Source organism: Lottia gigantea (genome assembly GCF_000327385.1).
Source record: "Lottia gigantea unplaced genomic scaffold LOTGIsca_8, whole genome shotgun sequence".
NCBI classification, from domain to species: Eukaryota; Metazoa; Mollusca; class Gastropoda; family Lottiidae; genus Lottia; species Lottia gigantea.
In genome coordinates, this window is record NW_008710662.1 from 1,440,752 (window position 1) to 1,512,840 (window position 72,089).

Here is a 72,089-nt window from a genome sequence, read left to right on the forward strand (position 1 = left end):
GTCTTGTATTACAAATTTAGTACCCTTCATTATTATACTTATTTACTATTTCAATTATTTTTAATAGTAATCGTAAGCTAATAGTAAAAGGAAATCTGAAACAGATATACTTCTAATATAATTGTCAAGATAATAATCTATTTATATGGATATAAATCAGTTATTATTGTACCCAATAATAGTGTTCTGGTTTGGTATCAAATCTCCATGGACTATGATGGATTCTATTTTTTGCAACTCCGATTGGAAGGACTGTTATAACTTGTGTTGGGTGATGAGAACATAGTCTTATAAGAGCTCTGGTCTACGTCACAAAGTAATGATTTATCAAAAAAAAAACAAATACCTTGTGTGAAAAGTTAGGATTGGAATTAATCTCAATTTAAATGCACTTGAAGCGAATGATTTTTTTTTTTTTTTTTTTTTTGCTTTTTTGTTATCATATCATCTATTTGAGGTTCATACCCACCTTTACAGATGTGAAAGTCCACACTGATTATTTAAGTCTTTTCATATGAAATATGAGTAAATCAATGCGAAACATTAATTATCTTTACTTCCTGCTTTGACTAAATTACCGTATTAAAAGGTGATGTTGTGTTATGGGTAGAAGGAAATTGGTTGACTACATTTCGATGTGAAATTATGCCAAACTAGGATCTGTCAACAGTACGTCATCTTATTTATTCACGTTTCTCTTTTGACTCAAATTAAAACACAATCCATTGTTAACCTTGCCGAGAGCACCATCGTCTACTTCCTTATTGTTCTTTTGTACCATGTACTATTTCTTTACCTTCTTCTTGTTGCAATATATAATGATAACAAAGAGGATAACGGTGATGGTTCATTAAGTTCTGATTGGAAAGATATCTTTCAAGTCTATATTTTCCATAGACTCATATAGCAACACAGAAAAATAATAATATTTACTATAGGTTTTTGTAAGATTGCTTGTAGCAATACCATCCTTCACGAGAATTTAAAACTGTTTAATTTTTTTAAAAAAGAAAAAAAAAACCGTAGAAAATTATTTTCCATTTGTATTGTAAATGTAATGATTCAATTTATTTTCATCTTATTTAGTATCTAAAGAACAATACTATTATTGTTGTATTTTTCTATTACTAATTACATTTTTAAAGTTTCAGAGTCAGGAAGTGACTTGATTTCACAACTTAAAAACAATCGAAATGCTTGTTGGTGATTGGTTAAAAAGCTCACAGTTATTTAATATCTATTTTTCAACCTTACCCGAATTCTAAATTTGACGTCATTGTGAACTATTTTGGTTAACCATCTGAAGAAAGATCTCTTGTTTGTTGCACATTTCTATAGCTATTGCAGATTAAAAGTTGAAGAGCGATCCTAATCAGGGATATTTTTCGAAATGTTTATATTATAGTCTAATGAAGTTCTTATAGCAAACATTATGACATTAATGAAAGAACCAAATCCTGTTTTATGAATGCACACCTTGTATAATCCATCATAATATTCGAATATTCGACCATTTTGTTTGGCGAATTTGACGCTTTATCAGGGTTTTAGAGGGTATTAGGAATTGCAAGACTTTGGTTCTAGCACGCACTACCTGATACAGTGAATAATTGGAACACGTTCTCCCTTGACAGTCATTGACAGACTGTAAAATAAGAAACGGTTTATATATATCCTATAAACTGCCGTGTTTTACACGCCAATAGATCTACCATACTTCTAGTGAAAAGGTCTCAAGAGGTCCTGCACTATTTTAGTTCTGGTGGTATCATCTAGTTCAGTGAAGATGTGTGACAAATTATCTAGTTGATAATAACGGGTTTAGCTTTACTGAAAGTAACCAAACACCAATAACTGTCTGATTGTCTGACATTTATCATAATTAGATTCAATGTTTTAGTATTTTCCCATGAATATAATATTCATGTTTTAAAAACGAACCCGGTTTGATATAGAGATTAGTGAACTGATTCTGTTCAACTGAAGAGTATTTTTCCCTTTAGCGTTAAAATTACAGTTAAAACATGACAGGGAAATTTCACCACTTAAAAACTTCAGAAGCTACTGACTGGGTGAATAACCTCATAGTTCCAGTGGTAAAGCTCATTATATATCAATTTTAAGTCCCTGATTATCTACAACTTATGTTCACTATGATATGTTCAATAAAGACATTATCAGAAAGCTTTAATATTCGAACCAGATGAAATGAGAAACAGCATGACCTTCCGATATAGACCAAAACTAGTGACCGCGGTACAACAAGTATAAAACTTGCCGAGGGAACAACAATTTCATATGTCTGGCTGTGACGATCAGCGTATCAGGAAGCATTTCATAGCTATTAACATCGGAATTTTTTAGTAGCATTTGACTTAATAATAGAATGTTAGAATTAGATCCATTATAGCAAAGTGACACGATCCTGACTACCAATCAGTCCATAAGGACGAACGTAGACACAATGTACGAAAAACCTTCTGTATCATATACACTATATTTTTATACACAAGCACCGGTGTATGAGACAGACAAATTGTGACTAATGACAACTTTACTTTGACATGTGCCATCTAAAATATTGAACTTATCAATCTGACGTGAAAAGGAATGAGAGAGCAAATTATCAGAAACAAATTAAAGATAGCAGACGATATTGACAGAATATTCTTGACTTTTTATCATAATTGTCATCTGTGGTTTTTATTTAAGTTCATCTACTTGAAAATTGTGTCTGAGAAAGTTCACATACTTTCTTGAAAGAAGCGCTTCTGTACCTTGTTGACAACTACTGAGGATTGTACAGTCAATATTGAAAACACATTTGTCTGGATAAACTCACAAATGCAATCGAAATTCATCGACTGAATTTTTCTTAAGGATTTTTTTTACGTTTGAATTACATCTGCCCGATAACATCAAGCGGACCAGACGTACTTGAACAATTGCTAAAATTATATTTTAAAGGTATATTACCTACTGACCAAAAAATTCAAGTTTTTAAACTTGGCAAAAATGAGTCTTTGTTCATTAATGAACTTACCAGGTGTCATAACAGGCAAAACAGACAGTAATAGTAATTGTTAAGCATGCCTAGAAGCGTGTATCAATAATAATTTAGTTTAATGGATATATGGTCTTAAATAAACCAAATTTAAGACTCTAAATTTTCTGTCCATTCCGACATAATTTGATACAACAGACCAATATCTTATTTGACAGTATAATCGCCCACACCAATAAATTAAATTCAATACCTTTAAACAGGAAAACAAAACATTTTTTTACATAAATATAATCTGGATTTAATACTAAAAAGTGGATTAACTTAAAACTGTAAATCTATATATAATTTTATATTGAAGTCAGATTATGTAAACCTGTCAAATATAATCTATTACTATTTGGAAGATAATTTTTTTTTATCTGATGCCAGTGATAATGAACAATGGCGTTTCTGCGACAGGGCCTGCGAGCCCCCATCCCCCCCCCCCCCCCCCATTCTGACCTAAAGATTCCCAGGAACGATACTAAGAGGGAAGTCGTATATAATTGGTCAAGTCGTTCACATAGGAGTCACTAATTGGTAAGATGACAGATACTTCAGGAAAACTACTATGAATAATTATATTCCTGTCATAATTAAGATTGACGACCATTAGTAGACAATCAGATTCACAGACTTTTATACTGAATTCAAGTGTGAAATTACGGGTAGGATTAAAATCCCAACCGCACCTAACAACAAGCTGGAAATAAAAAATGTCGAGAGAATGTGGGTAGCTTAAACTAGTTTTCGTGTTGGGTCACATAAAGACACCTGGGAGACATGTTCTCTACAACTCGGTGTTTATTTTGTTTAAATCCGTACAGTAGTTTTCTAATACACAGTAAAAGGCATAACGAACTTAAAAAGTTTACGTACAGATTTAGTTAAGATTTACAAAGAAGTCAAGGGACACATGAATTTCAACCTATCCTTTAAGGATTCCTCAAAAGTTAGAAATCAAGAATAGGTTAATGCCGTTTCCTTACTTTATTGTATGACCTTAACTGATTTCAATAGTTCAATAGCCTTCATGAAAGCAAATAATTATAATGGTGTTACTATAATCTACTATAAACCAATATCTCAGTTTTTTCTCCTTGACAAGATAACATTTTGAATTATATCAACTTTATTCCCCTTCATCTCAAAATCCGTAACTTGAGTGACAGAATAAAATAGGATTACTGTATATCACGCTGAAATCAATTTAAATAAATGTTTGCATACCCTCCATAATTATAAGTTAAGGTAATAAAAGTTATTTTAGCAATGCATTAAGGAATAAATGTTGTATTAATAATTGGATCAGTGCTGAGTCAATTTATGTCAACTTGTATATCTGGGTTACAATTACCGTATTCCTTAATGAACCGAAACTTGATCCGTTAAAACCTTAATATATTTAGAATTCTGATGTGAATTATATTACTATGATCGTTTAAGTGAAAGTAGTTTATGGCCTTTCATTTCAAAATAGAAATAGCCAGTAGCTTTATATAGATCGTACTCTCATATACAGGCAAATAACATGAACTGATAGATTATTACTTTTACATATTATTATGCCCAACAGGTCTTCTTTTTGTTGGCTTCCGTCTGTCCACAATGATAAAACGTTCGGTAAAAGCTCCAGGCAGCATGTTTAAGATCAATCGACCTTTAGAAAATAGCATCATCTTTAACTGCAGTCTTTATTCTATAGCCCTTCTATAGTGCAGTGCTTATGCTCCTAGCGCAAACAAAAAGGATATTATAACACGTCGACGGTAATAATCGGAGCGCTGTCTGGTTTCAAACGGATGCATAACAGGCAACACGAAAACAATCCCCTCCATGAAAAAATTTACTCTTAGGCTTATGGCTGCTGACATTTTTAGACATATGATATAGATATATTATGTAAAAAGCAATTTTCAGTTTTATCTCTATAAATTGAAAATCAAAGAAACCATATATTGTGAATTTGTGTCATTGAGGATATTAAACGACAAACCATTTGAATGTCTTTTTTTATTTACATATCTACATATAATAGAAATACACCAAAGAAAAGATACATACTGTGAGCTCTTGGCAGCAAGACCTGAATACAAAGATGTGTGCGAAAAAGAATAGATCACTTCCGAAGGTCTGGAATAAAATGTGGGTCTTTAGTTCGTTTTTAGGACAGGTATTTTCATCGTTAATATTTCAATTCAAATCAAACACTAATGAGCAAGACCTGAATATAAAGATGTTTACGAAAAGGCATGGATCACTTTTAATGAGCGCGTTCAAATGAAATATAGGTCTGAAGAATTTCCGTCGTAAATTTTTCATTTTCAATTCAAATTAAAACCTATAGGCTTCTAATTTTTTTTTCATTTTAATTAGTTTGTATGTCATTGATACTGAATGGTGTTTTTTTAAAATTTTATTCAAATTTCGCTCGGTTAGTCATTCAACTAATTGAATCATGTTTACTTTCACGAAACTTTTTTTACCATGATGTTAACATTCATTAATCTAATGGAGTTTTTTTATTCTTTTAAAATTATTAACAACTTCAATCTACTCGCTCAAGGTTTTATAAACTAAATTCTTCTCTGATTTTATTAAAAAGAGCTTTATCTGTTTGTCGTCTGAAAACTGTTGAGAATTATATCAATATGGTTATATTTATTAAAAACTTTAATTATATTCTCGCTACAGTACATTTCATTTGCTTTATGTAATTTCAGGAGATGAACGAGATAGTTTTCGATACTCTCGTAACTTTTCAAATCAGTCCTTATTCAGCATCAGTAAGTAATTAATTTCATCAGGCATCAAGTTTAATATTTGTTTCACTTCATTTCAAATATTTATTGACTATGTTAAAGAGTCTGTAAATGAAACGCATAGAATTTCAGCTACAAGGAGAAGCAAGAATAGAGTCGATTAGAATAATAATCCTCGAATTAATGGTGAAAGCTCGCTTGAAGTCTAGAAGCAGTCCTAGATGGTCAACGTGTAGACAAGTCTTGGGGTTTCAGAATTCAGAACCGAAGAGGCACAAAATGTGTGTTACCTTAAACAATCAATAAAGTTACCATGGACCATTTAATTATGGTACTCTTCTAACTACATCGAAGGATTCAGAACCCAAAACCGATGGGACACAAACTTTTTAACATTAAACAAAAATTGCAATGGATCATTTTAGTCAGGGAAAAAAACCCTTCACTTCTAACTATATACATCGTGTTGTCCTGATGAAGCCGGAATAAGTTGTACATTTTGACAAATACTGATGTCATATGGAATGCTAAAAAATAATTATTTGATGTAATATGTCATCTCTGATAAGGAATTAATCTTATTTTGACCAAAATAAAAATCAAAGAGAAAAAGAACAACATGTCAAACACAAATAGTAGACTATATTGACAGAATGTTCTTATCTTAATAATATCAATGCGATCTCTAGTTTTATAAGTTAATCTGGTTGAAAATTATGTCTGAGAATGTTCACATACTTGTCAATGTGTGTCTGTATCTTGTCAATAACTAACTAGGACTGTATGACCTACACTATATATTTACCATTACATGTGAGGATAATAACAATGTTAAATCAATGAAAACCTATGATAATACATGTATATCATATAAGTGGGGTTTTCTATTGTAATAGATGTCAACTATTTGTAAATATAGAGGTAATAACAGTTTAACTTGATATTTTCTAAAATGTACTTGATGAATGGTCGTTTCCCGTAGAATTGTCATTTTCTGTAGAATATAGGCGACTCAACATTTTCAATTTCAGCCCCGCCGAGTAGAAACTTGCTCAATAATCTTGAGATACATGTAAAGGGTCTGAACCCTTCAGAAAACACCTCGTATTCGTTCTGTTCCTTTGATGAACAATAAATAGAATGGACGTATACCATTGTACATCTCAAAAGATCCTCGTTTATTTTAGAGTAGTCTAATACTTCTGTCAATCATTGAAGATTTAGAACATTAATTATATAATACAGTTATTAAAAGACTTCAAATTCCACTGGTTTCAGTACTATGGTATGAATCATTTATAAATAACGACGAATAACAATAAACGATAATATTCTTGCACAGGAAATATTGATACATGTTAAGAATACTAATGTTTCACCTTGGGAATACCAATATCTTAAAAACACTTGATGTAAATTGGCCTCAGTATTTAATACAAGTCTTCATCAAAAGAACCAATAACTTTAGTTGTTTAATGACCTAACTGTAATCTACTATAAAATAATATGTCATTGAACCAGTATTTTTCTTCTTAACAAGATAACATTTTTATCACATCAACTATGCTTCATTTCCCCTTCATCTCGACACCAGTAACTTGACTGAGAATAACAACTTATAAGTTAAACGAACTCAAGTAATCAAGTTTTTCTCTATACTCTCAGAAAACATTATAAAAAGCACCTTGCTAAGTAACAACATTTCTTCAATTTATTGACAGTTCAAGGCTGTCTTAACCTTTCGTATCCGACCACCTTACGATAAAGTAACAAGATCTATAAATAGAAGATGTTAAAAAGTTAATTAAGAGATTCAACTCGATAAATTTCAAATTCATGCAAATGTGTTAACAACGGAAGTGCGACGAACTCTTATGAATCAGTTGATATTAGTCACGTAATAAATGTCAAGATTTCAGATTATATAATGGTGTTTAAAGATAGCATTTAAGATAGATTCTGGTTAAAATTACTTATCTACAGTTTGTGGCGCGATGACTCAGCGAGTTGGACACTTTCTCGTACCTAAGGTTGGAATAAAAAGTTGATATTTCAACATGGTACTACTGTGAGTGATCTCGGTTGGATGAGACAGACAGCATGTTTTAAAGATTGTGCTTGAAAAAGACCAATTCAAATTCGAAATCAAGAAAAAGTAAGCCTTTGTGTTATGAATTGACCTTCAATGCACACTGCACTAAAGAGCAGGAAAAAAACAGACAATTACATCAAGTACATGTATTTATATTTACCTTTTAATGTAGCTTCTTCAAAGGAATTTACTCCAATATGAAAGGTATCCTTCTTAACCATGATGATTGGGCAAAGTACTATTTTTTGGGACATTCAAAAGATTGTAAAAAGATCTGTCCTAAGGTCTCTGTTAATGTCAGTGTGGTTTAATAATTATTATGTAGTCTCTCATTCTAGTGACTGAATAACGTGTACATAATTTACAATTATTAATCTGATCAACTGTATTATGTTACCTTTTGAAACTAGATTTATGTCGCCAAATGCCATTATGGTTTTGAAACATGTAACATTCAATTTCCTTTTCGAAATGATGAAAACAAAATATATAGCATGATGTTTAGGATGTAAAGGCTCAGCTTATAGCTTTTAAAGATTTTTTCAGTTCACACAAACGAGAACAGAATGATGTACATGTTTCTGATATTATTACATCACAAAAACACAGTCAAATCAATAACCTCATATTACTCTATTAAAACCATTTGGTAAAAGAGAAATTAATCTTGACGCTCATTAAATGTCTTTATAACAGCCCGAATGATACCATTTTACATGTTTAAAGTGCCTTGTTTATAAACAACTGTGTTTAAGTTGACAATTAGGCGAAGGTCATTAACATGGAAATACAAGAAGTCCTGCAAGACCAACCACAACGATTACACCACTTAGGAGCGGGTTTAAAACAAAACGATATTTCGAGGTTTTGGGGTAATTGATATGTTATCTTCCTATACAGCTTGTTGACCTTTCAGCTCTCTGATAAGGATGGCTTATTGGAAAACCCTGTCGAAGAGGAAACAAACCGTATGCTTTTTGTCACAAAATTGTAAGGTTAATCTATTTCTTTTGATTTCTGCACTTGTTATTGATCTAGTAACTAAAACAAGTAATTTCCAATTGTAGCTATAATTATAGTTGAAATGAAGCCACACGATTACAGAAAGTTCTACGTTCTAATGTACTTTAATGTGGTTTAATCTAAACTGACTGATATAAATGAAATATAGTTAAATTCAGATACATGATATAATAGCTGGGTTGATGTCAATATGCCACGTAATTGAATGTTAGATAAGTAAATATATATCATTATGTGATCAATACTCAGCTGTTAGTTTTATACTGGATTCTTTTAATTAAATCATAACATTCTGACAATTCCTAAACCTAAAAAATATCTAGTAGTATGTTAGCTAATAGCGAATAATGGTAGTTTAAAGATTAGAGCCAAAGACTGTGGATAGATAGTGATTAGAGCCAAAGACAGTGGATATATAGTGATTAGAGCCAAAGACTGTGGATAGATAATGATTAGAGCCACAGACTGTGGATAAATAGTGATTAGAGCCAAAGACTGTGGATAGATAGTGATTAGAGCCAAAGACTGTGGATAGATAGTGATTAGAGACACAGACTGTGGATAGATAGCCAAGTTATCATTACAACAGTGTGAATAATATATATTCTAATCAGCAAAATAGTTTGTTGAGAGCGCATTGGTTTATATCGGTTAGATTCTGATACTCTACAGTGAACTATGGAAAATGGATTGATAATACTTCCAATGTTCAGTATGATATATAAAAAGGGCTTAGGCCGAACTGTGGTCCAAAGCAGCTCGCCTAATTCCCGACCACTCAGGTCTAGGACATAAACTAATTTGGTATTCAAGAGCCTTTTGGCAGCTGATGGCAACTGCGAAATTATGGTCAGTTTCTAGCAATAATTTATGATGCAGCTGCTCTTAGATACCGTCAGTCGCGAGGTAGACTTCTATCGCGGCCATTGTATGACAAATCAAGCTTATCCCTAATTCGACCAGTCCAGAGGTCGACCCCATCCACTTCAACTGTATGACATGAATCTTAATATTTCAGTCAGCGTGTCCATAACAGCTAGTGTGATATTATTACCTAATATGATAACTTATATAATGAAATATAGATAATATAATAAAGAGGTTATTGATGTGAATGGGATGTAAATAGTATTGGATAGAAAGGTTAATAGATATATAGACCCATAGTCTAGACTCTTAAATACTTTATAACAATATCAAATAAACATCAAAATATATCTTTCACCATTGTGATTTATAGAAAACAATTTATTGGAAGTTGATATTTTGACACTTAACCAGAAAATATATTTTGTCATAGAAGATTTCGGTAGTAAAACGATAACCTATATTAAATCCGAAGTGTATCAAACTTTTGTCAGAGGAAACAATGTCTTAAAAGTGAAGATATTGAAAAAGTAATGTTGGTTATTAAACGTTTAGACTGGTGTTTCTTTCAGGACGTTGTTAACAGATTCGCGGGCAGATATTGCTGATATCATGACGTCATTGGTAATATCTATCCGTTTACAAGTCAATAAAAATCTAATTAACGCGTATATGAGGGCAAGAAAATTGGCGTAAAAAAGTAGTACTTTAAACTAACAGAACTTTTTTGGTAACAAAAAGTTATAGATTAGACAAATTGGATACAAAACTTTCCTGTTCTTTAACCGGATGTTTATAACTTTTCAACATTAACATTTATTAGGTGTTGAAACTTTCATATCTGATAGAAAATTAACTGTAATCATTTTATTTAATTTAAGTATATTATACAGAATTAACTTTATTTTACATCAGTCAACGAACCGGTTATAATACGCCATACATGTAAGACTTCAGAAGACATCAAAGTTATGACAATGATTCAACATAACACGGAACTAAGCCAACTTAAGTTATTGAAAATAGTTTAATTTAATCTGGTCACTGAACTAATTTATTAGAAAAAATGTTTTTCTTGGTGCTTCCAAGGCCATTTTGAATACTCTAATACAGGATATATTGCCTTTATTATCGCATTGTTGCAATGTTCATTGGGGTATTGGATAAAACAAGTAGTTGATTAGTTGACTGAAAGATTGTTTATTGAACAAACTGTTTTGAATAGTGAATAAGAGAATCAAATTCACCATTTTTTCTATTCAATATTTTCTATGATCAACCAAAACTTAAATTAATCATTATGATCTGTGAATCAAATTAAATTATATATTTTTCATGTGAATTATTTTCCAAATCCAACGCTCGGTGTTCTCTGTAAATCCTTGAAGAATTATGGACGGTTAAGTCTATAAATAATTCATTGAATCTTATCTTACAATAGGAGATCGAACTGGAGTCTTCAACCGGAACATTTTAATATGATACCCACTATGAAATGTGAATCATTTTTTTGCATTTAAATAGTAACGTTTTATATACGTTTTACATCAAGGGAAGGAATTCTCGGCAATTTTATTTGACCACTGAGGCTAGTTATGAATTTCTTTTATATCCAATTTTAGTTGTAAATTAAGAAAATTGTTAAATCAGAAGACGTCATAAGAGACGGTAACATATAATAAGTCTTCGGAGTACTGTAATTCGGAGCATTGCACGGAGGTACAATGAGTACCTCTCAATATAATAGAATTTCCCACCGACCCTGTGATTAAATCTCTTTGTTGCTGATTCAACCCACTTGCTTCCTTTAATATCTTCTACATGTACCCCGCATCTCTACCCTTTTCTTCTGTCCGTTATAACCGGTTAAGATCAGACCACGGTTCAGATCAGACCGATTGTCTTCTTCGTTCCTCATTCGCTCTCTAACCTTGCTCCACCCACCTTTCTATCCTTCATTCAGTCTTTTACTACTACCATTCCTGTAATTCGGGTCCCTTCTACTCTGTACCCCCTACATCTTCCAACATAACTATTTGTCTGCCCCAGTCTCCTTGTTTCCACTGTCTTCTTCTTTCCTGTTTTTAATTCATGAATTGAATTGATTATTCTTAACTTAAGCCTTATTTTATATGGCTAATGGTTCAATCCAAATCGAACCCTGGTGAATAATATTGTACACTTAACCTTAAGATAATACGTTCTTGTCTATATGACCAGAGCTCATCTCATGCTGCCGACATGTGTCGCAAACAAAACCTCGTGAAGACAGCTTTATTTGAAATGAGGATTAATTTACAGAAATTGAAGTTTGGTTAGAGCCTATAAAATATTTGTGAGATGACACCAAAAGACGTCTTAACCAGATCCAAGCGCGATCAAGAAATGCAGCAATACTCGGATATGGCATTGCAACAACATGGAAGATTCAAACAATCCTACGTGCCAAAGGTGGTTGTTTCCTGAATAATAACTTTTGCATCATTGACATTTAAATAAATAGTTCAATACCTTCTTTACTTTGCCACTTTTCTTTATCTGTTTAATAATAGTATGTGAACTCGTCACACCACGGGCATCTGAGGTCATTAGCTATATTAGAAATAATCTAAGGGACATAATCACATAATATTACTGATAGTTCAGAACACAATAACTTACTTATACATGTACTTTAAAAAGATGATTAATATTGTAATATGCATGTTTGTCCTCATAACCTAATAATATGAACTATTAGAATATTATTTCTTTACCTAATTGTAGTATATCTCTGTAGTCTATTATCTTGGCAATTAGATGTGACCGTAAAATAATTACATAAAATGCGACCGAAATATTTATTAAAGACCCTCATATTTGCAGACGCAAGTAGGTTATACGATAATAGACTCAATTTTGTTGTGGGGTTTCTTTTCCTTTTTTACAATTTCGCCTTTACGAATGCTATTTTCAGTATTTTGTCAGTGTATGAGATCTCGGAGTATAGCGGAATATAGCGGTTTGTAGGGCTTCCTTCATTTCACTGAGACTGACACTTGTATATACTAAGATGGCAATATGAAAATTCAACCCTAAATGTGATCTACCACCTACCACAATATTCCCGGCTTCTGCTTTTTTTATGTGATTGTTATTCCTTGATTATGTTTACATAGCACCACATTTTTGACGACAAAAAATCCTGTCAGGTCTCATCTTCTAAAATATGATTATTACCTTTACCTGACAGCACACTGGATGTGGATTGCAGGGTGTAATTCGTGTTTAATTCAGTATGGTTTTTGAAATATATACTGTAATTGACCGAGTTACTCTTACCACATGGACTTGAAAATGTAACACGTCGACAAACCACAAACTAGCATTCTTCTTAATACATGACATCCGATTTTCAACTTCAATTGCTGTTACGTCTTCAATTGTTTCCTTCCCAATCTACCAAATGTACCAGTTGAGATATTTAGTACATCTGTATTTCAATTTGTAATAGTCTAAAGATCTTTTCAGTGTGATACTGTATCTTAGATTCGATTGGAAATTGGAATAAAGGGATCTAAATGCAGCCATGTATGTGAGGTCATTTTTCTTAGTTGGAATTTTGACGCCTGTATGGGGCTTTAGTTTTTGTAAGTATCTATCTTGCCAAAATAATAATTTTGAATGTCTAAAGCGGAAGAATATCCACGATTGCTTTTCCTTGCCAGACCCTGCGTTTTGCACGACTGACAGAGAAAGGGTGATGGAGGAAAGAAGGAAATGTCCAGGTCTATGTCGTGAAGCCAGGACCTCAAGGCTAAGATTGCATGCGATAATATATATAGTCTACAGTGTAATGTTCCACGATCACATTGTTGAAACATAATGTATTTCACTGTTTTACTTTAAATTCTTTTCAGTTTGTACCCAATTTCGACCATTGAAAATACAAGTGAATGAGACAGCAACTGTGGGTAAAGTAATAGTCACTAATCACTACAAAAAAGTGTTTACCTAAGTGTTTCCTAATTTTATTAACGAAGATATGTGTGTTGTAATGATCTGCTGAGGCTGGTGCATGAACTGCTCCGAAATTTCCAGAAGTTGTCATCGTTCTGTATTGTTCAAAAATAGCCCCTGCAGAAGCCATAAATATCGGAGGTTCCAGTCATTCTGTTAGGATTAAAAAGGATAGCATCGTATTTGTCAGGCAATTTTAAAAGCTACTAACATATTTCACGACCTAGCACCGCTCCTTTTATGTATATGTTTTTTTAATTGAAGGGTCTGTAATTAAGAGTATATTGCCTCCTGATGATGAGTTATCGGATGTAAAGTTATTATCTGGTGATGTATCGTATATTGGTTATAATATTAAACGAAGTCACGTCCGGTTATTAAAATCTGCTAAAGAGAAACGAGTCAGTATAAATAATTATTGAGCAATTGAACAGCACTTTCATAGAGCCACGAAGTAACATTAGTAAAAAGCATATATTGTCAAAAGTATTATGCAAACCAAGGAGAAAACCGACATGTTCCCAAGTCGACTAAATCGATGACAAACAAACATTTAGTCAAATAGCCATCCGAGCGATATGGCAAATGACAAAACTATGCTTCCTTAGAAAGAGTGAGAACTATCTGTCCATTGAACTGAATCAACTTAAATCTCATCTGAAATCACTATTGGATGTCACAAAGAAAACCATTTTATATTTTATATAACCTATTATGTTACAGGGAGAGACTCTGGTGGTCAAAGGCGAATGTTCAGATTATCTCGAACCATATAAGGTACGGTTTTGTGGACATTTAATAGTAAAATATGCCCTGCATAGCTTTACAGTGTTTTACGGGCTGAGCTCATAAAATCATCCTCATAACAGTAAAGCATCAATAGCGGTTTGTTGCATTCCGCTACATAATCTCATATGGTACAGAAAGTTGGACATAATTTCCCTTCCATTTGACAGATTGTCAAACATTATTTCCGTTTCATTTGATTTCATAGACAGTTGAACATTTCTCTGCTTCATTTGATTTGACAGAAAGCCTAATATATTATCTTAAGATAAGATAACGTGAAAGTTTAAGCAACAAGTTTTTTAAAGGTTCTATTAAAATTCATTTGAGAGAGAGAGAGTTGACCATTTTTTTTTTTTTTTTATTTGATTTGACCATAGTTTCTAGTTAAAAGTCATAAGCACATCAAGTTCTCTTAAAGAATTGATATTGAAGAGTGGTATATGATTTGTTTTTCAGTATTTATTGAATATATCTATTAGTATAGAAGTTGAGATACTGGATGTAAATGATCCCCCTAAATTCATCAACTTACCATCCACAACTAATGTTTTTGAGGTAAGATACTCTTTTTTATTCATGAAGGCTTAAATTTACTCTTTAGTTTTCTTTTATTAGTTTGATCTGATTTCTTCTTTTCTTTAATATTGAAAGTAACTTTTTGGACAATAAAGATAATGAGCGTTCTAAATATCCCATGGCAGTGAAGATTTGAGCATATTATCTGCCCTTATCGTAAGATTCATGAACACCAAATGTTATGTCTATAGTTTAATTTCAGAATGTATCTACTGGAAGTACGATATTTACCATTGACGCTCAAAACCCTGATGATGTTTATCCAGAATTTACAAAGAACAAATTTACATTGCTGGTACAGTACATTTTTAGAATCACATAATTTTCAGTCTCATATCTTAAAGAATGGTTCCCTTATTTTCATTCAAAATGCTAATACTTATACAAATAGAAATGATGACTTTTTAAAATACCAGTTTGTCTCACATGTCCATACTTAATTCATAATCAGCTAAATTAAAATAGAATTGCCAGAAGACCGATCAAAACAAGTCAAAAAGTCTTTTTTTGTTTATCCAGACTGTACATACATGGACATTTATGATTGTTTAAAACTCTTAATTACATAGAAAATAATGATGTTATAAAGAATACATGCTAATTCATTAGAAACACCAATTAATCAAATAGTTTGCTTAATTTGACACTAAAAAATAAGGAAACCCATCTTTAAAGATTTTGTTGTAAATGTCAATTTCAAACATGCAAATAATCATATTATTGAAAAATAAGACTGTAAGAATAAAACACAGACGAGCAAAATTTTTTATATGAACAAAAAAATCTGTTTTTTTTTTACAGAGCATTGGTTCTTTAGATAAACCACAACTATCATTAGGGGAATGGTTTTCTGTTGATAATGATGGAAACGTAAAACTTAATCATGATGTAGATTATGAAGATGGACCAAGAGAAATTAGGATTGTTTTCAAGGTTGAGGTGAGCTATAGCATTGGAATTGAAAACCTCCGTAGCAAGTTGTAATGGATAAATATATTCGACGACACAAGTGTATCTTGATGTCACAAATTTCAATGAGACACGTTTGGTTTTTTATTTTAATGATTATAAATAGTACATGTAGCCGAATAGTATTTAAGAGAAATAATTGTGTCAACTGTAGGATTATGGAAGTCCTCCAAGAAGAAATGTGTCAACACTGCTGGTAACAGTTGATGATGTGGATGATCTTGGTCCAAAATTCTCAAGAGATGTGGTGACATTTGCTATAATCGGTGAAAAACCAATAACGGTAAGATAAAACAATGGACAATAAGCACATAAGACCGAATCACATGGAGCGACACTGGTCAAGCAATCTTTGTGTCTTCATTGTTTTTACACAATTTTGAGATCTCCTTTAATATGTTAATTGTATCCACCGATCGGATTTCAACTTGTAGATGTCTATCCTGTTTATTCTTTTAGGTGAAGGAGTGTTCTGTAACCTCGCCAAAACTTTATGCCGAAGATCAAGATGCTAAATCTAAAGCACCGATTGCCTATAAACTTATACATGGTGGGGATGAATACCTTTTTTTCATTTTTAAGTGGAAAGAAAACTATCATGCCTTCTGTGACTCGGCAGATACAATTTGAGAAGAGTCTTGATCGCGATGGCGCATATGGTTTTGAATAATATAGATGAAGGTTTATTAGTCGGATGTTTGTCGGAATCGATATGAAATAGAATACTTATTTTATTTTTGCAGATAATAATAACACTAATCATTGGTCTAAATACTTTACTGTCAATGAAGAAACGGGAGAACTGTGTCAAACTGAGACAGTCAAGTTTACTCTGTCTAAACGTGGAGATCAAACAGTACAAGAAGGTCCTGGAGAATTCAACATCAGTGTCCAGGTATTTATAATATTCATAACATTAGAATTAAAGTCTTCCATTACCTATAGTTGGGAAACATAGTGTAAAATATTATTAGAAAAATTAGGAGCAAACACGTCTAGGCTATAAATAACAATAATATAAGTAATTGATGAAAGTTAAGAAACGTTCTGGTATAACTAAGTCGTAGTGCGGTCTTAGCCTTATTCTAGTCGAATCTCCATAATTAGGTTATTCAGATCTGGTTTTGAAACGTGTTTCCTATTTTAGGCATACCAGAAAGACAATCCAGAGAAATCATGTACAGCTACTATTGTTGTCACTATGAAGAACGTTAATCAATATAAACCAACATTTAAACAGACTAAATACGATGTAATGATACGAGAATATCCAGAGATAAGTTTAGGTAGTCCTGTAGTCACTGTAGAAGCTGAAGATCACGACTATGTGCGTATTTCATTCAACATCCCATCAGAAATTATACCGATATTTACCATGTGGCAATTTAAACAAGGCAAAGGGTTCCTACCATTAACCCACAAATCCAAAATCAATGTATATATAGATCTAGCTCAGTAGCTACTAAAGACATTTTCACGTTCTACTATTAACTACTATTAGGTACACTGTAAGCACGAATATAAGAGAGTCTCGACCATTGGAATACTTCAAGATCATGATCAAGCGAATGATTCCCGATGAGAAAATACAAAATACACAGATAGGATTCCCATGTTTTTAAACTCTTTGCTTCCAGGGACGAAATGGTGAAATAGAATACCGCCTGTCTGTAAACCCGCTAGATGGATTTTCAGTAGATACGAAAACTGGAGAAATTAAGGTTCAAAAGCCAGAAGTGATTGACCGAGAAAATAATTCTACCATTACGTTGAAGGTTTGTAAGTCTTTCTATAGTAATCTCGATCCACATAGAAAAGAATTCATGTAATTTTCAACAAGAAATTTTTGCGAGACGATCCTTTTAGTAAATTAGTTAATTCAAGACGCTGAGGTTTTCAAACAGCATTTTGTAGTGGTGAAAATACAAATTCATAGAGGATCTTAAACGAGTATGAAATATATCAAATGAGTTCAATTCTAACTGAGTCGTCGACTTCAAAGATGCCATGTTGTTCTGTTTACATGGTACATAAATATATGACCTAATTTGCATAGTTATTAATCTGTGCTTCGACTTCATATCGTTTTTATGAACCTATGTCTGCGAGAAACTTGTGTGATAATAAATTGATACCGCATACTTTTCAAAATCTGAACTGTTAATCACAGAAAAACAAAGACAGATTAACGATAATCAATAATGTTGTAGGTTAGTGCAGTAGAAACAAGAAGTCATGATTTGTTTGTCAGTGTACCAGAAGCTGAAATAACCATACATGTTGTTGATGTTAATGATAACTCACCAGTGTTCAATGGATCTGATTTTAATTTTACTGTGAAAGATAACCATCCTGTAGGGACACCCATACATGAGGTACATTTTCTTTGACTACTCACATGTTCGTGAAGTCCAAAATTGCCAAAGAAGCCAATGAAGTTGTTCTTGCAATGTACACAATGTATGGCATCTCACTTTTGTTTTGCTGGATAAATTAAGCGTTTTCCTGATACAGGATTTGAGTAACAGTAAAGTAAACTAATGTCACTTTCTTGACTTTAAAACTATAACAACAGTTTCAATCTTGCAATATTAGAAATGGGTTGTAATTCGGCCAATAAGAAGATTTTATCTATCTGGACTTGAAATTGTAAACTTCCAACATAACAGCCCCTCAATTTACTAGTCAATAACAAAAGACATTATATGCTTAATTTCCCCGGTTTTTATGTTTTTCTACAGTTCGACAAAAGATTGGTAGCTGATGATCCAGATGAGGATGAAAATGGTGATGTCCATTTAACAATAGTTAGTGTACAGAATACACTTGGAACCTTCTCCTGGAATGACTTCCAGAGATTTAGGATAAACGATGAAGGAGTAATAATACTACAGAGTAGTTTACAAGGTTTAAGACGAGAACAAATTCTACCAGAATATGTAGTGGTTGTTCAAGCTCAAGATCAGTGTCTTAATGAAAAGCGACAAAGGTAAAACAATGAGTGGAAGGTATCAATGGATAATCTTAATGACCGTTTTATCATCAAGTATCATTCTCACCTTCTTGTCGAGCTTTGCAAGCGAAATCAAACGGACCCAAACCCGGATTCGTAGTTAAATTATAATAGTATTGGCTGCACTATCGGTAATGGTAATTTTTACTCCGTGGACTTGACATGATTAGCTTATAAATGAGATTCTCCAAAATGATTGTCAATGAGACAAATCCAGTATTTGTGATGATTTTTTTGCAGGAGCAATACAACTCGAGTATATATTAAAGTATTAGAAGCCAATGATTACCCTCCTGTATTTGAGAAGAAATCTTATAAAGTAGCCATTAGTGAGGCAGCACCTCTTGGCACCCTTATTAATGAAATTAAGGTAACAAACACATGAAATTTTCTTTTACTATTTGTATTATTTACTAAAAATTTGTTTAAATACGGTTTCATTTGTATTACGCATTGGGAAATTACAGGCCCAATGTGTAAAATCGCGTAAAGTTCGCCAGTTTTGAGCATGTTGAGCTTGTCTATCTACAAGAAACATAGTTGAGTTTCAGTGTGAATTTTACTTACAAAACGCAACATTATTTATTGTGATAGGTAACAGATCAAGATGGCGACGAGGATATGTTTATATCCTATAATATTACTGATGGTAATGATGATCAAACATTTAGGATCACAGAAAAGTAAGTACAATCCTTACTTGGACCAATTTACTTGGAATTTGTCGTTCTGTTTCAAACTATAAAATAACATGGTATCTTTATTCTGTTGATGTTTTCCCAAAAGATATGCCTAGAAAAGCCTAGTTTGCAAACCTTGTTTCAAAGTTAAATCAGGGTTTTCGAAAGGCTCTATTGACACAAATTTTAACCGAGCTAAAGAACTAATACGTTCTTATTTTCGCAGCAATTTTTATTTCTGTGCCATATTTACGTTTATTTTCAATTTCAGAGGTTTCCTATTTACAAATAAAGCACTAGATAGAGAACTTATTGACTCATATAATATAGTTGTAACAGCTTCTGATGGTATTCACGTAAGTGTCGTTATTGATTTCTTGATTAATTATCAAAACATTTCTAGTTGTTCATGGCATATTATTCCTAACAATTATACATTTTTCCCATCCCAAATAGATGAATTTGTTTTGGCAGCACAATTGTCACGAATACAACGAAATAATGTAACAACGATACCCTTTACGGATAATAACTTATGTTCTTGCGGATCCGGTCTACAAGTTGGTGCTTGACAAAACCCCTAAGTATTTTACAGATCTTATGTATTATTAAAGCTTGTTCTACTGAAGTATCATTAAGGGCAAAATCCACCGTTCTATATATTTTCATAAAGAAGATTTCTAATGGGAAATCTTAAATTCCGTATCCTTTTAAACTTACATCCCATGATTCGAGTAGTTGTCTATTTCAGAAAGTTAACACGTCTATCTCTGTCAGAGTAAAAGATACTAATGACAACCAGCCGGTATTTCAAACTAGTATATTTGATTTTACAATACCAGAAAATGTAAATAGTGGATATGATATAGGATATATCGGTGCTAGTGATGCTGATGATGGCCCCAATGGTCAACTGTTCTACACTTTGTTAGGAGAACACGCAGATATTTTCCACATCTCAGATGTACGTATGTATACACCGATACATGATTTTGTATATTTATTCCACCGATGATATATAGGGGTACAAAATTCAGGCGACACATCTGTAAGAAATCACCTATTAGGGCATAGAACACCGTTGGCTCTTCATCTGGTATCACAACTCGTGACCAAATACACGCAGATTTCCATCTGTGACTCATCACTGTAACAAGATAGCATCTTCATATGCAACGATTGGAAGTGGCTTGACTATTATTATTATTGGTGTTATTGTTTTGCAGGATGGGTACCTTTCGATCTCAAGTCCTAGTTTGATATTTGACAGAGAGAAAACAGAAGTGTTAATTCTTCAAATAGGAGTGGAAGACCTGGGACAGCCTCCACAAAAGGTTTGTCAACCTTGAGTTTGCACCTTTTACAAACGCACAAGATCATGTAGTTAAAATGTGAAAATCATCTTATCATTTTCAGACATTTAAGTAACTACATAATATTGATGAATGAATTGTTAAATTCCATTTCAACTGAGTTATATGGTACCAATGAGGTTAACGTTTAGTCGAAGACAAACAAATACAAATACAAACCGTATTGATAATTATATTACCATTACAGGAAGAGGCAGTAGTAAGAATATATTTGGAGGACGTGAATGATAATGCTCCAGTATTTACCAGGCAGAGATACCACGTAAAAATTCCAGAATCGAATTTAGGATCACAGTACATAATAAATAAACCAGTAACTCTGGATGATATTATAAGCATCATAGATGATGACGTTGACCAGGAGAACCATGATGTAGTCTATAGTTTACATGGACTTGGTCATGAAGAGTTCAACATCGACAGCACGACTGGTAAACTATATATTAGAAACACTAGTTCAATTGATTGTGAACGACGATCCTTCTACAATCTAACGGTAATTCCAATTCAAATTATTCTTAATTCTTTTGATCAGAAAGAAAATGTTTCTGTACCTACGAAAATCAACTGCCAAATAAAAAGAAATATTACGTCGGACTAGAGATGAACCATCTTTTTCTGGTTCATTATGAATTATTGGATTCCGATTAGCTCATGGATAAATAGGTAATCTGTAATACTGGTTTCGATTCCGGAGTAGGTCGAGATGATACTTTCATCAAGGTGCAACAAGATTTCCTAATTCGGTGGTGTAGGTCTGACATGGGAAAAACGTTTTGTAGTTCTAAAGGGGAATTTAAAAGATGCCACTGATGAAAATGAAAAAAGTAGAATGTTATCCTCTATTACCTCTCTATGTCATTCACAATTTTAGCAGTGATTAAGCATTTGTAAATCTTTTATACATTAATTATCCTTGTAGGTCACAGCGAATGATGGTCAGTTTACCACATCTGTTCCTTTGATCTTGGAGATAGAAGATCAAAACGACAATAGTCCAAAATTTACAAATAGCATGATTTTTAAAATTAATCCTGATAGACCGATTGGGAGCCTTGTTGGACGTTTAGAAGCTTCTGATGATGATGTTACTGAACAAAACAGTCATCTGGTGTATTTATTATTGGGAGGAAGCTTGGATAAATTTGCTGTCGATGCCAACACCGGTAGGGCAACCAATATTTATTTCTAGATTTAAATCAAAGCTGACGTTTTAATCATCACTGATAAAGTAAATCGAAATTGTCGCCGTAACAGTTGCAACAGGAATTGTGGAAGATTCGTGGAAATACTTCAAACTCGATTTTCTCGAAAGTTTGAAAAGAATTTTGATTTTCTGCTTTTGACTGAAATAGACACAGGGCATGATAAACTTTCGTTTGCAACAAAGGTTATACCTCTAGTGTTAACAGCATTTTTAACCAAAAAATACAAAGATGAAAAGTCAAGACGGCTATTTTTTTAATGCATTTTTGCATATAGTTTGCAGTCTTGTTTTTAGCAGGTAAAACTTCGTTATTAATCCCTTTTTCAGGTGAAATACGAGTGATACATGACCTTACCTCAGAACCATATCGGCATATATATCTCCTCAAGATCCAAGTAGTGGATTTTGGTCAACCACAGCTCTCAGATCATAGTATCGCTACTATAACAGTTCCTATCAATAAGGCCCCCGTCATACCAAGACAATTTGTATTTAGAGTGAATGAATCTTTCCCGGTATGGTCTATCGTGGGACAAATTACAGTGAATGATCCTGATAATGGAAGGCTACTATATGACATGTCCGTAAATGATGATACATGTAAGTACGCAAATATTTCTTCTGAGAGTAATTTTTTTTTTTTTGATAGTCCAGTGAGAGTTGCAGAATATTAAATATGGGTTCAAAACACCTACAAAGATTAAATGAAGTCATTTAGAATCATTTACGTGACTCTGGGATTACGTGAGACACATCCCTAGTCCCTTTTTCTTCTGGTAAAATGGTTTTCTTTCTGTGAAATTTAGATAAAATAACGTGTAGGCATATAATTTTAAATTTCAGTGCCATTCTACATGGAAAATAATGACGGGTTTATCAGACTTGCTTCCAAATTGGATACAGAAGTCAGAGATATCTATTCGTTTCCGGTTGATATAGTGAATCTAGGACAACCAAACTTAACCTTTACAACTACAGTTATAGTTTATATTGATGATGTTAATGATGAGAAGCCACAGTTCTCAAGTTGGTTTTATACCTCAGAAGTTCATGAAACATCTTCTGCGTCTGCTCCACATACAGAACCTTTGAAACTGGTAATGTTTATTATTATATATCAAGAGCGGACATTTTTTCAAAGTCTACAAATAGGTGACACTATATACATACGGAAAGGTTTAGACGAATACTGTTTTGTCGACAATTTTTTAATGTCAATCCTTCATATCAGAAAAATGCTTTTACATTGTTTGGAATGGTTCATGAAATTTGTCTACCATTTTAGTCTCCAGATCTGAGTGTAACAGATGAAGATGCTAAAGATGGAGATCATCTGTTGTATAATTTACGTGGTCATGGTGCTGAAGACTTCCAGATAGACCAGAGAACAGGGGAAATAACTACAAATAGATCAGCAGATATTGATTGTGAGAGGCAGTGTGAATATTTCGTACAAGTTAGTTTTATATTAGTGTAATTGATGAAATCCTTTCTTTCAGTCAAACCCTGTTTTGGGTACGGTTATCTTTAAATACTGAAGAGGGATTAGACAAAAGTTTACTCAACCACGTTAAGAAGTATATATGCCACGGTTCTTCCGAGTAAAAAAATATTTACACACACGAATCCGTTATAGCCCCCTCGTACCAGACTGCTACCATTTGCTACTAGAAATGTACTAGGTTGTAGGTCAAACGTTGGGACAACTAAATACCTCATACCGCAGGTTATGCGGCCATATTTCGTTCTAACGTCTTTGAAGCGTCTTTGCCCTCAAGGAGATGTTAAAACGTTTTTCTAACGATATTCTCGTTTGAATGGTGTTCTCAACGAGTTCCAGAACAAACTGACGAACCTTGGTGTTTGTTTGAATAATGTCTGGGGTGTCCTACACGGTCATACCGCGCATATGGTGACCTTGACAGGCTCTGAGGAAATTTTCCGTCGCAATAACAGCGCCGTAAAAACGCCTTTCCGGTGTGACGGGGCCAGTAGAGATTCCTCGAAAAGACATTTTAAGCAAATTATTTCTTTAAAAATTGCAATTTACGTTACAAGATGATATAATCCATTTTTATTTTCACCTCAGATTGTTGCCAGAGATGAAAATGGAAAAGGCTTAGAGGGAACAGCAGAGTTGAATATTAAAATCATTGATGAAAACGACAATGCACCGAGTATAGAAAACGATAATTTAACATTTGTAATTCAACCTTCACTATATGTGGGTTCGACGCTGGCACAAATAAAAGCTGAAGATGCTGATATTAGTGATGTCAATCGACTACTGACCTACACTCTTATTGATGGCGGTGATGGAAAGTTCTTTGTTCATCCCAGCACAGGTTTGTTTACTAACGAAATTACGAAAGGAATTATACGACAATAGTTCTTTAATGGTTATCTGAAAATACGATACTCTGAAAAATATATCATAATATGAGACAATAATCGTGAGGACCATGGTAAATAGCTGATTAAACACTTCCACATAAAGGTTCTCTATATTCTGCTATTCTTTGGTCATTCTGAAACTATCAGTACATAGAAGCTTATATTCAAATTATTAAACTTCTTTTGACAGGCGAAAGTATTGAAGCAGTAGATATTGTTCTTCAAATGTTCAAGTCTGCCTCATATGTCAAGGACTAACACCACAATATTAATATCATACCTCACACAACTACCTATCAGAGAAGTCCATCCTTCCCTTAAAACTCGTTCCCAATACTTTCAGGTGAATTGACTTTATCAACCAGTCTGCTACAAGAACCAGTTAGACAGGAGTATGATATGATTATTATGGTAACCGACTCTGGGCAACCACCATTGTCAGCTTCAGTAATGGTAACTGTATATGTACCAGTTAATATTCCAACTACTGTCATACCAGTCGTTACTATAGCTGTACCTGAAGACAGAGTTATAGACGATATTATTTTTAGTTTCGGTGATACCAATGATACAGATAAGAATATAACGTATATATTGGACTCAGAAAGCAGTACGTTGTGATATCTATGTTTTTTTAATATTTTTTAACTGCGTGAAATTAGGTAAAATTGGAAATATTAATATATTTTTTTTTCGAATGATTTCGAGTGATTTAGCTTTGAAAGTCTAAACTCTAAATACTTTCATCACTGCCACTAATGCGACTTTATTAAATTTTAGAATTATGCGTCGGATTTTTATTCTTAAAAATGAAGCCGACGGTTGAAGGTCAAATTTAACTATGGACCGCAATTCAAAAAGGTCTTATATTGCGATATAATTAACTACTCTTTTCTTCCATATGTTTTGTAGACGAGTTTCTACTCGACGAAGTAACAGGAGATTTGACAATAAACGCTACTCTCGATGCTGAAGAACATCAGCTGTATACATTGGTAGTTTTTACAATAGATCATGGTGAACCAACCTACACTATGACAACCACAGTCACTGTCAATATACAGGACATCAATGACAATCCACCACGATTCTCAACACAATCTTATCAAGCTTATGTCTCTGAAAATAATAACCCCACTGCTCTTACTACGTTGAAATTGGTAAGATGTCTTTTCAAATTGTGTCCTATCTTTTTGTGTCTTACCTTTTGCACTCATGATTCATCCACGTTGGTGAAGGATAAGTTTGTTTGTTAATACAGCTTAACAGAGGTACACATTTAAGTATAATCAGAAGGATCATCCAACGCCTTACTTGGCAGGCGAGTATGTTAGCAGGTGGCCATCCTTAATCATGTCTGTTGAATCAATAAGACTTCGCCTTGATCAATCAAGATTTCCGTTCTAAACATGTTCCCTTAGTCTTATCAAGGGAAAGTGCAAAGTGTTCTCGTGTCTAAACATAATCATTACAAGAGACTGAGGGAATTTAAACGATCCTCATTTCCAGATGGTATCGTCGATAGGTACCTCCACTAGATGTTAAAGATCCAGATATTGCTGCTGATGAGACGGGTTTGACATATGAGCTACAAGGCAGTGGTTCGGAAATGTTTACTATTGTACCTAATACTGGCGAAGTGTACGTGAAAGATGGAGTAATTTTAGACTGTGAGCGAGTCTGTGATTATCAGTTTGAGGTAATATTCACCATTGTCAATACACTGCAAGAACTAGTTTTTGACGAAAAAACAATAAAGCCTAATAGGATTCTAAGTTTCTTACTGCTTAGGTTTTTTATGCGTATCTTAAGCGATCCTCTATTTGTCCCGTACATGTTTCTCACACGATTGTGGTTTGTGTAATTCTAGAAAAGCTACTAATAAATTGTTACAAATATTGTATTACAGATCTTATCAACTGATGAAAATGGGACTGGATTGTCATCAGCAGCTATTCTGAACGTGAAAGTTAAAGATGAAAACGACAACGTTCCCGAATTTCTGACAAATTTCACTTTCTCCGCAAAACCATCAGTTCCCATTGGTCGCGAGATTGGAACTGTTCAAGCTGTTGATATGGATACAGAACCTATAAATCATCGATTATTATTTTATCTCACAGGCCTGGGTGGATATGGGAAATTCCAGATAGAAGCAGATACAGGTTATTATTGGTTAATACGTTTATGAAAGTATATTGAACAGAAGCAGCCACAACTTCATCTTTCAATGATTTAGGACAATAAAAACCAACTTTTGCACCTAAAAACCATCAAAATTTCTATCAAAATCCCTCTTTCCATTACAGGAACCATTTATACCACCGATTCCCTACTTCGTGCACCTGTACTAGAAGAATATAAGATCAAGGTAGTTGCTGTGGATTTTGGTGCTCCTCAACTAACAGCTGAAACCGATGTTACTATCAAAGTACCGGTTCACCCAACACCAGAAGTTCCTGAGCAGTTTGATTTCAGCATCAGTGAAAATAGCTATCCAGGATCATTTGTTGGCATAATTCAACTTAATACAACGGATCAAGTGTATTTTACTATGCAGCATCCACATGGTAATGTTATCTCGATCAAACATTTAAGATTTAAACATATTATCCCTAGAGCGATTTTTTTATTGGATTTACCAAGGAAGTGTTTTTTCAGGAACAGATTAAAAAAAAGAGACAGGCTAATGCTTAAAGGAGACATTCCAACAATTATGAAAATACATTTCATTCGATTGACAAAGCAACCTGAAAAAATTTTTAAAGTACAATATCATAATAATAATTAGTGAACAAACTCTGTGCAAATTGTCTTAGCAAAGGGACAATTGTTTTTCCTACTCAATATATTTTTACGTGATTTTTGCATTTAATACTCTTCCGAAGACCTAGAAACTGGAACAGATGAATGAATGGACATGAATTTACGACAAAATTATATTGTTGTACGATGAGATTGAGATTACTGTTTTTGTCATATTTCATACAATAAGGGTGACAAAAAGCTAAACTTGTTTTAGTTATGTTTTTTGAAACCACGGAGCAGTAGATGGTTTGATCTTCTACTATGACTATAAAAATAATTGGGGTCAACTGATCATCTTGAAACGAATTTGTCATACCTGTGACCATTTATATCAATTCTATACAAATATATCTGTTTATGTACTTTAAGATTATATATTATTCTGAAGAGATCTTTAATTAACAGATTCAAATTATCCTTTTTTAGACAAATTTCTTGTGGATTTGGTATCAGGAACCATAACAACACGAACATCATTAGATGCAGAAGAAACCGGCATTTTCACTATCCCAGTTGTTATAACGGAGAGAATGAATCGTTATTATAGTGTGACAACAACAGTATCTGTAGAGGTTGAAGATGAGGATGATAACTTTCCAATCTTCTCATCTGAAGTTTACACTGCATCAATTAAGGAAGGAGTATATGATTCTGGTGTCGAATTGGACTTGGTTAGTGTAACTTTGCTGCTAGGCCATCAGAGGCTTTACGATTGAAAAAGATATAAGTTGCCGAGTATATTAAAAAAAATTATTTCAAATTCAGGAAATAACAATCCAATACCAATTCACACGAATTTGAAGATTTTAAAATATTAACAGTGATAGATCAGAATTTCCAATACACTACTTAATATATATCAAGCAGAAATCCCATTTTGAAAAAAAAAGTTTTCTGGGAGGCCTTTTTTCACTTTAATTTGTTGGACTAATTCACTAATTCATACTCGAAATCAAGTTGCCAATAAATAGACTATATTTCAGAACCCACCATTTGAAGTTTTAGATGATGATGTTACGGAGAGAAATCAGCAGTATGAAATAAAGATTCTAGACGAGTTCTCTGATGTGATATCAAATGTGGATAATCAAGCATTGTTTATAAACAACTTTACAGTTCTGGACAAGGAAGTGAATTCCGTACTTCACATTCCGGTAGGTAGATTAGGAAGGTTTGCCATCATTCACAAAAGCTACAGTTCTACTATGTAGTTGCACACTATGTATGGTACAGCACAGAGATGTTGGTGATGCGTCTTAAATGAGATCGTAATGGATACCTTTACCATTACAGACCTGGTCGCCGAGTGGTATTGGGTGTTCATGTACCAATCACACAAACCCTCATAAATATCATGTAAATATACACAATTTTCGAGGCACCAGTAAACGTTTATATGGCTGATCAAATCACATTGTAGGTTTACTTAACCAGTGCACAGCACCCCGATCAGTTAACAGAAGCTATACTGAAGATCACCCTGGATGACATCAATGATAATCTACCTATTTTTGAACTTCCAAATATAATAAACGTACGTCCAGATGCGACAGTTGGTTCAATACTAGGAAGCGTCAATGCAAGCGATAAAGATGCCACTGAACCAAATAACCAAATACTGTATGAACTGAAATCTGGCGGAGCAGATAAAATTGGTATAGATTCCAACACTGGTAGGTAATTCTGATATTCGTTAAATGTTACATTTGGGTTTTTTTCTGGTATTAATTGTATATAATAATACAAGTAAAATCTCAAACTCTGCTAAACTCAGACCCAGTATTTAGAGCTACTATACGTGAAGCAGACGCCGAGTTCTTCCAAAACTGTTGCTTCTTTTAATATTGTTACAAATTTGTCTTGAAGAAGCAAGATTCGTATGATTGCAAAGTAAGGTTTCTCGTTTTCTTTCAATTGAGAAGGCTGGAAAGTAGATAAGCTAGAGCATTATATAGGTAATTTAGAAGAGTCCTTTTATTTATTTTTTGCGGCTTCAGGGGAACTGATATTAGAAGAACCATTTACAACAGAACCACTGAAATCGACATTTACTCTAATAGTGGTCGCTAGAGATTTAGGTTATCCATCTCTCACAGCTAGAACGTCCGTGGTAATGAATGTTCCATTAAACCAACCTCCTGTTGTACCCGAAAGTGTTGAATTTGATATTGAAGAAAATGTTCCTTTGGGAAGCATACTTTCATCTTTGAATATTACTGATGAAGACAGCTTCCACAATTTAGTCATCAAAATAACCGACACTGGTGTTCCATTTATGCTAGAAGACCAAAAGCTGCTAACCACTGATGTATTAAATGCTGAAGAACAGATGACGTACCAATTTAAGATCGTGACAGAAGATGGAGGAATTCCTAGTTATACCATGACTACCGTGGTCAATGTTAATATTTTAGACATCAATGACAATGTTCCAGTTTTCACTTCTCCTAAATATTCTGGAAAGATAAGAGAACATGGAACTAACAGTCATGTGGAGATTGTAAGTATTTGTATTCATACAAACAGCATATAACATTCGATCTCAATGTGGTCTCCCTAGTAAGAAATTATCTTTTTGGATGAGCGATCCGAAAGTACTGACGTCTAACGGGTCATTACCGGCATAATTTTTAAAGTAAAAGTAAATTTTTCCCAAATGAAATTATGTAAAGAGTTTTTGTTTTCCAGACACCAGCTATTAATGTCATAGATTCAGATGCTCTCAGTAGGAAGAATGATTTAAAGTATTCTCTTCAAGGTGATCATGATCATCAATTTACTATCGATCCAGTGTCTGGTCATGTTACTGCTATACAACCAACTAAACTGGATTGTGAAATAAAATGTGTTTACCAGATGCAGGTTGATGATTTTTCTATTATTATATGTCCATATTAGTCTTCAGTTGAATCACAAATCATAGGGAAACGAAATCTAGAAATTCTAAAATATAAAACGCAATTTCATATATACAAAGTATTTGGCCTAGAATTTTCTAAAAATGAAGAATCTGCCTGGATTCTTGGTAGTATCAAGTTTTTTTCTCAAAAAATCTAACATTTGACCGGTTTAGTAATAATGGACCACACATACATTTTTTTACAGATTCAAGTAACAGACGAAAATGGCGAAGGGTTTCAGTCATCTGTACCGCTGATAGTAAGTTTGGAAGACATCAACGATGAAGCTCCAACATTTGATTTCCTATACTCCGTGTATATTAACATCTCGACATCAACTGGAAAAGAAGTTGTTCAAGTGAAAGCAGTAGATAAAGATAGAGAACATCCCAATAACCATATAATTTATCTGATGGAAGATGGTCAAGGCAAATTTAGTATTGATCCGAATACTGGTAAAAAATTTGAATATCTTTAGCGTTTCATCTTTTCCTCTGTAAGAAATATTTGACCAGCAAGCAACCAGCTTTAGATTGGAGTAACCATTTTAGAACTTTCTTCCCAAAAGCTTACTGGGTTCATTGCAAATTGTGTATGAATAAATTTTACTATCTACCTTACTGAACCTATGTAAATACGTAATACGTGTTTACGTAAATATTAATCTTTTCTTTTAGGTCAGATATGGTTGAGCCATTCACTAATGGAAGGAGGGGTTAAAGATCGGTATGTTCTGACTGTAACAGCTATAGACTCTGGTACACCAATACAATCAGGTCTGACAGATGTTACTATTAATATCGTTAAGAACTCTCGACCCAATGTTGATAGTTCTTATAGGTTTGTGATCCAAGAAAATCGATATGAGGGTTTTTATGTTGGAAGAGTCGAAGCTGTAGATGAAGATTCAGAACTTACATATCTTATTAATGATACAACAGGTAAGAGTATTAATGGTCGTTATAAAATTTTAACATCTCGTCCGACTCGTCGGAGTCAATGTAACCAAGTGGCTGGATAAATTCCTGTTCCGAGGTTATCCAAATGTAGAAGAAATTACATAATATCTTAATGATCCCATTCTTTGGAAAATAGTTATTTGACGTATGTTCATAAAGCACTGGTTGAGCACCGACAAATCAGAAAACAAAATTCAAAAGGATTCAGAATGAATTGTATTAAACATGGCAGTGAATCTAATGCACTGTGGAGAGACATAACAGACCTAACTTTTACTACCACTTGGCGGCCATTACAGCCAAAACTGGAATGTGATGGTTCATTACTCTTTGACAGATACGATACAAATTTATATTGCACCTTGTCCCCAATAGACAATACCTCACTAAGAAGGTACTATAACTTGACCAGTTCTTGGCACCCTGGTATTAGATTTCATGTTCTAAATTTAGTACAAGGTCTTTCTTCACTGGTTTAAATTTGAAATTTGGTTCTCTTGAGCAAAACTCTGTTTGATTTCTTTTAAAAGGAGGTCATAAAATTTCAGAAATTAGAATCCTATAAATCAGGAATCTTAACACACGAATCTGATCACTTTAGAAACACAATTTCTATATTTGATAAAATTTTACAATTTTTACAAAAGCTGCCAAGTTTTAGCATTCCGAAACCATAAAAAATTATTCAGATAAATAGAGGTGTTCTTCAAAATTATACTAAATAATAATTCTAGCGCATACAATTTCCATTTACTAAATTTAAAAGTTAAAATTGTGTATTCTGATTGATTTGCGATAATTTGACAGTACCTGGCAATATTTTTATGATAATGTTCGTAAAGGAAATGCATCCAAATGTCCAAATCTGTGTTCATAAAATTAACAGTATAAAATAGGGTTTCCCAAGTAAATGAGCTAAATTGCTGCTTTTCATGTCTGAAATTGCAAAAAGATCCATAGATGGTCGATGGGTCCCCCAGAAGGTGATGGGTATGGGGTGTTTTTAACGGCTAACAACATTTAATGTTGTTTACAGTAATTTACAGTAAAATACATTTAGACATAAACAGCAACTCATTGTGGAACATACACGCATACTGAGTAAAGCAAACGTCGCAGCACTGGGTCTGTAGCCTGATTAAGCGGCTGCAATGGAGCCCAGGTTTTTGTTATTTTCCTTTTTTTTCACTGTTTGCTCATATTGTTTTCAAAGTCTGTTGTGTGCCAATTTGCAAGTGCTGATGCCCCACCAGTTGAAAAAAAGTTATTGAATTATTTCAAAACAAGATACAAAAGAAACCAATGAGTTTATGGAATGGTTCTAAAAAAAGTTGAATGAAGGTCAATAAGAAAAGTTAATATAAGAGAGGTCATAAAGATGTGTATGTATGTAATATGATACTGGTCAAACATAACAGAACTAAATTTTGAATCTTTAATTGGGAAGATTTATTGTGGTGTTAAGACCTGATGACATATTGTTTACAGTAGACATACCAACTAATTATAGTCACTGGACCATGGGCAGTACAGAATACTCTTTTTTTGGTAGTAAAAGTTAGGACTGATAACTGAATTTACATTTCTTTATAGTTCCTTTTAAAATCGACCAAATATCTGGAGAAATATTTACTACTAAACGAATAGATCGTGAAAAGGTTGAGGAGTTTCAATTTAAAGTTTTTGTAGTTGATAATGGTGTACCTAGGTATACAGTGACCACTGCAGTAACAGTGACAATAGAAGACGTTAATGACGAACCTCCCAGGTTCCAGAATGGCGATTATACCGTCCATGTACAAGAAAACCAAATTATGGAACATTTGCCATTAGTAGGTTACTTATTCGGGTCAAGTTATTCAATCTCACCAAGAAGTATTAGGATAGATTTGCATTGGTTTATTTAGAAACATATGTTGCTTGCTCAATGTAAAAAGACTACTATAGCTGTACTATAGTTAGGACAAAAACCGGAACTCCTTTTACTACAGGCTTTACTCTAGCTGGGAATCGAAAAATAATTATTAGTTATTAGTGGAATGTGTTGATAAGAGAGACATTAAATTCCCTTTTATTTTCCCAGTGCTTTTAAAGGCTGAATAGAGAATGTCACATTATTATGGTATTTTTAAAAGGTACCCAACATAACTGACGATGATGCAACTGAAGGAAATAGACAGTATAGTTTCTCAATGGATGACCAAAACAGTGAGTTTGCTGTCAATGAAAAAAGTGGGTTGATCTCATTGAAAGTACCAAGAATGTTTGATTGTGAGAAAGACAGAAGTTACAGATTTGACGTAAGCCAATCTCTAATCCTGGTAGACCGACGCTAAGTGTTGCCTTTCAACGCCAAATTTCAAATTCCAAATGTCATTTGGGCATGTGGACGTTTTGAGTCAGTGATCGTTGTTCAGCAGTTTGGCCTCGTATATTTGAATTGTTTTGACTAAATTTTATCTTGAATTCAGCTTTTAGCAATTGATGATGATGGTTTAATCTCGAGGCAAACAGTTACATTGGTTATAGATGATGTAAATGATGAAGCTCCCGTGGTGACTGGCGGATTCAATTTCACTGTACATCCTTCCGCTGCAATAGGAGAAAATGTTGGGGAAATTATTGCCAGTGATTTTGATTGCTCTGAGAAGAATCAAAGACTCATGTACAGTATAAAAAATGGTGGTCTCAGTAAATTCAGCATTGATTCTAATACAGGTATAGTATGTAGTATTCTGGAAAGTAAAAGTTGGTTTTTGTTCTTCCTAATTGTATCGGGGACACTTACAGCTTTACCATTGGGCCGTGCGAGGAGCTATAGGAATACATACACATATTAATAATGTCTGAAAAAAGCTTTTTCGAATTCCATCAATTGAAAAACTCAAAACATGGAAACATGCAAATATGGATCACAGACATGTTTGGAGTCTAGCTTTGTTGATATCATTTTTTAGGTAATATATCAGTAATTGATTCATTGGTGACTCCTCCATACCAAGATGAATATGACCTAAAAGTGGAAGTCCTAGATTCGGGAACACCTCGACTATCAACAGAAGTAACTGTTACGGTCCATGTACCAATGAATAAAGCTGCAGTTATTCCACAAGTTGAACATATACAAATGAAAGAAAATGCTATACCACCAGCTATTATTGGTAAAATATCGACAAATGATTCTGATGACCAAGAAATATCCACTGGTCAAATTCAATTCCTCTTGAAAAATGATTCTGGTAAGTTGTACTACTTTAACTGAATTACATTTACATATTGATGAGTATTCAGACCCAAAAGAGTTTTACACCTAAAGATCCAAACACTTATGAAGTGCAACAGAATCCGATTCCTTTCATGATTAGTGAGGCAGTCCCGTTATCATCATCTTTCGCTTTTCCATCACCATTGGCCGACATTGGAGCAGATAAGTGGAAGTGTCCAAAGCTTCTATTTCAATGTAATACGTTGATTTTCTGTTTAGTTCCTTTTGATGTGGAAAGAATGACTGGTTTTATCTCCGTGTTAACTGAATTAGACAGTGAATCAGTAGACCAGTTTCAGTTTGTTGTGGAGGTGGTGAAGCAGGGTTATCCTATATTGACCTCGTCATGTTCAGTAATAGTAGAAATTATTGACACTAATGATAACTATCCTGTATTTAATTCACCTGATGGATATACCGGTTTTGTTGATGAGGATACAGAATTTAATGACCCAACAACATTTATTCAGTTAGTAAGTATGATTTCCTTTATTCATCATAGGCATAAGGTTTGGCATCAGGAACAATAAATTAAGATTGTGTCAAGTCTTTGCTCAGATTATTTGAAATAAACCTGAACATTCACTTGAAAACTTCATTCGCTTTTCACTCATATTTGTAGCACTGGGAGTCCTTGAACAACCTTGCATGATTTCTCCCCGATATTTGTATGTTACCATCCAATTTCATATTTTTATGTATATGTTCGGTATCTGTGTTATCCTGTAGAATCCACCAATATATGTAAGTGATGAAGATGCTACATTAGAAAATAGAGATATAAAATTACGATTAATTGGGAGTGTCGTATTTGACATTGATGATACTGGAACTGGTCTTAAAGTTATAAAACCGGGATCTTTAAACGCCGAAGATACACCAGTATATACTTTATTGGTAAGTTCTGTTTCTATTATTTGAAGATTTGATTTTTTCTCTTGCTGTAGGTTAATTCCACAAGGGAATAGATAAGCTGAAGGGGGGATCATGTCTCGGGCTGTGTTCTAAACCACAACGGTTAACTAGAAATAATAACTAATGTGTTCCTAGTTGTAAATACTTTGTTTTGGCCCTTTTGTGATGTGTTGTCTGTCCCGTGGTTCGCATATCTAACACCATCCTTGTATCGTGGTCCCCTTAAGACCTGTACTGTAGGTATATAATGTGATTAATTGTGATTGATTTATATCGATACTTTTTAGTTAGAAGCACGAGATAAAGGTGGAAAAGGTCTCTTAACGACAACCAATGTTACCATCTACGTAAAGGATGTTAATGATCAAGCTCCAATATTTGACCCTATAGAAAACATCAGCTTATCGTATTTGACTCCCATTGGTACTAAAGTTGGTGTAGTAACTGCAACAGATCCCGATTACTCTGAACAGAACAATAAGATAACTTACGTGATGAGAGAAGGCGGACACGGGAAATTTGATATAGATCCCGATTCAGGTACGTGGTTGCGAAAGGGGATCAAAACTGTAAGGAAAGGGAACAGTAAATTTTAGGGACAAAGAAAAGAAGGCACATATCATCTACATCCCATCTACCAAATAAGTCCTTACGCCTGTAAGTAGTAAAAAAATATAGGACTGTTTTGCTTACTTACTTTTCCTGTTAGATCGCATTGGCATCTTCCTGACAATCAACACAAGTTTTTTATGCAGATAACCTGATTCATAGATGGCAAGTCTGTTGTAAATCTATGTTTAGAAAACAAGCATTTGGTGTATATATTTGCAGGTGATGTTATAGTTGCTGGTAATTTAGCCAATGAACCATGTTTAGACGTCTACACTCTTTCAATACTGGCAATAGACAATGGTTTCCCAAGACGATCTACCAACAGTTCCCTTCATATTAAAGTACCTACCAACAAACCACCAAGAATAGACCCGATTATAAAAATAACAGTATTAGAAAATGAATTCCCAGAAACCAATGTAGCCCAAATCAATATTGAAGATCCAGATCTTATTGCCAATAAAGAAGAATCCATAGAGTTTTACATGGATGACGTTGGGGGTAATCCATTCTCATTTGTTTTATGTATTGCCTTACCAAGGATACTGCTTGGTCCATAAAGGATGAAGTTTGGTGTCTGAATGGTACTTGCCAGTGCAATATGGATATGTGTTGGTGGAAGTCAAACCCACAAAAAGTTGGTGATACAATATTGTAAAAGAACGTTACGTTACCTAAGCAATTGTTTATTCTTGTAGCACCATTTGAACTCGACAAATACAGTGGAATGCTGAGAACAAATGGACCAATAGATAGGGAAATGGTAGAACATATGACCTTCATGGTACGGGTAGTAAATGATGGTGCACCACGGTATACAGCCTCGTCTATGGTTACAGTATCTGTCAATGATACCAATGATAATCCACCTGTCTTCTCATCTCCTACTGGTTACCTGGCTTTAATACCAGAAAATTTTTCACAGATGACGCCAGGATTCAGTGTTCCATTGGTAGGTAATTTCTATAGTATTTTTTGATTTGTCATATCAAATACACATCAAGCTATAAAAATAACTTCATAACAAGTTTTGTAGGCTCTGAAAATTTATGTTTTCACTATTTCTATAAACTGTTAGCGTACACTCTAAACGATCATTTGCCCTTTTCTTTTAACCGCCATGGCATAACACTTTGAATAACACTTCCTGTATAGAGGAAACAAAGGCTTTCATGAAAAGAACGTAAAATCTTGTCATTAAGATGCTTATAGTATTTCTTTTATTAAGTCTGAACTTTTTGTTTAGAATACGGAGTTCAGTGTTAGTGATGACGACATGACAGAAGACAATAGAAATATTCAGTTAAAACTGGTAGGAAAGGGTGCTGATTTGTTTGAACTAGACCAAGAATCTGGAATGTTGAAGTTAAGACAACCATCAGCATTGGATTGTGAGATAACATGTCGCTACGAATTCAAGGTACATTTACTTTTAAAATTGCAATAACGTGCTTATTACTATTAGTATGTTGTGTAATCTGCATCTAATTTTTGTGATTCACATACTTGTGGGAAGGTCTGAAAAATTTCCCCTTTGTCACACTGAACCAATTGTTCCATCTCCCTTTGTAAGTAAGGTATAATTTGGTGTCAAACTTTATTTATTCATTTTGTAGTTAACAGCAACTGATCAAAATGGACATGGTCTTTCAACGTCTACCAACTTAACTGTAGAGTTAATAGATGAAAATGATCATTCTCCACGATTCCTAGATAACTATACATTTACTATCAGTTCATTGACAACTAAACTTGGTTACATTGGTAAAGTAGCAGCTGTTGATGATGATGCTACCATCCAAAATAATCAGATCACTTACCTCTACAAATCTGGTGGTTTTGGGAAGTTCTTTGTTGATTCTGAGACAGGTATATATTTAATACCCCAGTCTTATATATTGAATATGCTTGTGGATTTCAGGCTATCGAGTGATCTCAGTAACTAAACATTTAGTGACACGTACATAATCTGTTCATGATAAGCAGTTCACGTATCAAGTGGGTATCATTGTAGATGGAGAATGGCACGATTCGTCATAAATTAAAAGATCGAATTGTATTTAATGGACGGCCAATCAATAAGGATACCCGCCTTCTCAAATCGCAGTTCATGAGTCAAATTCGGCAATTACCAGGAAAAACGTCCACTTCTCTGACTCAATGATTTTTTTTTTTGTATAAATTGTTTAGGAGAGATCATAATAATCGATTCACTCAATCGTCATCCAAAATATGACCACTACAAATTGGTGGTTGTTGCCCAGGATAATGGTGTGCCAAAACGGATGTCTGTTACTACTGTTAACATCAATGTACCTGTCAACCACCGTCCTTGGATGACTATATCTAAACATGACATTACACTACCAGAGGACATAGAAGTCGGGCATCAGATAGTCAATATAAAGGCTAAAGATAAAGATAAGAATCAGATACTGACCTATCATTTAAAAGAGCAGTTAACTGGTAAGTTATAACAATTTCAAAAATAGTCTGTGAAGCTCAAACCGATTCGGGCATCACATCGGGAAAGCTCCGAGAGAAATTGATTGACTGACAACTAGCAACATCCATCAACTACATAGTCACCAGATGCCTACCTAGAAAAATCTAATTTCTGCATGACAGAAGAGCAATTAATCCAGCCGAGCTGCTGTAAGTTGCTTGCAGTCGTTAAAAAGCCAATTGCTCTCAGATTCTACTCAAGCTGAACATAGTTATGTTGTCACCACCTTTCAATAGCAATCTTTAGCTCAACTGGTGAACTCCAGACTTCTATATGTATGACTCTATTTTCAGTTCCATTTCAAATAAATCCCGAAACTGGTTGGTTGGTGGTCAAAGCTCCTCTAGATAGAGAAATGCGAGAATTTTATACCTTACATGTAATAGTTAAAGATAATGGTGAACCCATATTAACTGGTAATGCGGTAGTCAAAATAAGGATAGAGGATATCAATGATCATTTCCCAAGGTTTCACGGAGGCAATGTGTTCCAAGGTTTTGTACATGAAAATGAAAAGAACGACCGATCACCACAACGTGTAAATTTGGTGAGAACACTATTTTTAAACTGTTAATTCAAAGCATCTCACTGGATTTGTTGCAGGTGACATGAGCGAACAGTTCATATGGATTATTGATCGTAGATACCTATCACAGATTTAACATTCAGTAGAACTCAACTCTGATTAACAGTCGTTGATCTACATGTAATTTGAAGTTGCTCTCAGAATCTCTCAAGGTTGACGTCTTCGTGGGAGCAAATCCGTTATTGTTATAACTGAATATACCCCCTCCCACTGAATCGAATTGAAATCTCTATTAGAAATCCATAGAGCTATATGTATGATATTTATTACATCAAAGTCAATATATTTTAGGAGAGGAATATTACTGTTACTGATGATGATGCTACACCAGCTAACAGAAGAGTTAAACTATATCTACATGGATTAGGAAGCCAGCTGTTTAAACTGAATTCTAAAACTGGTCAGTTGACAACTAGTAAAATAGCCAATATTGATAGAGAGATCCACGACTTCTTTCATTTTAAGGTAAGGGTGATTAATTATTTCCCGCCTTGATTAAAATGTTTCAGAAGGGGTTTTCTAGCCTTAGTTTATGTATTGGCTACACTAGTTTTGTAAGCCAAGTAGCATCAGCTAAGTACTGATATAATCGGGCGTAGGAAATTAGTGACACACTTTGAATGGGTAATCGTAGAAAGGTAAATAATATCATAATATTGCAAGAAGAATCATTGATGATAACACGAAAGTGCCGTCACTTGTTTGTCAATGTAATATCGATCTATTTTGGCATAGATTGTGACCATTGTAACTTTTCAAAACAACTGATCTGCTCATATTCATGTTTGAAATTTGATTTTGTAGGTTATGGCCGTGGACAGTGGTATTCCATCTAAAACATCGACAGGAACAATACTGATATCAGTAGTTGATGTCAATGATAATCATCCCAAGTTTCTGTCCACATCATTTGAATTTGATGTAGCTGAAGATATAAAACCTGGTGGTGTTATAGGTCGTGCTTTAGCTGTAGATAAAGATGCTACTCAGCCTAATAATCTGTTACTGTATCTATTGGAGAATGAAATGAGCGGAAAATTCAGACTCGACATCAATACTGGTAAGAAAATAAATTACAATATCTATACTGTAAGCTTAAATTATCTAAAAACTACGTAACAGCAAACAGAATATACTTTATCAAGTGCATTGCAAGTTGCTACAAATGGATGTATGATATACGAAAGAATTCATTAGATATTAAATTTACCTTTATTTTACAAAGCATTTACAAAATTATATATACTGTACCTGTAAAATCATTTGTATTTACAAAAAGGTACATAAGTAAGGCCACTAGCTATGCCAAACTATGGTGTGCTTAAAATTTACTTTCAGGTACAATCCATGTATCAGAAGGATTCTTTTCTCAGCCTCTCAAGCCAGTCTATAAGTTTAACGTCACAGCACGGGATCTTGGTTTCCCAGCTGGATTAACTACCACGGAGGTCACACTCAAGATGCCAAATACAGAGTTCACGCTACAGGACATCAAGAAACCAAAACAAAGAGTTATGGTACTTCCAGAAGAGATACCAATTGGTTCGATAATTGGTAGACTCGAGCCTGAATTGGAACATCCAGTCCAAGATATTCGTGTCGATCCAGCACAAAAACAAACAGGTAAATGAACTTTGCTTTAAAGAACATGGCATCAATGTAGCTTTACCCTTAATGTCCAATTCAGTTACCTGGGTCACTGTTAACAATAAAAAAAACACCTCTGTATTTTTGCTGAGACTTTTCACAGTTACCACGGCGTTATTGCCCTTCTCCTAATAACCATAAGTGAAACCATACCTTGAACATGTTGTCCGTCTTCCATTGGATGATAGATATTCGTTCGAGGAATAAGCGGCTAGCTTGAATTAAGTTTTATGAACCTCTATATGTCAGGAAAACATTTTATTTTACAGTACCATTTGATGTAAAACCTAATGGAGCAATCATCACTACCGATAGAATTGATAGAGAAACCGGCAAACCTTACTATAACTTTAAAATCCTTACACTTTACAACTGTACACCTCCAATTAACACTGTTCGTGATGTCACAGCAATAGTTAATGATGTTAACGACAACGCACCAGTTTTTCCTTTGGAGCAATACACCTCAACTATCTCCAAAGACTTTCCAAAAGATACTGTTATTGCTACACCTATAGCTTTTGACGAAGTTGATGAACGACCATCTTCCTATAGTTACTCTATAACTGGTCCTCAACCAGAATATTTGACTATCAATAAGACAACTGGAATAGTCCGAACTACTGGATTGGTAAAGAATATAACGACACCTCAAATAGTGTCCTACACAGTGACAGCACGGGATAATCAAAATCCCACTTTACATGCTCGAACGAAGCTAAATTTACACATAATGTCACACAATATTACTAAAGACAATTGTTGAGGTTAATAGTGTATCATAAACTAAAAGCATTTCATAATATAGATATAACATTGCTAAACAGTGTATCATTCAAATAAAAAACGTAAAATGTTGCGTTTGTTGAAATTCTTATTTGAAGCCTTTTAAAGATACCTGTTCCTATAAGGGGTTAATGATGTATTTCGGGGCAAGGAAGTAAAGTGTCAGATTTTTCCTGCAGCTCTAAGCTTATCAAAAAGCTCAACTTGTTTCAGATAAGGAATCAATTCAGGATCTCGATCGGCGCTCTGATCTTCTAAATCCCTTTCCTTGATATCCTTATCTGGTATAGCTAGCTCCGCATTTACCATCCTCAAAATATCAAATCGGCGTATTTTCTTTAGAGCAGATTTCAAATCCTCAATTTTGGTTCTTGTATGATGACGCTGCCATCTTTTTAAGGCTTGCTTCGCTAATATCTCATCCCTTTCCCGCGACTCGTTGATTTTGCTGATATCTTTTTCTATGGTATGACAGCCTCGAGCAGGAACGAATGGTAGATTTCTATAAAGCTTCATCCAGTCTTTTTCAATATTATCGGCTATAATTGCACAAACTGTATTGATTGGCCCTGAAATGATAAAGTGAAGATTTTACATGAAAGGTCAGACATGATACCATATTTAGTTATTATATTTTTAATTATGTATTATTTCATTTCAGTTAATTTTTAAAAAAAAGGCTTTTTCTCAGTTAGCTGCGACGAATCCTGCGAAAAATCAGATTTTCGTCAGCTACCTAATAGATAGGAAATCTTTTCATATTTTTGTAGCCTTGTGGTCATACAACTACCCGCTTAGTCTGCGCTTTGGGGCGTTAATTTTTGTAGCCTTGTGGTCATACAACTACCCGCTTAGTCTGCGCTTTGGGGCGTTAATTTTAAAAGATCAAACTATGCAAATGGTATGCTTACTTCCACCGCTCAATGGCAATTTATCTCGATCTGACTTGGGTCCAAAGGGTAAATCATAATAGAGTTTCTCTGCCGAGTCGTTGGTATTTTTGCATAAAGCAATTCGTCTAGCAACATCCACAGATTGTCGTGTTTCTTCAAACATATTGACAGAGGAGTTCAACTGTTCTTCAGCATCGCTAAGTTGCTTCTTCAGCTTCTTGACGTCATCTTTGAGCTTATCCCTGGCGTTTTTCTTGTTGACTAACCAGTGGATCTTATATTGAATGCCAGATAACTGCCTCTGCATAATGGGTAACCTGTCTTTTAAATCCTTCAATTCGTCTTCAATAAGTTCGTAGTATTCTGGTAACGCACATGTATCAGATAACCTGCTCTCTTTTCTTATCTGGGCCATCTTTTTCTCTTTAAATTCTATTGTTATGTCTAGTTCACGTATTTTCTGGATCAATGACAATTCTTCTTCCTTTAAAGGTTGGAGCTTCTCTTCAACACAACGACTTTCATCTGTGATTTTCTGTAGATCAGATTCAGCTAGATACAGTTTGAATGTTAACGAATGAAATCTGTCCTTCGATTCGCGGAGAGTACAAGTTCGTTGCTCCTTCACCTTTTCAAGTTCTTTAGCATCTGCTTTAACATAAGATCCATAATTTTCATCTGCTTTCATCCATGAGTTCATCAGCAACAGAGCACCTCGGATGTTTGAGACAGCATCAGCAAAAATTACAAGGAACAATACATTACAGCAATCAGCAGTTTCGGCAAACTGCCTTACAGGAGGACAAAGATGTGAAGTGTCTAGTGAAATCCTGTCATTGCCCTTTAACCTCATAAACACAGTCTTAGCATTCGAAATGTGATTTTTTATTTCGTTCCGCCATTTCTCAATTTGGAGTTCGAAATTTGCAGCTGAACCAAGATATCCATCTGAATTCCGATCATAGAAACTGATACAGTATTTATCAAGATTTGTCACTAATTTTTCACAAGATGCGATCGTATCGGACAATTTAGAGGGAAGAAATGTCTGTAGTTTGAGATACACTTCCTTTAAGGCTATCAAATCACTTTTATTCGGACGATATTGCTTGGGTTTTCCAGCACGAACGAATATCTCATCTACATTTGAAGACTTGTTAAGGTCAAAGATCAAAACAGCTCTCATGACTGATTTGATGGGAATCAGATAAGTTTCTATTTCATCATGAAGTGTTTTCTGGCCACCATAATAAAGTCTCTCTAAACGCATTAGTCGCTTTGTTAACATTTTGATTTCATTTCTCATCATTTTCCTCACTTCACGAAGATTTCTTGGTGGTGCTGCTTCTAGGTGAACCACACCTCGTGGTCGTGGTATGGTGGTCAAAACGTTTTCCGACATATTAAATCCAGCCTTACCGATTAAGGTAGGCATCCTGTAATCTATGACTGGGTTCAGCTGAAATAACAGAAAAAGTAAACTCAGTTGGTATACTAGTAATATCTGTATTAGTATTTATTTGTGATTGAGAAACTGTATCATATTTTATCTCTTGGACTTACGTCGGATCGAGGTTAATTAAGGTCTTTAAGGTCAATATACAGAAATAAATTCATCTCGATTATCGATTTTGAATATTGAATTTTTACCTGGAGAAAGGGCGGAAGAATAACAACTTTTGTTCTCGAGAGTCCTTACAATCTGAAGATCTTATCTCTGAACTGAAATTCTCACTTCTTGGTGTTATAAGGAGCAAAGCAACAGACATTTTTATTTTAACAAATTCCGCTTTCGAAATTGTTAACTTTTTGGTCGATCCGTAAAGTCAACCAAGTTATTTTCAATCGAACTGAGATTCACCATTCACCATCTTTCAAAATCCATAATTTTTAAATCATACTTACCCTGGTAGCCATTTTAGAATTTAAAAGTCAAAAATCTGATCAATTATCCTTTCACTGTTATTCTCAAGCCAATTTATTTGTTGTGGGCTTCCTATATCTCAATAGCGACCTTTCGAAATACAAACAGTATTGTATGAGAAAATGATTATATTTTAACAGAAAGGTAAACATTCTATTGACTGGTCTTACAATGCTATCTTATATTGATTAGTGATTGGTCATATTGTCAATTTCTATTCATTTCTACTATGTACCTTTTATATACCGTTATATTAGTTTGGTATTATCAATATACTCTAGTCAATAACACTGGTTTTAATATCAGTCATATCTTATTGGACTTTTAAAATCTTTTTATTCTTCTGTATATCTGTGGTAGATAAGTACTAATTGAGTACATGTTTGTGCAGTGCTAGTGTATAAATTCAATGTTAGGGTTTCAAAGTCGACGTTTGGGTGAGCCAGGCATAAAAAATGTATTGCTACCCCAGAGACCCAATTTCAATTGAACATCTGATACACGGAATGCTTCATTAACAAAATGAATCTAATCTGTCGCTGTTATTTTTTGTTTTTGAGTGGCGTTTTTCGGCGTCTGTTTTGCTTTTTAATATGTTTGTTTTTGGCCATTTTATAATTTTGCCATATTTGCTAGACATTGGGCCATTTTCGCTGATAACACTTAAAGTGTGTATATGGCAATTGAGAAAATGAGAAAAAGTATAGATCAAAGAAATAACTATGTAGTTGCAATTTGATTGTAGAAATGTGAAGGAAATCAAATGTAAACTATCTCGTGACAGAGACATACTATACAATGCTATAATACATAGTTCAAAGGATTTAGGTGTTATGTTTTGAATATTCTAGTGATTTCCTTTCAATATTTTATAATCCATATTGATCGTTTAGTATTTTACACTCGTGTCAATGTTTCTACTGGTGTACGTACACACTCCAAACAATTGAATTGATCCATTTTAATTTCATGAAAGGATTTGTAACTACAATCCGAATTGTATATCAAACAAAAGAGGAGTTCATATAACAAAAATAGTCACAGTGTTCACTGAAAGTAAAAACGACCATATAGTTTAAATACATATATTCCTTTGCGTGTAATCATTTGGCAGTGGATTACGTATTCACCAAAATTAGAATCGTAGGTAGGGAGGGTCAATGGTATTTGCGGGGTTTATCTGCATCACCCTTATCAACGATTGGGCTTCTGCTTATGATTCTTTTTGTAACATTAAACTCTTGAAAACACTTTGGTCGTTGTGATTCTTTAAAATATTGAAAATGAACCCCCCGCTGAATACATGAATGTTCTTTTTCCCCTCATTATAGTTATTGGTTATTAATGTTAATTTAGCTCAATGGTTTCGCATATTGTAACCTCGGTTCTTAAATTGCTTACGCCGTTGATCTGAATTTCATAAATGGCCATTTACGTAATCTTTAGGATCGCTGCACTACCTTGTCAACAGCTTCATCGTGTCACACTAGATGAAGAGATCAGATCTAAGATGAGCATAAACAGAAAAAAATCTGTAATTAGATCGACCATCGGAAGATGAAGCACATCTTTTAAGCATTGGGTGTCATAGTTAGATTCAAAGGGAGAAAATTACACATAAACACTTGAAAATATTGATCTACCAGTTACGTTTATTCCATACAGTTTTCTTATAGAGAAACTTAAATTTCCAAACATAAATTTACTAGAGAATACTACAGAAAATCAACTAAGAAGAGAAATAGCATGAGATTGTGTACCAGTTTTAGATGTAACATGATCACCTCCTGTACCAGAACATAACCAATTAGAGTCTAATACAGCATCAAGTGTGGGTCTTGTCTGGGGATCTGGATGAAGGAGACTGCGAATCAGGTTCTGGCATTGTTGGTGAACTACTATTAGATCATCTAAAGGAACAGCGATTTGGTGCATTAGTTGTTTCTTGATCATAGCTAAAAGATCTGTCTCATCGAACGGCATCTTTCCACAAACCAGAATATAAAGGATACATCCCAAACTCCAAACGTCGTTCTGTTTTGGATCATAAGGTATACCTTGAAGAACTTCTGGTGAAGCATAAGCTGCACTTCCACAGAACGTTTTACTGACAGTTTCACCACTAGTTTCTACCTTTCGAGTGAATCCAAAATCACTCAATACTAATGAGGAATCACCTCTAACTAAAATGTTCTCAAGTTTCAAATCGCGATGCACAAAGCCTTGTTGATGAAGGTACTGCACAGCTGAAGTTATTTGTCTAAACATGACCTTCGCTTCCTGGTTAGGGAAGGCACCATGATCTTTGGTGTATGACAAGAGATCACCCAAGGCTGCGTTTTCCATAATAAGAATAGTTGCATGAGGAAGAATAATTATTTCACTATATTTAATGATATTGGGATGGTCGAGTTTTATAGCTGCAGTTAGTTCATTGGACAAAAAACTGGAGGTGTTCTTCCGTTTTATAATCTTAGCAGCATACATTTCACCATCCGAAATCTTCTTCACAATCCTGACCCGAGAGTAACTACCGTTTCCAATTTCCTGTCCTAGCCTGTAACCCTTTTCAGCAAACAACAATACGAGTTGTTGTAACTGCTGCTTCTTTGGTTGCCTTGGTCTGTGTTTCTTCACTTGCTTTTGATACAGAACAGTAACGGGATCGGAACATTCCCGATTTTCTCCTTTTTTGGGTTCACCGATTTCAGGTTCCATTAGGTGAGTTGTAGACTCAGTTTTGTGGATCCCAGCTCTAGAGCAGAAAGTAATTCGTGGTCTTAAACGTTGAAGAAACTGATGTATGTTTTGAAACACATTACTACTTGGATTGAAAACGTCTTGTTTAGGATGGTGATTTTTGTGTCGTTTTAAAACTTCGGAATTGTTTCTTTTCATAGAAATAAACTAAAAAAGCAGCAATACAGAAGACAAGCTGCTTGAAACTACTACCTACATTGTACTATCTGTGGATAGATGATCAAAACGTTTTGCGTTTCCAACAATTTATTATGACGTAACAAAGGACAAGACAAAACAGCATCACATAAACTACAATAGAAATTCGTCAAAGCTACGTTTATGACAACACAGATTTTAGAATGGAATCAAAGATTTTAGCTTGACGCTACGCAGTGGAAGAACGAATTTGCTGGAGTGGGTCTGAGCATTGTTATTATAGGCGCTGTATTCCGACATATTCAACAATTATTGAGGTACATGTATAAGGGATTCGAATTTCGTATTAGTATTCATATAAATACAAATTACAATTTTAAATGCCATTGACAACGCTGGAGTGGAGTTTCCTTTACTATGGGCATATTTAGTGGTTTAGTTACAGAAAGTTATTTTAAGATTACTGCTATAATATAGGGCATGTAATAAGATCGAGAAAGAAGGAAGGACTCTTATATTCCCTTTTCGAGCGCTTATTGTTTGAACTTGGGCTTGCAACATTCCCTGCAATTCTCTGTAAAAATTTATATTGCAGAAGGACTCATAAATGATTTTTTTTATAAGTCTTCAAATGGATTGCATAGTTTCACTTAAGTTATGTCAGGGGTTTTCAACATAGGGTATTTGAATTATTTTTGTGAATGAGGTGGTTCAATTCAATCAGGCTATATTCTGTCATGAAAATGATTGCGGGAAAAACCTACAAGAAAATCATCAAATAGTAAGAATTTTTATGGGGGAGGGTGATAATGCAATCATCAAGGATCTTGAACGGGTCATAGACAGAAAAAAGGTTGAAAACCCCCTGGATTATGGGTGTATTCTCTTTTTGCCTGCACTTTGATTGGCAATAAGAGGATTAGGATTAACTTTGCAGTCTTGTTCACGTAAGTGGAATTCAGTCACTGACCACAATTCAATATGATTAATGAACTGTCATTAAAAGTGATCACAACTTAATATGGCATGACTCATGGGGCAAATGACAAGTCATTCTACAATGGGAGAGGCACAAGTGCAATTTGTTCCCAATTCCGGGGGTGTTCAGACTTTAGTATTAATTGGATATAAGTTTAGAATGAAGTCAAGACTAAATAAAACTGTCTACTGGAGATGCTGTTGCCCCACAACCATAAACACTGCGGATTTTTCCTAAGTTCTTGAAACTTGCATCCAATCCCTTTGATTTTCCAATAAAATATGTTTTAACCTAAAAAAAAAAAACACTGCCCACAACCTGGTTATAACATACAGAAACACCCATCCATGTAGCAGATAATGCTGCTATGTATATCATATGTGTATAAATTGTGATAAAAGTGTAAATAAAAATAAAATGTGATAACGTATCCCCCCTATTTGCCTTCATTTATAAAATTAAAAATACTTTTGAGATACAGACTGTAGTCATAACTCCTATAGGTGCCTGCAAAAAGAGAACACACCGGATTATATATACTGTCGTGTGAAAGACCTAAAAAGCCGTGTTCAAGAGTTACTCCCCTTTGACTACACAAACCTTTAGGGATGACAAATATATTTTACTCATTTAATCATTCATACCATACACTCCATCATAATTAACCATCAAAATATACAATTTACATTAATTAATATTAATTACATTTATCACTTTTAAAGAAATTACTCAATATTTATTCAGGTTAAACATAATATAAATAACACTCTTCATTTTAGAGTAATAAATGTACATTGGACCTACAGGTATTACAAAATAACAATTCACTTATTTAGAAGAGCAGGCCCAGAAATAACTCACAATGTGCCATTGCACATCATGACTTCATATAGGGATATAATAAGACTAAGACCATTGTGGTCAGAGAGTAATACCTCTTGCAGTAACAGAGTTTAAAGGTAACATTTACCAAAAGATATTTCAAAACATACACCAGAAATGATTGATCTACAATTTGTTAATAATTCAAAAATATTCCATCTAATGGCTTGTTCATTAGAGGCATCACAATCTGATTAGTTTTTCCAGAATTACAGGAGCCACAGATGTAAGAGAAATTGGAATGGTGAAAATAGAGGCTAAATAATATCCCTGATACACATACAGGCTTAAAAAATAACTCTTTTGATTCACAGACACATAAATATCACCATTACACATACTAATAATAACCATAAAAAATCTTCTTCATCACTCAATATGTTGATGTTCCTGCCATAATGTTTTCACTCTTTCAATAGCATTTTGTCCATATTGACTTTTGATAAACATATTAGATGAACATAGAATAACAAAGATCCATGCACACCATAATAAATAGTCTGGTTCTATAGTGGGTATAGAGCTTACAGGTCCTATATAGTCTATATCTTCTACTTCAACTGATTTATTTGGTTCTAAACCTGCAATAATAATTATTACTTATTATTATAAGTCATACCTGAATACCATCTTTTGTTCAGTAACTCTTGAATTCAATTCTTCATTCAGTCATACATGATTTTCATCATGGCTATCAAACGTTTGACCTACGAAGTTACAGTGCGAAAATTTATGTTTACAAATTAGCGAATTCTAATTCTATGGATTCATTCTACCACCGATGGTCATTATCACAAGTAATTTGTTGTAATGTTTTTGTTATTATCATGCTATGTTATTGAAATGAAATATTATAAACAATTGCGGTTCTACAGGACGTTTGGCCCTATAAAGTACATACATGTCTATCACATGACAGGTTTCCTAATAAGAAGGGACATAACTTAAGTGATGGCATGGCATGTTTCAACAATCTGGAAATTCATTAAACCCCACAATTTTATTGGGAATAGAAATGTGCAGAAAAAAAAGGCTCCACTGTATATCTTGTAATACATGGCAGTAGAAATATATAGTAAAACACAAAAAGACAATAAATTGGTATCTTAATTATCATAAGAAGATGAGTATTGTAAAATACAGTTCATTCTGTAACCAACAATGATAACTTATGGATCTGTGGTTTAATTTGGTACAGATAAAGATCTAACCTTCACCTAATTATAAAACTGAGTTCCCTTGTACTACCTACACTACATACTTTGAACTTAAAAGATAAGCTGATACTTGAAATCAAAAATATTCGCTAATTTTCCTCATTGCACACTCCATAAGCCTAATCTTTGTAAAACTAATCAGGAGTATAAGCTATCTAACTTCACCCTCCTGAACAGACAAAATAAAAAGCTTGTTCAATGGTGACTACCTACCTGTTACATTCATAACAAATTCTACCAGTTTATCAAATGATCTCTCTGTTTGATTAAATCTTATAGCTGATCTTGAAGAATGAAACACCATTATATTAGGTACTGCAACTGTCCCAAATCTTGCATTTAAACTGAAAAATATCATTTTCAATATAAAAATAATTTTTCATTCCACAAATAAATTTATTAGCTTATTACATTAAAAAAAAAAACAGAATTAAACAATTATATACATTTTAAATATAGAACAAATATATACATGTATATCACAAACATAAGACAATATTATAGAATTAGCACACATCTTTAATAAAATATTAATCACAAAATAATGTGTTGAAACATTATGTGTTTCATATTTTATTAAAGAAGTGTGCTAATTCCATATTATTGTCTTGTGTTTGTGATATACATACTCCTCACTTCTAAATGTCCTTCAAGTCTTATATACATGTATATCAAATAAATGTTATTGGCTTCAAAGAATCCTGACGTACAGTGACTTCCAGGGCTCCAGTCAGTTTCTTTTGCAACTCCATGATTCAAAAGGTTACAAAAATCATCGGACCTACTTGCTAAAATGTACAGCATCAACAGCCAAGATATCTAACTGAATAAACGCTCGACCTAATGCATTAAACTGGGCAGCAGTTCTGGCACAAAATTTACACCATGGTGCGTAAAACATGATCAAAATACAATCCGTAGAGTCATTGTTAGAGTTTTTATCAAATGTCAAAAAATCCAATAACACTGAACTGTTTACTAGTCTTACAATAGCAGTTGTGTTTTCAGTCACATTTCTACCAGTACAATTAAATTTGACTCGTTTTCCAATATCAGTTACATTCTTCACATCAATTTCTGTATTGTTAACCATCAAATCAGTGTCTAGTTGCGTTGTGTTCACATTTTCCAAGGTCTCATTTTTATCTTTGGCCACATTCAATCCTTCTTGAAACTCTTGTAACACTGGATTGAGCCAACTTTTGATAAAATTTGTCAATGAAAACACCTTTGAGGTATCTTTTGACTCCTCTATTATGTCCTCCAAAGAAGATAATTGTTCATCTGTTTTGTGATGACTATTAGATGACGCTTCATCATCTTCCAAGTTCTCTTTTAAACTACCTGTAGCTGTTTCAGCACTAGTCGTAGTCTGTGTTACAACAGAATCTTCAGGTGCATCACTGTATTCATTCTTATGATCATGAGGATCATGTTTATGATGTACATCTTCAGGATCTTCAGCAACAAGTGAACTGCTATCCTGACTGTGTTGAACATCTTGTTGACCAACGCTTAGTGGTAAAAGACATATCACCACTAACAAACAGCACACCATGTTGCTGTGAAATGAAAAATTGAAAACATTACAGTGTGGGGACAGTAGAAACTTGTGCAATAAGGTTTTTTGTTAATCATTGTATTGTATTGTGCAATAAGATTTTTTGTTAATCATTGTATTGTATTTTGTATTTATTGTATCGGTCTATTAATAAGCTTATTAGCTTCTTGACTGCCATTTTTTTTCTGGGTTTTCACGTTCAATATTGAGTAACCCTAGAAGTTCGATTTATATTCTGAAAATTTATATTTATGAAAGCTTATACCCGGCTATTGATCTGCTGAGTCCTGTACATTTGGGAGAATCAAACCCACCCATCCCCGAAATCTATCAACTGGTCAAATGAATCAAATCTGATATGTACCAACAGCCATGCAATGATTTTGGTTTTGTTCAGTAAAGGGTATTGACATACAGTATAACTGTATAATTGTTCGGCTGTTAAAAGGTATTTATTAATCCGATATTTCCATATATAACTCTATGGATATTTCATTTCATTTCGTGACTATTCACTTGATTTAAATGATTATAGCCATTATATTGCATGCTTACGATACCTAAGTAAGTATCAACATTTGCATCAAATATCTTAATCAGTTGCGGTGAGCTTTTTCAGCAGGCTAAAAACATTATTTTCTTTCGTAGCTTTGGTAGATTTATTTGTTTTCAAGCCATACTGCTACTTCCGGTACATTTTTAGCTGGTCAATCGAGAACAAATGTGAGTTATGCCGCTTTACAACTATCGATTGGCAGACGAATCTTTTAATGAGATAATAAATGACGTTTTTCACAGGTTATTAGTGGTTTTTAAAGGGTTTTGTCACTGTTTTTCATTAGTTTTTACAATTCAGATGTAGGGTGCACAAATTTTATCGGGTTATATTTCGTACTTTTTTAGCAAACGGGCATCATTTACATCTTCATTATGAATGAAGCCATGTGCATTTTATATTCCACGTGTCTCTCTCATTTATGTTATTTGATTGGCTGAGCAGTCTCAGTTCATAGAAATTGTCCAATCAGAAAGTCGATTTGTTTTATTAATTTTTGCATGGTTGAGTAATCCCTTTCACGAGAAGCCGGCCGGCTCGAGGTCAAATAACTTAAGAAACGGAAGAAGGGTGGGATTAAATTCTTGAAATATCTGTTGTTACAGTGTTAATAAGACCTATATCGTAATTGATATAGATGGATACCGATATGGACATTGCGCACAATTTTTCCTATGTTTTCTTTTTTGAGAAAAACTGGCAAGAGGCTGCATTTTGGAAGTATATGGTTGAACGTTGGACAGATAGCTTCTTTTATTCTGTGATTTATGTGGTCCTTATTTTTGGGGGACAGTATGTCATGCGAACGCGTCAAAAATTTGATTTGCGTTCTGCCCTTGCCATGTGGAGTGGAACTCTGGCAGTGTTTAGTATAGCAGGTGCCATAAGAACCATTCCAGAACTAGTCTCTGCATTACGAAATCATGGAATGCAATATTCTATTTGTGTTCCAACATATTTCAATGGTGTGACCAGCTTTTGGGCGTTTATGTTTACAGTATCCAAGGTATATGAACTTGGTGACACAATATTTATAGTGTTAAGAAAACAACAATTGATCTTTCTACATTGGTATCACCATATAACTGTACTATGCTATGTATGGTATAGCTATACTGATCATACAGCGCCAGGAAGATGGTTTATGGTTATGAATTACACTGTTCATTCAGTCATGTACACTTATTATGCTCTCAGGGCACTGAAGATCCATGTTCCTAAGAGAATCAACATTTTGATAACAACTTTGCAACTGATGCAGATGATTATGGGATGTGTTATCAATTATATGATATACAGTATCAAGAACCGTGGCGAATTTTGTCAGCAGACCTATACTAACTTGCGCTACTCTTCCATGATGTACTTTAGCTATTTTGTGCTCTTTGCACATTTTTTTTATAATACATATTTATCGTCCAACAAAAGATCTGTTAAAAAGGGTCAATAATGGCGAACTTAGGCACAACTATGTTATATTATTATTGATGAATATCAGTATATATGTGAATGCTTGAATGACTTAATTTAAGAGCTTGAATGTGTATAAACACGACATGTATTTGACAACAACGCTCTTCAATTGCACATTCAATTGTATGCTTTAGGCTTATGTCTGTAACGAGTTGGGGCAACTTTTTTGTAAACGAAAAAGGTCTTGAGAAATTTATATTCTTTTACGATATGAATCCCTCTGTTTTGTCCTGGTGATTGTGTATATTGATTGTTGCCGGTTTTATAATATGTCTTCGAGAGCTTAGAAATCTCACCTTCCTTGATTTTGCTTTGCTTGAAACATTTGTTACTGAAAACTTCAGATCAAGTGAATCAGGCATTTCTGTACCAGTATTTGGTTTCTGTATAATTTATACTATGTCCAGCTATGTTCATTTGTGACAAGCGTTTTACAAGGGGTTATGTTTAGTCTATACACATTCCGTTTGTATGATTTTACCGGTGATTCTACTACCAGTAGATCTATTGATATTTTATTTACATTGTCTTTCAATGATAGTTGCATTGATTCCAAATGATAAAATGGGGATGTTACAAAGTATGAGTTGTGAAAGTGCACGAAACACATAAGAAGGCTAGATAAATCCTTTCACAATCCTTCATTGTCATTCTAAGGGAAAACTTGAAATAGTTGTTACATTTGCTTGAAAATGTAAATTACTCTTCAAAAATGAATCTCTAACCTTAAGAGTTGTTTGATTTCCGTTTACATTGAAATCGCGTGGAACAAATTGGCAATTTCGATCTCACTTCAATTAATTATATCAGACTGACATGAGCATTGTTTTCTCTCCAAGTACAGAATTCATTTATCATGTTTTCATGTACATTAGCTTGAATTTGAACTCCTCTATTATAATTACTGTCGTGCATATAGCTGACAGTAGAAGCTTCTCCTCGAACACTGCGTACCATGCTTTTGGCAACTCTGAATCCATTTCGGAGATTTCATAGAACATATTATTTATTTGGTATATTTACTTAACATTCTTGTTTTATAAAGATGATATTAATTCTCATTTTTAGACGCTATTGTCTTTTCAAGCATTTTATCTCTTAATTCATTCTTGAATAATTGATAACATTTACATTACGTCATTTTTTTATGTTATTATGTATTTATTTACAAATCTTGAACCTTTACCCTATTTATTCCATATTTGCCAAGACTGTATTTCAGGAATTGTTCGTAATAAATTGCATATTTTGCAATTCCTTAGTAGCATGTGTTCTATATTCATTTAAAAGGTGGTATCTCAGTTGAATCTACTCTTGTGAATAAACAAAATTTCTGACATCATTTCCTCGCCATCAGTCATTCACAGAGAAGTATATATCCTTCAACATTTTCAGATTAGTAGTTCCAATTCTACTTATGATGCTTTTGACACAAAACGTACTTCCAGAGGCAAGGCAGACAAGTGCCTTAAATACTTCAAATGCAGGATGTAACAATGGGAGATGAACGTGACCTCTCGCCTTTACTTGATGAACAAACTATAAACTATGCTTTTTTTTACACATCTTTTATACCAGGGATTTTCAATTACCTCTTTCAGCGCCCCATTTCAAAATTACCACGGGTGACAGAACCACAGGTTCTAGGTCCCCAGGCATTGTATATGTCATTGTCTATGTTGTTTTGGTATTATTTGTTATCTTCACAGTAGACTATCAGCATGGAATGTATAGGTGTAGGGAATTTCTGACTGTATGACATTCCAAAAATGTCCAAGAGAGACGCATCGATGGCCATTTCGGATTTTTGAATAATGCACCCTGGACAAGCTTTCATTTTTATCACGAGTCCCATTATTATGTACTGTTTACATAAATTCTCGACTAATTCGTTTCAGCTATTTCGGATTTTAATTCCAAAAAGTAATGTGGACAGCTTAAGCTCCATCAAGTAATTATCCAATGGTATAACAAATAGTATGTACTCCCGTAAAGAGATAATGCCGCAATTCGCCATTTTCGGGGGTTGGGTTTTTGTGGGTTTTGAATATAATTATGTTATTAGTCTTCAGAAATACTAGAAATGTGCAAACATATTATCGTCATAATTCCTTCAAAAATACCTCCAACTAGGAATTCCTCTTTCTAGTTCTATACATAGATGTCTTTTATGTATGTGTGAGAGTCATTTTAACATTCAAACGCGGATATTTCTGGACACGCATGGATTTGAATGCTAAAATTTCGGCTGTGTGCTGTGAACACTAAATTACTGATTAGCTTAAAAAAATCCCCTTTCTGAAACTTAGGTACGATTGCTCAATCGGTTTGCAAACCTGTCCCTTAAGATCGCATCACGATGAACCAAATACCTAAGCTCTCTAAAAACAATTTCGCATAAAATTAAAATCAATGAAAACAATGGTTTTATTTGGTCTAAAATTAATGGTAACAATAACAATATATATATATTTTCTAAATGGGGCATATTCCCTTCTGTTTATGACTGCACACATGATCAAAAACTATACATGGTAAATTAATCAGTAACATCAACTTCAACAACTTTACCGATGAATGCCCTTAGACATTGGACTATGGCAACAGCACTTTGTACATAACAGGGTTAAAGATTGTCGCACAAATAGCTTTCAGATATGAAAGATCCATATTATCGTGGGTGAAAGCTTTTCGCGTCATATAACGTCATCGTCATAATTATGAGGTTTCAAGCGATCACCAGCGATATGAAAATAATAGAAGCTTCTGTTACATCTCTTTAGAGGTAAGACTTAGGAGACTGTTATTTCGGAATGCCCTGAGTGTCTTAATTTGGATTAATTCAAATGACAGCCAATTTAGGTGTCCTATGTAAACAAAGGCGTGTTAAGCCAATTGGGCCATGCCATCCCACAACACCAAAACTAGTTTAGGTTTACTTAATTAATTAGTATACTCGGTTCTTAGTCAACCCTTTACAACACCCTCAACATGAGACATAATAAGTAATAATAATAAAAAAATACAATAAAGAATAGGCCTACATAAGCGGTAGAGTTAGTCAGATTTGTGTTGTTTTCTACTTTTTGATCTTGGGACCATGTATGTTTTGTAAAAGAAATTAGCAAAGAGTACAAAATACGAGAAATACATGGCAGTAGACAAAACTAGATTAATATCTGATTGTTGACAAAATTCACCCCTCGATTTATACACAAATACCATAATATTAATAATACATCCCATAATCATTTGTAATAACTGCATAGAAGTAATTAATAAACTAATCTGTTTAGGAACATAGATTTGCATAGCTTTTAGAGCATAGTATGAGTACATGAAGGAATGAACAGTAAAATTCATAACCATAAACCAGCGCCCAGCCGCGGTATGCTGACTAAAACTATACCAACAGTAACACAGAACAGTAATATGATGATACCAATGTAAGAATACCAAGGGCTTCTTTCTTAACACAATAAACAGAGTATCTCCTAATTCACATACTTTAGACGTCACGAACAAACCTCCCCAAAATCCGGCTACACCATTATACCAAGTAGGCATGCACACTGAATACTGAAAACTCTGTTCGTTTACGGCGAATAAAAATTCAGGTACTGTTCTCACTACTCCGGCAATGCTGAAAACAGCCAGCCCCGTGCTCCATACTGCTAACGGTTGTCGGAGGTCGTATTCTTCTCTATTCCTCATGTAATACTTAATACTGAAGATAATAACCGCATACAACAGTGAATATAATAAAGGGTCCATCAATCTCCTATTCAAATACTCATTAAACGCTGGTTCATCCCACACTCTCTCAAACTCAAATTTATTAGAATAGTTGTAGGTAATACTGGATAACTCCGAGGCAGACATTTTGTAGGAAGATTAAAAATCCCTCTAAACTTGAGTATTGACTTACTATTTAAGGCGGTCAAGAGTTGCGCAACCTTCTTAAAAAACACTCTGTGTATACCTGTTTAAAAATAAATATGAGTAACTTCAGCTTATAAAGGTAGCCTATCTTATATACAGAGACGTACAATCTTAAGGGTTTGATGCATGACTTGTTTAAATATATAGATATGACTACGTTATTTTATAGGACGTTTTAAAGTAAGGTGAATGGTTTAAGATAACATAGATCATTGAGATGATATAGTCCTCTTGGCGTTATTTTCAGTTATCAGAAAGTGTCAATGAATACAACATGTTCAATGTCACAGGCATGACATTTGCATTAGCGTCAAACATGGGCATCACGCATCACGCCAAGTTCAAACTTCCAAGTTTGGACGGAAAACTTGGACATTTCACCATCCAAGAACAACACAGTACAGTTTATCTTGTGTCAATCTAATTCAAATTATATTACAATTTAATATCTTTTTCATTTTCTGATATTTGTAGCTCGTTGTCAATCTAACAAGTTTTCTACCGAAGGTTTTTAACCTATCAAGGCAAGTCATGGAGAACTGGGTGTTTCTTGAAAAAAAATTAAAAAACTTAAGTAGAGCAATGTGACAGCCTCTTTGGGTTTTTCCATCCCACAATTCGGTATTTTATCAAAATACGCGGTTAACATGACACGCTTTAATTAAAGATAACATCTTTGGGCTGGAAAACTATTAGATTACAATGTAGACCAAAATATCAAAAAATAGAAAAGATGCGAAATTGTAATCTAATTTCACTTAGATTAACCGTGTATCTGCCAATGTATGAAAGCGTCATTTTCACTACAATTGAAACCTATATAGTTTAATGTTACCCACAAATATATTTGCATCGTATAATTTAAGAATTACCTTTGATTTCTTTACACGAAGTTAGCTTTACAAATAATCCTTAAATAGTCGAGTGAGAATAAAGTATTAGTATATTCATTTTGTAAGTCTAAAAGTCCCAATAAATGATATTAAGCTTATTACCTTACGTCTCAGCCAGAATATAGTGTACAATACAAATTCACGTGTTGCACGATTTACAATTACAGTATATTTATTCATTCATGACGCGTTGTCAAGGAGCATACTTGTGTTAACTCGCAAAAACTTGTCACTGTCAGGGTCTTTTTTCGAATAAAAGAATTTAATTATTAGTTTTGGCTTATCTATTTTGATCAATGAATAATCTCATAATATTTTTCTTTTCTATGAATAGGTATATAAGCTTATTATTGTAAAGTATTGTTGCATTATGGATATGCAATCAAACCTTTTTTCGTCAAGTCAGCAACCTTTACCAATAGGTCCAGGTTAGTAGTGTGTCAGGGAAGATAACAATGGTAGAAATGATAACAGTGCATTTAGTAACTTTATGTACAGAACACAAAAACCTCAAAATGCATTTGTAATTCAAAAAGCAGTATTGATATCCTATCGAATTTGAACTTTGCCTATGCAAAAAGAGTTTCATCCAGATTAAAAAAATGTTCCCTCAATTGTGTCAATAAACCAACATTGACACAGTTTTACTAGGGCAGGGGCAATAACTCAAAAAACGTTAATCTAATAATTCAAAGATTTTATCTTAATTTCATAAGGATTAGATAAAAACTGCAGATTCGATGATGTCTACAGGACGAGCTGTTCAATGGATGGACGGACAAGGGTTACGGTAATATACGGCCACATTTCCATGTGGTTTCACAAAAAGCCTACCCAGAATAAACTTAAATATTACCGTATTTATTAGAATTATGACACCCTCAAGTGGTACAAATGCATTCGCTTTCATCTACTCTGTTCTAGTCTTTAGAACATTGACAAGTGCAGACATTTTTATTTTTACATGTTGGGTCGGACGTGAATTATTGGGACAAAAAAAAAAACCCATACAATTCAGAGACAAGTGTTTCATGTTGCTATTTTTGTTGATACCATGTATAAGTTTTCCTACTGTTTCTGGACTTTCGTACTTTAAAGGGATTGTGAAGAGTTCTGATAGTATCAATTTATTTGTGGTTCCTGCAATTCCACTAAAACGTCACATCACTAATCGCGAAGGGCCTTATGTAATACACGCATATTTTGCCATTAGTGACGTCATTAAGTGGATTTCAGGAACCACAGGCGTCTGATTGAAAATTGGAATGGCGCAAATTGATGCTATTATTTATATATTGGTTTTTGTCAATTTTCTAAAGATTTACTAACATGGTGATAATAATTAACAAAATATAACTAAATATAAACCAACTTCAAAATTTTAAGTACCAAATGTTTAGCTTTTTATTGTGTCAATGAAGCCGAACTCTTTCCAGAAAGACTTTTGATCCTATGGACCTATTAAAAATTTGGTCAACTAACGTGATATCAACATACGAAACTACGTGTGGTTCTTACATGAAAATAACAGTTACTATGATTGAACTCTACCTAGGTCCCACTCTAACAGACACTTCCAGTATAACTAAGGATATTAACTCCAATTAAAATTTGATGAGGGATTTTTGGGAACTCGTTTATTAAGTACTTCTATGCAGTTACTACAAATGATTATGGGATGTATTATTAATATTATGGTATTTGTGTATAAATCGAGGGGTGAATTTTATCAACAATCAGATATGAATTTAGTTTTGTCGTCTCTAAATTAAAGCATATATCCGGTGGCTCACATACGACATATTTCACTTCTGATTTTGAATTAAAAACATTAAATTTTACCTAGGTGAAAACTAATTTAAAATTAGGTGATAATCCGTGTAATTTTTAATTAAAAAGAACGGCGAAAAAAAGTTTTTAATTCAAAATTCTTTCCATGCGATGTAGCGAAATATTTCCACTCAAAATCCTTGTTATATCTATGAGACAGGTCATGCAAAAGTTTCATGGCATAACGATTTTTAAACTCGCTAGACGGACCGTCAGAATATATTACATCTTTAACATTTATATCAAATTCAGTATCTTTCACAATTTCATGATATATTTTTGAGACAAATACATACACAGAAGTTTTATCTTTATTTTGAGTATCAGAGTACAGCAAATATGTTTTGCAAATACCAGAATGAAATACAGCTGCGGTAAAAAGTTGTACACTTTGCCTGCTCCACAGGCAGATTGTATCTCATTCTGGTATTCGCAGCTGTATGCCATAGCAAAATCAATTTGCAGTACTCTCTGATTTTTATTATCATTTTTAAATGCCTCTTTCCGTATTCTTTTGAGAAACACATGATCTCTAAACTCAGAAAATTCATTACACAAAATTTCTAATTTCAATTTTAGAGTTGGAATGGAGGCATTTTCGGAGTCGACCATCTTTTTTAGACCCTTACCACCAGTCAATTATTAAATCACTCTCTGCACTGGTGGAAATTAAAGATTTTATTAACTGGCGATCCCAACATTTCTTGCATTTCCCACTCCAGCATGTACATGTTGGTTCCTCAGAATAGCATAAAACTTTAGCCCAAAAAGACAAATCATAGGTAATATGTAGTGCCTTAAGTTTTAGTATAAAATTTTCATGTATACCACACTTGCATTGGTCTAAGGGTGTATCTTTTAACAGTTAAACATTAGGGGGTCGAAGGGAGCAGAATCTTGAAAAACTGACAGTGATTTCAGGGTGGGCTACCTTAAACAAAGTAAATACCTCGCTTAGAAACATTGTGAGATAATATTTGCCTAATTTTGTCTTAACGCCCATCTCTTTAACAGTGACCACATCTCTAAGACCTGGCATATAGTATACTATGTCACTTCTAAAAAAAAAAATCATTGATTATTTTCTCAGATGAACATGGATTTTCATGCAAATTTTCAGACATTTTATTTTGTAATTTCAACCCAACTTCATCTGCAAGATTAAAAACAATAGCTTTTTTTTAAGGGGAGTCAGGTGAGGTTAATCTTGTCTTTGACAAAGCTTTCCCTAAACTTTGTGGCCCTGAAAAGGCATTTGTCTTTACAATCAAAGGAGTAAAGGTTTGTTCTTTCTTCTTTTTTCTAAATTTCTTTACTCTTTCAGATGTTTTTTACATTTCTTCTTCTGTTTGCTGTTTTTCTTTTGTAAACAATATTTTATTCCTAAGAAAAGGATTGGAGAGCAGGCTTACCCCCTATGAAACCTCCCCTCCTTCTGTCATTGAATTCTTTTCTGCTGTTGATAGTTTTTAAGTCTGTCATTTTCTGCTTTCTTTTAGTTTTCGTCTTCAAGTGACTTTCTTTTTCTAAATTTTTTTATTTTTCCAGCACCAGATTTAGTTTTTTTGTCTCCATTTCTGAAACAAATAAGTGAAATTGTTAGCAACTGAGCAATAAGAATTTACTAGTGGGGACTTTTAATGTTTATCATGTTTATGATAATATCCAGCATGGAATATATTTGGTTATATCCTAGGGTGTTGTTCAGAGGGCATTATCTACTGGGCTATAATAAATATATTCTGGGGTTAATAGTTCAGAGAGCATTATTTACTAGGCTATAATAAATATATCCTGGGGTTAATAGTTCAGAGGGCATTATCTACTAGGCTATAATAAATATATCCTGGGGTTAATAGTTCAGAGGGCATTATCTACTAGGCTATAATAAATATATCCTGGGGTTAATAGTTCAGAGGGGATTATCTACTGGGCTATAATAAATATATCCTGGGGTTAATAGTTCAGAGAGCATTATCTACTAGGCTATAATAAATATATCCTGGGGTTAATAGTTCAGAGGGCATTATCTACTGGACTATAATAAATATATCCTGGGGTTAATAGTTCAGAGGGCATTATCTACTGGACTATAATAAATATATCCTGGGGTTAATAGTTCAGAGGGCATTATCTACTAGGCTATAATAAATATATCCTGGGGTTAATAGTTCAGAGGGCATTATCTACTAGGCTATAATAAATATATCCTGGGGTTAATAGTTCAGAGGGCATTATCTCCCACAGTATAACACAATTATGATGCACAACAAGCAAAACATCACACAATAGAGAGAGACTGCTTTATGTATTAAAACAAATCACAAATTTTACAAAATAAGAACCACAAATTGTGCAAGTTTTCTGGCTTTGACCCTCTTTGAACACAAATACAGGATTGGGTTATAGTTTTGTTTAAAAAATTATCAAAGATTAGTGTACTAACGTTTTTTTATAGATGGTTCTTCTGTCACCTTCACAGGACAGTGAAGTCAAGTGAGAAAAGGATTGCGGGATCTCAAAGACCCTTCTAGGCAGCATTGCGTAAATGTAACATACGTAACGTTACGTACGTTACACATTTTAGATTTTGCAGTAAATTAATTTCTAAGTTCTATATGTGATTTTTGATTGTTTTAAGAATAGGAATGAATGTTAGATAGAGAAAATATCATTAGATTGCAGCACTAGTTCTTAATTTGTCCATTCTGAAAAAAAATATTATTTGTATGTTACTTAATATTTTAGGTAATAAAACTGAAAATTTTCATGATTTTCTTATATTTTTATTAGTTTTTTGATTTATAATTGATAAATTAAATCTATAACAGATGTAATGTCATATAAATAGTTAAATCTTATCTATAATTTTTGTCAAGATATTCAATACAACTTTTCATGAGTTTGTCTTCCAAAAATTAAACTGACAGCATGATCGGAATGTCAGATGTTGATCACTTATTTATTACTCAAACACTTGAAAAAAATATTTTTGAAATATGGCAAACTTTTGGTTTCTGCATGGAATCGCCCAAATGCAGTTTTACTGAATTTTAAGCGTATCGGAACAACGTCAAAATGACGTAAATTTATCCCACACGGTGAACTAGACTATCTTACTACAGTACGTTAGCCTAGGCCTGGTATAGATAGTAGTGGTGGGAAATCGGTTGAAAATCATAATCGATCATCGGTTGACATTGGTTTGACCGATTAATAATCGGTTAATTAAAAGATGATGGAAAGATTCATAGAATTTAAACAGTTTTTAGGTCAGGAAATGCTTAAAATAGGTAGCTTCCCGGAGGGAGGTGCTTAACAGAGGTATGATTCACCCAGATACTTGACTGTAATATAACTGCTGTAATCCATCATTTAACTCATAACCCCCTGGTAACCTTGTGCTTTGTACGAGTAATTGAAAATAAAGACATGTATAATTTTGATCATTCTATGACAAACTGGATAATTTGAAAAAATTCTACTAATAATATTGGATGTTCAGACAATTTCAAAAGGGGATAATATTTTCAACAACGGTACTCTACTACTGTTCTGAAACGTGGTCTGTCATATGTTACCCCACGAACACCTGGCTGGATGTGATGCTAGTTATAGCATGTTTCTATAAAATAAATCAAAGGAATGACATGTTTTTCATCATTGTTGTATTTAATGCCAAAATAGTCTTTTTTAGAATGAAGATATATGTAAGTTTTCTGACGAAGTCGGCAGATGGCAGATGCTATATTTAGATTGGATTTGATGGGTCGCCCGTCCTCATTAACTTTAGAAAGCCAAAGCTCATTGTTCCTCCACCAGAGTCCGACACTCCGACAAGACATTTGAGACTTGATATTCGCGAATTGAAAAGCTGGAATGTTTTTATTACGTATGAAGAAACGAAACAATAAATAAATCAATTATCAACATCTATCTTTTGACAGCAAATTTTTAGCTATCCCACTGTGGTGAGTTTCAACGTGAATTTTAATTTTACTTGTGAGTTGGGATTTTGTCGGCGACTGCATTTTCGAATTTACCATTCCGCAGAATTGTATTTTATAAACACTGGTCCTCATATCGATCAAGTGTCGTATGAGATAAATGATATTTCCCAGACTGAAATAATAAACGGTTCCAAATTTTTATTGCAGCCTGCGTGATAAAAACGTGCTTTTTAATTCGCGAATATCAAGTCTCAAATATCTTGTCAGAGTGTCGGACTGTGTCGGAGGAATCATGACACCGAAGCCAAAGTATTTCCATACTTTTGTTTTTGTTTCCCCCCTGGATAGCGACAAATGTGTTTTATGCCTTCTTCCATGTCGCCTGCCATACCAGTCTGCGACTAGACAGTATAGAGTATATTTTTCGGAAGATAATGGATTTGTATTTCAAATATTCTATATCATTTTTTAAACTAACTTCACAAACTTTGCTCTATTACTAGAGGTTACGCCTACATGCCTGTGCCTGTGCTTTCGTAACATTGCTTAACCGCAATGTTACAACTTAAAATTCCTAATGTAAGCACAACAAATATTAATTAGACCTTATAATATGATTAGAGTTGCAACATAAACTGTATTGCGATGGATGATGGAGTCTTATAACCTTGTGAACCACTAAATTACTATGTCCAGAAGTAGTAGCATTGCTGGACCACAGGTCCTTGAAGTTCTGTCAATATTAATAAAATATGGGCAATGTGAAGAAAATATAACATAAGTAAAAAAAATACATTAGTTAAATCAGAATGTCATGAAGATGCCATTAGTTAGAACGTTATGAAGATGTCATTAGTTATGAGAATGTTAAAGATGTCATTAGTGATGAGTATGTATCTCAAGTTGTTTTTATACGCTCACATTTTCAGTTGTATGTATAATTAAAGGTGTAGTTAACATCATTTTCTCTGATTATTTTAAATGCACAAATAATAGCAATAAACAAATAAAGTAAAAAACGTTTGCAGAAAAATGAAAATGATTTCTGGCAACAGATTTATTACTAGAATATCCGTTTTAAAATTTTATTTTTTTAACAGAACTGGAAGGAAATATTCCGGCAGCATATTTATACCAGAATATCCTTCCTATTTTCTGTTAATTACAGGAAATATTATTAGCCACTTCTGTAATTTAACAGATTTTGTCGTAAAATATTTCTGTTATTCAAAGCAAATATTTTACAAGAAATTCTATTATATAACTGAAGGCAGCGTTTAAATTCTAGTAAATCAGCTGCCGGAATTTTTTTGTTAATCGAAGAAAATTTATTTTTTTCACAGTGTAGCTGCATTTCTCATTATATTGCTGGACCAGGGACGACAGGAGAAACTGAAAACAAAAACAGAGACTATGGGTTAGAAAATGGGTTGGGCCTTTTTGTCTCTATCCTTGTAGTCTTCCTATCTTGTATTTTAGAGACAAGGATATATCTCAAGATTTTACACAATCTTGTCTTCATCTTCCACTGACCATTTAAACTAGATCATCACCTTGACCATGATCTTCCACCACATCAGTTTCCTCCAAATGATGCATGATTATTCCCTTGTCATCGCCATTTTTACCAAATACATGACTCACAATACCAGTTTCATTGGCTGCACCCAAATGGCCTGTGGCAACTTGTAGCAAATTTAGCTTATGAGTGCTATTTGGTTGGAGGTTGAAAGAGAGTGCAGCTTTGACGTTGAATGACGTTGAAATGCATGTTTAGACAGGCAATCCCTTTCAACTTTCTGCAATCCTACACCGTCAACCAAAAAGTTATAAGAAATTGAAAGAAGCGTTTCAACCACCTTCCTTGTCGACTTTATAAAACGCATAAACAACAGTGTGATTGAATGATAAGCATTTACATAATATACCAATGGAGAAATGCTTGTACCTCCATTACGCCTCACGCATCAAACCTACCTGTTTATCGTTAAAAATATTTAAAAAAAAAACAACAAAAAACGTAACCTAGTTCTCCGTGCCGACGTCGACCTGGAAGGTATAAAGTTCGTCAAAAATCCATTTGCAAACTATTAAATGAATTGGAAGGTCTTAAAAAAGAAATAATTTTTATTGTCACATTGGGAAGGTACAAAGTTCGGCAAAAGTCAACATGTGGAAACTGTTTTTTGAGGTCGGAGGGACGTATTAAGCAATAATTCCTAGAAGAAATTATTGCCAAAAGGCTAAGCCACGGAGCGACTCATTAATATAGATACCTCGCAAAATATTACTAAAGTTGTGTTTTGCCTTATAATACAGATAAAGGTAATGTAATGCGTATGTCTGCCCCTTATAATGTTTGAATAATGTTACTGTACACTGACACTCCCAGTATTAATTAGGAGATTGGATTGGTAAAATATGTAGTGCAGTTTTTATAGATTCGTGTGTGTCACAGATTTCAATGAACAATATTATCTCCATGGAAACTGTATATTCAAAACGTGTCGTCCCACAGAGCGGATCAAGGAATATGCACTGTTCAACGAATCAAAAGATCATTTACATAAACAGTCGAATATATATCGATATATAGCGGACTGTGTTAACATCTACTATTAATTACCTATACATGTATTTGGAGATTTTTGTGATTCATTGAAATGGAGTTTGAAGTGTATGATAATTACTCTTACGTCTTTCAATTTGAAAGAAACTGGAATGAAAGCTCTTTTAGGGAATATTGTAAGGACAACTGGCATCACCCGCTTATATTTTCGCTGATTTACTTAATATTAATCTTTAGTCTGCAGCGGAGGATGAAACATCGTGAAGAATTCAAGTTAAGAATTCCTCTGACAATGTGGAGCACCATATTAGCTTTGTTCAGTGTAGCTGGAGCTATAAGATCTCTGCCAGAATTTATTGTGGCAGTCAAAGAAAAAGGTTTCCAATATTCAGTGTGTATTCCAGGATATTCCGGATCAGTTCCAGGATTCTGGGGAAGTCTTTTTACAATTTCCAAAGTATTAGAATTTGGAGATACTTTGTTCATAGTGTTACGAAAGAAGACATTAATATTTCTACATTGGTATCACCATATAACTGTTGTGATAAATGTATATCTTATGCATGGGGAACATGCTGCTGCTGGAAAGTGGTATTATGTTATGAACTATGTCGTTCATTCCTTCATGTACTCATATTATGCTCTGAAAGCTATGCAAATCTATGTTCCTAAACAGATTAGTTTATTAATTACTTCTATGCAGTTACTACAAATGATTATGGGATGTATTATTAATATTATGATATTTGTGTATAAATCGAAGGGTGAATTTTGTCAACAATCTGATATGAATTTAGTTTTGTCGTCTCTTATGTATGTTTCATATCTAATATTGTTCGCTGATTTCTTCTGTAAATCTTATATTAGACCGAGGGTTTCAAAACGCATCAAAACTGAGTAAGATATGTATAGAGCGATTTATTTATTGCAGGATGTGCAAAATCTCATTTCATAATTTCATTTTAAATCGTTATAATGAAAAGGGGACTAACCTACAATCTTTGGTTTTTCATTAATTGATTTGTAGAGTTATCGCCTATTATATTGTCAAATTACTTCAATTTTTATTTATAAGGCCTTGTAGCAGTTGTATTGAATTTATCTAATCTATATTCCAATTGAATAGGCTCAAGTTAAGCCTTGTCAGTATCAGCTGGTAAGTAATTATACGACTGTATCACCTTAGGAGATGAATCTGTTAATAAACTAAAGTTTATCAATATCCAAGTGTAGTTTTTAGAGTTTTAAATTCATGCATACCCGTCTGTGTAACTTTATAGTTATAAATTCAAGCATACTTGTATGGGTAATTTTTATAGTTATAAATTCAAGCATACTCGTCTGTGTAATTTTTATAGTTATAAATTCAAGCATACTTGTATGGGTAATTTTTATAGTTATAAATTCAAGCATACCTGTTTGTGTAGTTTTTATAGTTATAAATTCAAGCATACCTGTTTGTGTAGTTTTAGAGTTTTAAATTCATGCATACCCGTCTGTGTAACTTTATAGTTATAAATTCAAGCATACTTGTATGGGTAATTTTTATAGTTATAAATTCAAGCATACCTGTATGGGTAATTTTTATAGTTATAAATTCAAGCATACCTGTTTGTGTAGTTTTTATAGTTATAAATTCAAGCATACCTGTATGGGTAATTTTTATAGTTATAAATTCAAGCATACCTGTATGGGTAATTTTTATAGTTATAAATTCAAGCATACTTTTATGGGTAATTTTTATAGTTATAAATTCAAGCATACCTGTATGGGTAATTTTTTAAGTTATAAATTCAAGCATACCTGTATTGGTAATTTTTTAAGTTATAAATTCAAGCATACCTGTATGGGTAATTTTTTAAGTTATAAATTCAAGCATACCTGTATGGGTAATTTTTTAAGTTATAAATTCAAGCATACCTGTATGGGTAATTTTTTAAGTTATAAATTCAAGCATACCTGTTTGTGTACTTTTTATAGTTATAAATTCAAGCATACCTGTTTGTGTAGTTTTTATAGTTATAAATTCAAGCATATGTTTATGTAATTTTATAGTTATAAGTTCAAGCATACCTGTTTGTGTAGATTAATAGTTATAAATTCAAGCTTAACTGTATGTGTAATTCATCTATCACAACGTAAATATAACTAATTTAAATAAAAATTTCATACTATATTTCAACCCGTTTTCCCCCTGTCAGTGATGCAGGTAAGAGGAGCTGACATTGAAAAAGCTTCTAGTCGTTCGGATGGGACAATTAACCCAAAATTTCCCCTTTCCACGGCGTGGCGTTGTCCGACTTCATTAGCCCAGATGGTGCAGAAAAGTAGGACGTAAAACATTTCATTTCATTTTTGAGCTGTCATTTAAAATTGTGCTCCGTTATAAAGACTTAAAATATTAATTCAAACGTTTTTAATGAATTAAAAGTAGGCTATTGATTTAGTTCAAATGTATATAATATACATATAAATTGTTTTCCTTATGAATCTTTGATTAAAATTTGTTAATATTGTCTACTCAAATCAATTGTAATTCTTTTTATCATTCAATTTTCACATAGAGTGCTTTTGAGATTTTGATTTCAACAGCTGATGATTTGACGAGTCGTATGTTATTAAAGGGATAGTTGCACAATTTTCATTAATAAACAAAATTATACTTGAAAAGGTATCTGAAATAGTATATATGAACGTCTTCTTTTTATCCACTTGATCAACCTAAATTTGTTTCAAAAGTGCCTGTTAAAAAGCGGAGTGTAGTCGTAGTAAGTGTTAAGTATAATATTAGTTTTGGTAAGCTCAGTATTTTAGTAGAAAATACTTCTCTACAGTTTGGCGCTGTTATTACTTAACATATTTTCCAACACCAGCAAAATCATCCGCTAATCCGGAAGCCAGTTAGAAGAACTCACAGTAAAACTCGACCGGATGATGAATACTATTTACTATAGAATTTGATAATTGAATCCCAATCACAGCCGTGCGGAACCGGAAACCGGAGCATCGGATTAACGGTTACTTTTACATAGTAAATATTCCGTTCCCAGTAAAAAGCGTGCGGATATCGGGGTTTCAGGATTATCGACAACCGGATAAACGGGGCTCCACTGTAATCTATAAATGTTAATCTTATACATAGTTTTAGCGTTCAATAAGGAACTGCAGAAACCTATAGTTCAAACTTTAAGATACGGTAAAGGACATATTACTCTAGATTTTGGTCTATAGTTTACATTAACTCGAGCTTTAACTTACAAAGCCTAATAATTATATTAGATATAATTATTAAGATAGTAAACGGACTTGTGTCAACAGTCGATGGAAAGGGTCAAAGTTTGTAGTCCGTAATATTGATGTTGATTAAAGAGATTCTTAAGAGTTTTGGTCTAAAAAAAACTTTTTTATGTGTATCGGGGACGCTGTTAGCTTCGATGTGAACCATTCCAGTGTTACAATTCCACTTTAACTCTGCATTTTATGGTGTCACTATCGCAAAAGATCCTAGAACTACAGGAATTAACCAGAGAAGTCTAATTGAAATTGTGAAAATCGATGCGAGCACTTTATGGGCTAATGAAGACGGGCAACGCCGTGTGCAATGAGGACAATTTAGCCAATACAGCTGCATTAGCCTACCCTTTTTTGAATTACCAGGGATTATCTTGACCACTATTCTTCAAATGTAACAATATACAATATTGATTCAACCATTCTGCGGCATTAGCCTACTCTTTTCGACTTCCAACTGTAGCTCACTGGGCATCGGTTTATTGTCCCATCCGAACGACTAGACGATTTACATCAATCATTTAAGTGAGTATTTCATAATGAAAAGTGGTATCTGAAGTCGAGATGAATAAACATTACTGTCTAGCCCCACATCCGACATTGCAGCTCAGCGTACTGTACGACAAATGGGAAGGTAAACACTAAAAAAAATAAGGGCTTTGACTGATCAATTTTAACAGTTCAGGGGAGGTGACTGATATGATGAAAATATTTTAATTATAATTTTAACAGATCAAGGGAAGGAACTAATAAGGTTATTGTACAAAGCACAAAATTCTTTGTTGTCTATAGGTAACTATATCGTTTCTAATTATCTCCCTTGATATTCATGACCGACCTAATTCTGCTTATGAACTCGAAATCATTCGTTCGTGACTTCAGGTACCGGTATAGTCTAAACGTACATTTTTGACTGATCTTTACAATCGGGTCTGAATGTCTTTGTCTGGTCCTTAGACGGATGTCTGGTCAAGTGAGACAAAGGTGTTGTCTTGAAATATTTCATTGTAAATGTAGTTCAAACACCCTTTTCAAATGTATTATGGCTGGGAATAAAGATAAGGCGGTACGGGTTAATTGCAATTATGACATTATTTGTTCATAGTGAATAACAGGTCACATTTGCTTCCATATTTCATATTTACCCCTTTGATACTGGGATAAACCTGATAGGCTTACTAAATAACGATAATGTGTTGTAATACTTTAAAATAAGATTATGCAGATCAAACAAAAATGAAATAGACTTTGAGCCACACCATAAACCACGTGTTTTTTCGTGATCTGTTTGTGTAGTCTTACATATACAAAGTTTATACGCTTAGATACCTTTCAATATAGATGGGACATAAGGCAGAACGTTAGGATTCGTCGTGACTAGGAATACCCTTATTAGTAATGAAGACAGGGGTCAACGACAGACAGATAAGAAAAGCTGAAAGGACGTGTGGTAGTTT

The 72,089-nt window shown here is 33.7% G+C and overlaps 9 protein-coding genes across 9 annotated transcripts in view; 5 read left to right on the plus strand and 4 right to left on the minus strand.

The window, feature by feature from the left end:
• Positions 1–13,358: 13,358 nt before the first annotated feature.
• LOTGIDRAFT_229554 (hypothetical protein) lies at positions 13,359–38,217 on the plus strand (the record flags this gene model as incomplete). The annotated part of the gene is made up of 48 exons (XM_009066892.1): positions 13,359–13,419; positions 14,054–14,190; positions 14,513–14,566; positions 15,035–15,133; positions 15,357–15,449; positions 15,956–16,093; positions 16,278–16,406; positions 16,583–16,673; positions 16,867–17,018; positions 17,271–17,450; positions 17,761–17,898; positions 18,334–18,498; positions 18,865–19,112; positions 19,377–19,506; positions 19,731–19,819; positions 20,088–20,172; positions 20,568–20,780; positions 21,043–21,150; positions 21,377–21,685; positions 22,112–22,355; positions 22,724–22,996; positions 23,240–23,493; positions 23,682–23,852; positions 24,486–24,741; positions 25,134–25,400; positions 25,703–25,950; positions 26,316–26,489; positions 26,700–26,955; positions 27,100–27,360; positions 28,025–28,269; positions 28,582–28,752; positions 29,019–29,271; positions 29,596–30,098; positions 30,287–30,460; positions 30,704–30,953; positions 31,176–31,439; positions 33,051–33,289; positions 33,593–33,757; positions 33,929–34,175; positions 34,415–34,696; positions 34,942–35,195; positions 35,452–35,619; positions 35,925–36,177; positions 36,469–36,750; positions 36,948–37,201; positions 37,496–37,669; positions 37,866–38,118; positions 38,171–38,217. The coding sequence occupies 48 exons, from the start codon at positions 13,359–13,361 to the stop codon at positions 38,215–38,217; spliced, it is 9,501 nt and encodes a 3,166-aa protein (XP_009065140.1).
• A 317-nt stretch (positions 38,218–38,534) lies between these two features.
• On the plus strand, positions 38,535–41,845 carry LOTGIDRAFT_229555 (hypothetical protein; the record flags this gene model as incomplete). The annotated part of the gene is made up of 6 exons (XM_009066893.1): positions 38,535–38,715; positions 39,049–39,302; positions 39,633–39,806; positions 40,146–40,401; positions 40,680–40,964; positions 41,258–41,845. 6 exons carry the CDS (start codon positions 38,535–38,537, stop codon positions 41,752–41,754), a joined length of 1,647 nt encoding a protein of 548 aa, XP_009065141.1. The 3' UTR covers positions 41,755–41,845.
• A 91-nt stretch (positions 41,846–41,936) lies between these two features.
• LOTGIDRAFT_155326 (hypothetical protein) lies at positions 41,937–44,584 on the minus strand (the record flags this gene model as incomplete). Its single annotated transcript, XM_009066894.1, has 3 exons — positions 41,937–42,343; positions 42,686–44,126; positions 44,573–44,584. The coding sequence occupies 3 exons, from the start codon at positions 44,582–44,584 to the stop codon at positions 41,937–41,939; spliced, it is 1,860 nt and encodes a 619-aa protein (XP_009065142.1).
• A 1,732-nt stretch (positions 44,585–46,316) lies between these two features.
• LOTGIDRAFT_108548 (hypothetical protein) lies at positions 46,317–47,309 on the minus strand (the record flags this gene model as incomplete). The annotated part of the gene is made up of 1 exon (XM_009066895.1): positions 46,317–47,309. The coding sequence occupies one exon, from the start codon at positions 47,307–47,309 to the stop codon at positions 46,317–46,319; it is 993 nt and encodes a 330-aa protein (XP_009065143.1).
• A 2,422-nt stretch (positions 47,310–49,731) lies between these two features.
• On the minus strand, positions 49,732–51,555 carry LOTGIDRAFT_96321 (hypothetical protein; the record flags this gene model as incomplete). The annotated part of the gene is made up of 3 exons (XM_009066896.1): positions 49,732–49,931; positions 50,781–50,911; positions 51,353–51,555. Coding segments are annotated over 3 exons (534 nt in total), but the record flags the coding sequence as incomplete, so codon positions are not given.
• Positions 51,556–53,330: 1,775 nt separating this feature from the next.
• On the plus strand, positions 53,331–54,525 carry LOTGIDRAFT_184049 (hypothetical protein; the record flags this gene model as incomplete). Its single annotated transcript, XM_009066897.1, has 1 exon — positions 53,331–54,525. One exon carries the CDS (start codon positions 53,334–53,336, stop codon positions 54,132–54,134), a length of 801 nt encoding a protein of 266 aa, XP_009065145.1. The 3' UTR covers positions 54,135–54,525.
• A 2,037-nt stretch (positions 54,526–56,562) lies between these two features.
• LOTGIDRAFT_210968 (hypothetical protein) lies at positions 56,563–58,166 on the minus strand. Its single transcript, XM_009066898.1, has one exon. The coding sequence runs from the start codon at positions 58,037–58,039 to the stop codon at positions 57,215–57,217; it is 825 nt and encodes a 274-aa protein (XP_009065146.1). The 5' UTR covers positions 58,040–58,166; the 3' UTR covers positions 56,563–57,214.
• Positions 58,167–67,435: 9,269 nt separating this feature from the next.
• LOTGIDRAFT_155331 (hypothetical protein) lies at positions 67,436–69,388 on the plus strand (the record flags this gene model as incomplete). The annotated part of the gene is made up of 2 exons (XM_009066899.1): positions 67,436–68,238; positions 68,854–69,388. 2 exons carry the CDS (start codon positions 67,436–67,438, stop codon positions 69,386–69,388), a joined length of 1,338 nt encoding a protein of 445 aa, XP_009065147.1.
• Positions 69,389–71,971: 2,583 nt separating this feature from the next.
• Positions 71,972–72,089, plus strand: part of LOTGIDRAFT_210971 (hypothetical protein) — a 1,335-nt gene continuing 1,217 nt past the window's right edge. Inside the window, exon 1 of the mRNA XM_009066900.1 lies at positions 71,972–72,089. This exon is cut by the window's right edge and continues 1,217 nt beyond it. The gene's annotated coding sequence lies outside the window, so the exon portion shown is untranslated.

Coding starts and splice junctions, on each gene's coding strand:
- LOTGIDRAFT_210968 (XM_009066898.1), bottom strand. CDS start 58,039: ATGTCTGCCTCGGAGTTATCCAGTATTACCTACAACTATTCTAATAAA.